The 69,336-nt window shown below is 37.4% G+C and overlaps 2 protein-coding genes across 6 annotated transcripts in view; both read left to right on the forward strand.

The window, feature by feature from the left end:
- Positions 1 to 22,483, forward strand: part of ccdc106a (coiled-coil domain containing 106a) — a 35,116-nt gene extending 12,633 nt beyond the window's left edge. For 2 of the 3 annotated variants that reach the window (XM_061957461.2, XM_061957468.2), the window contains 6 exons: positions 6,793 to 6,862; positions 6,943 to 7,041; positions 7,231 to 7,461; positions 11,043 to 11,294; positions 11,365 to 11,520; positions 18,076 to 22,483. In XM_061957461.2, coding sequence (XP_061813445.1) covers positions 6,799 to 6,862; positions 6,943 to 7,041; positions 7,231 to 7,461; positions 11,043 to 11,294; positions 11,365 to 11,520; positions 18,076 to 18,527 — 1,254 coding nt within the window. In that variant the 5' untranslated portion in view covers positions 6,793 to 6,798 and the 3' untranslated portion in view covers positions 18,528 to 22,483. Of the gene's footprint in view, positions 1 to 1,821; positions 1,930 to 6,792; positions 6,863 to 6,942; positions 7,042 to 7,230; positions 7,462 to 11,042; positions 11,295 to 11,364; positions 11,521 to 18,075 lie in introns of those variants that run through there. The other variant, XM_061957453.2, reaches the window with a different exon arrangement.
- A 4,317-nt stretch (positions 22,484 to 26,800) lies between these two features.
- On the forward strand, positions 26,801 to 59,920 carry u2af2a (U2 small nuclear RNA auxiliary factor 2a). Of its 3 annotated transcripts, none has more exons than XM_061957488.2 (13): positions 26,801 to 27,370; positions 34,290 to 34,431; positions 39,537 to 39,575; positions 49,015 to 49,050; positions 49,175 to 49,278; positions 53,187 to 53,338; positions 53,432 to 53,548; positions 53,619 to 53,757; positions 53,880 to 53,959; positions 54,037 to 54,159; positions 54,242 to 54,328; positions 58,722 to 58,970; positions 59,048 to 59,920. In XM_061957488.2, exons 1-13 carry the CDS (start codon positions 27,322 to 27,324, stop codon positions 59,180 to 59,182), a joined length of 1,452 nt encoding a protein of 483 aa, XP_061813472.1. In that variant the 5' UTR covers positions 26,801 to 27,321; the 3' UTR covers positions 59,183 to 59,920. The 3 variants fall into 3 exon arrangements, with proteins under 3 accessions (XP_061813472.1, XP_061813464.1, XP_061813480.1); XM_061957480.2 differs by having other exon boundaries at positions 26,802 to 27,370; positions 53,619 to 53,775; XM_061957496.2 differs by lacking the exon at positions 39,537 to 39,575 and having other exon boundaries at positions 26,802 to 27,370; positions 53,619 to 53,775.
- Positions 59,921 to 69,336: the final 9,416 nt, after the last annotated feature.

A 69,336-nucleotide genomic window follows, 5' to 3' on the forward strand; every position in this document is an offset into this window, starting at 1 on the left:
TCACCAAAAATGATTCCCGGGCGCGGCACCGCTGCTGCCCACTGCTCCCCACTGCTCCCCTCACCTCCCAGGGGGTGAACAAGGTGATGGGTCAAATGCAGAGGACACATTTCACCACACCTAGTGTGTGTGTGACAATCATTGCTACTTTAACTTTAACTTAACTTGATTTGCTTTTGTTTGACCTTGCAAATCTATATTTTGTGTTATGACTTGTTATGCTTTTCATCATTGGCGTTGTTAGGCCTATTTTAGGGGGGCTCAAGCCCCCCTAAAATATTCTTTAGCCCCCCTAAATAATTTGTTTTTTTTTTTTGTTTTTTTTTACAAATACATGCCGACATAGTCATTATAAAGTGGCCCGAATATGAGTTTAAATAAATAATCATATAACCTGTTATTATTCACTCAGTTTCCCCTCACTTCGTAGCGTAAGGTAGAGAGCCCCTTTAGTGCGTCGGTATCCAATCCATTCCACTTGTTCATATACAAAATGCCCACATCACTCAAATTCCAGTCCGCATTTTCTCTGCGACCTTGCTTGCGGTCCTGCAGGTGTACGAAGCACATTATCTTCCTTTACAATGAGTGAAGCTGCACAAAACCTTGTGTGTGCAATTGTAAATCATTTAGTTTTTAAGTTTTGTGTTTCTTGTAGAATCTATATAAAGTAATGTACATTAGCCTATTGTTAAAATAATGAAAAAATATCATTAAATATATTTGTTTTATTGTATTGTTACATTAATAGCTGTTGTATTATTATAGGATGGCTTGTTAAACATTTCATAGGATTTTCAGAGGGAGGAAAAACCAAGACATTTAATATAAAATGTAAACTGAATAAATACATAAAAAGAAAAAGAAAAAAAATGGTTAAAAGCCATCGTCCCGGCGAGCATTTCATTTCGTCCCGTGCATTTTTTAAAAATAATAATAATAAGAATGAATAATTTCTAAGTCTTTGTTTGCCGTTTGTGAAGTTTTGTGCTTGCGCGTAACGTTCGCTCGCATCCTGTGCATCTCCTGGGGGCAAAGCCCCCCCTGTCTTTAAAAGCTAGTGACGCCCCTGCTTTTCATTATGTGTTTGTCTTAAAGTTCTGTTGCTGAAAAAAATACATTTTAGCCTTTTTCTTGAAGTAAATATATATGGGTCGAAATTGACCCGTAACACCATAGATGTTACTTTAGTTAAAATTACTAAAATGAAAAAATAAATTAAACAAATTTATTTAAGAGATGTGTTCTAATACCCCTCAGTTATAGTCAGGTAACACAACAACCTTTTATTTATTTATACAATTCTCTTGAGATTCATTTTACAGTTTTTTTTAATTGAAATCGAGGGGTATACTGACAAAAAAAAGGCCCAATGGCCCACACCAAAAATATTAAAACCAATATTTTCATGGATAAGGAAGCCTAACAAGGTAACCAAGAGATGAGAAACAAATTGGATGATAGATAATTGTTTTTAGTGTATTTTACAGCTGATTTAAGACCTGTATCTGTCCCTATTTCAAATAAACCTCTATAATATATTATAAAAAAAAGCGTTTTAAAGTAAAGTTCTAATTCTTTTTTAAAGGCACCATCATGCATCAATGATAACGTTATCATAACCGGAAGTTGTTCGCGAACACAACTGAAAAACAATCACGTTTGCCACAAAAATTACACACATCAAAAGATAACTTAAATGTATTACATCGCAGGTATTTTTATTAAATAAATAAATAAAATCACAATTTAAAAAATACAGCCGGAAGTTTGAACACCCTAACCGGAAGTGATGTCCTTCTTCGCTTACAATAACTACATGCTTATTGTTGGCCTGTTAGCAAGCGGATGAGCTCGCAAGATGGCGGCATGACTGAGTAATAACGTCGTATTACATGCTTATTATCTGGTTATTATTGGCGGAAAAAGGTACGTACCGTCCCGAAATGTGCACTTTTGTGACCCCAAAGATAATGATACACTAAAATGACATCAAAAGATGTGGTTTTATTTTGACACCTTAGTCTAATGCCAGACGTTATCTTCTAATTCCCTCACATGTTATGTCATAACTATTTATTATTGTTGTGTCTCCACCCGATAGGGACAAGCGGTAGGAAATGGATAGTGTTTACTCTTCATTTTAAAACAGACGCGTTAATCAATGTGTGCTAGTTAAAGCGTTGAGCTGTCGGACTTTCCATTAGGTACACCTCTCCAATGAAGTCCAAATAGAACATGAATCTTTTTAAAGATGACGTAGGAAGGTTTTTATTGCTACGATAAATGTATCCTCGTAAATTTCACTATTTTATTGGGGTTTTAATATACTGTACTGCAAGGGTTGCCAACTCCCTGAAAAAAGGACACATTTTTTGACCTAATTTATTGTAATATAATTGTTCAATAATATTTGTTTGTGCAACATCATTCAATTAACAGAATCAAATAATAATTGTTTCCCTAAATTAAAATATTTCCTGGTTGACTATAAAAATAAACATAACATAAGTCTGTCCTGCTTAATTGAAAACAATAAATGGAATGTGTAGCTTTATGATAGACATGTCTCCTGTCGTCTCATCATTGTATTTTGACATAAATAGACGTGAGATAATTCTGTTTTATTAATATGACTGGCAACATGTCAATCGTTGATGTCAATTGTTCTTTATTCTGCGCTTATTGTTTGTATGTTATATTGTGATGTTTGTCATTAAATACATTCATCATATCAGAATGTAAAATACTAAGATTGGAAGAACATATTATTTGACCCTTTTTAATGAGTTACTCTATTAGCAGCTAACTGTTAGACTCTGTAGTGTCACTACCATAAAGTGTAGTGTCACTATCATTAAGTGTAGTGTCACTATCATTAAGTGTAGTGCAACTAGGATAACGTGTAGTGTCACTATCATAAGGTGTAGTGTCACTAACAAGGTGTAGTGTCACTACCATAAAGTGTAGTGTCACTATCATTAAGTGTAGTGTCACTATCATTAAGTGTAGTGCAACTAGGATAACGTGTAGTGTCACTATCATAAGGTGTAGTGTCACTAACAAGGTGTAGTGTCACTACCATAAAGTGTAGTGTCACTATCATTAAGTGTAGTGCAAATATGATAAAAGTGTAGTGTCACTATCATAAGGTGTAGTGTCACTATCATAAAGTGTAGTGTCACTATCATGAAGTGTAGTGTCACTGTCATAAGGTGTAGTGTCACTATCATAAGGTGTAGTGTCACTATCACAAAGTGTAGTGTCACTGTCATAAGGTGTAGTGTCACGGTCATAAAGTATGGTGTAGTGTCACTGTGATAAAGTGTGGTGTCACTATGATAAAGTGTAGTGTCACTATCAAAACGTGTGGTGTCACTATGATAAAGTGTAGTGTCAATATCAAAAAGTGTGGTGTCACTATCATAAAGTGTAGTGTCACTATCATAAACTGTGGTGTCACTATGATAAAGTGTAGTGTCACTATCATTAAGTCACTATCATAAAGTGTAGTGTCACTATCATAAGGTGTAGTGTCACTGTCATTAAGTATGGTGTCACTATCTTAAAGTGTAGTGTCACTATCATAAGTGTGGTGTCACTATCATAACGTGTGGTGTCACTATGATTAAGTGTAGTGTCACTGTGGTAAAGTATGGTGCCACTATCAAAAAGTGTGGTGTCAGTGTCATAAAGTGTGGTGTCAGTGTCATAAGGGTAAACAGACAATGTGTGTGTTGAAGAAGTGAGATAGAGAAGTGGTGTTTAGAGAAGAAGACATGACTGCAATAACAACACAGTACAATGACTCTATGATAGTTAGCTTGTGTTGTGTTTAGGGCTGCAGCTAACGATTATTTTTCTATCGATTAATCTATAGATTATTTTTTCGATTAATCGGTTAATCTATAGATTATTTTTTTCGATTAATCTATAGATTATTTTTCCTTTTACCGATTATTTTTTTTATTTAAAATGAAGAGGAAAAAATAAATGTAGGCCAGTTTTTTCAAAAGGCATGGCTTTTATTTACAAAAAAAAAAGTATGGCCACTCAGTCAACATTGACAACAACATGACAAAATATTCTGTAACAATGTAAACATTTAAAACTTTTAATATTTAACAAAATTAAAAGTAGCTTATTTGCTTTTTAATGTGCAAATATAAAAGTAAACATCCAGTGCAAATCTTAATATTCTGGAATAGTATAAGCATTTAAAAAGTAAAAGTTTTGCTTATTTTGCTTTAAAATGTGCAAAAATAAAGATAAACATCCAATACAAAAAAGTGCAAAACGGAAATATTCTGTAACAAGTGTAAACATGTCAACAAAAGTAAAAGTATTGCTTATTTGCTAAAATGTGCAAAAATAAAGCTAAACATCCAATACAAAAAAGTGTACAGAGTAAACATTTCAACAAAAGTAAAAGTATTGCTTATTTTGCTTAATAACACAACAATGATAGTATGATTAAAGTGAAAGTTAATTGTTGGTTTGTACATAGTATATGTACCGGTAACTGTTAATGTTGTAAAAGGTATTTGCACAACTAATTAACGTTAGCGTTTGTGACACGTCTTGTGCCGTGGGGTTCTTTCAGGACCGACAGACTGAACGCCAGACGGCTTTGCCAGGTTTACAATCTTTTAATTTTACACAAAGTATTTTCTCTTCCAACTCTTTTCTCTTTCTTTCCTCGCTTTTCAGCTCCTCTTGCTCGCTCGCTCGTCGTCCCCTGTCTCTTGCGGCGTCGCTCCCGGCGCGCCCCGCCTCGCCGCTCGCTCGCCGCCGCCGCCTCTCCACAGCGTTAAAGAGGAGCGCGTCTTTTTAAACACTGAACAGGCACGCCAAACGCGCCTCTCAGAGCAAACGGTGCTTTAGTTTATGAATTTACAACGCAGATGCAAATGACACATTCATGTTTTTGTGTAATAATGACAACGTATACGCACGCGGACGATTGACTAGTTGATGGTGATGGCAAGAACGCTGTCGGGGGTTTTCTTTTCAAATGTTCGTTCATAGCCGTTGTGCTGCTATGATAGGCCATTTCCGCTCGACACAGTGTGCATACAACAACATTATTAGGCCGTTTATTGAAATACTCCGACACTTTTGACGACTTTTGGCGTGCTTTTTTCCCCTCGCTCGCATCGTCTGCTTTGCGCTCCGCTATGACAGTAGTGTGACGTAAATATGCGACGCGCCGACGCACAAAAACGGCGTCGACGTATTTACGTAACCGATGACGTCGACTACGTCGACGCGTCGTTTCAGCCTTAGTTGTGTTATTGACATGTTATTGACATGTTAGCCACATGTTATTGACATGTTAGCCACATGTTAGCCACATGTTATTGACATGTTAGCCACATGTTATTGACATGTTATTGACATGTTAGCCACATGTTATTGACATGTTAGCCACATGTTAGCCACATGTTAGCCACATGTTATTGACATGTTAGCCACATGTTATTGACATGTTATTGACATGTTATTGACATGTTAGCCACATGTTAGCCACATGTTATTGGCATGTTAGCCACATGTTATTGACATGTTAGCCACATGTTATTGACATGTTAGACACATGTTAGTCACATGTTAGCCACGTGTTATTGACATGTTAGTCATATGTTAGCCACATGTTATTGACATGTTAGCCACATGTTAGCCACATGTTATCCACATGTTAGCCACATGTTATTGACATGTTAGCCACATGTTATTGACATGTTGGCCACATGTTAGCCACATGTTAGCCACATGTTATTGACATGTTAGCCACATGTTATTGACATGTTAGCCACATGTTATTGACATGTTATTGACATGTTAGCCACATGTTATTGACATGTTAGCCACATGTTAGCCACATGTTATTGACATGTTAGCCACATGTTATTGACATGTTAGCCACATGTTATTGACATGTTATCCACATGTTATTGACATGTTAGCCACATGTTATTGACATGTTTACCACAAGTTATTGACATGTTATCCACATGTTATTGACATGTTAGCCACATGTTATTGACATGTTAGCCACATGTTAGTCACATGTTAGCCACGTGTTAGCCACATGTTATTGATGTGTTAGCCACATGTTATTGACATGTTAGCCACATGTTATTGACATGTTATCCACATGTTATTGACATGTTAGCCACATGTTATTGACATGTTAGCCACAAGTTATTGACATGTTATCCACATGTTATTGACATGTTATTGACATGTTAGCCACATGTTATTGACATGTTAGCCACATGTTATTGGCATGTTATTGACATGTTAGCCACATGTTATTGACATGTTATCCACATGTTATTGACATGTTAGCCACATGTTAGCCACATGTTATTGACATGTTAGCCACAAGTTATTGACATGTTATCCACATGTTATTGACATGTTATTGACATGTTAGCCACATGCTAGCCACATGTTATTGACATGTTAGCCACATGCTATTGGCATGTTATTGACATGTTAGCCACATGTTATTGGCATGTTATTGACATGTTAGCCACATGTTATTGACACGTTAGCCACATGTTAGACACATGTTATTGACATGTTAGCCACATGTTATTGACATGTTCGCCACATGTTAAACACATTTTATTGACATGTTAGACACATGTTATTGACATGTTAGACACATGTTATTGACATGTTAGACACATGTTACACACATGTTATTGACATGTTAGACAAAATGAAGGTGTTGATGTGCTGTACAATCATGTTGGTAGTTATGAAGAAGGTGAATATTTGCAGAGAGTGATGGAGAATGGAGACAGGTCTGATGCTGCCTCCAACAACCACTCAGGCACGCTACACTTGCAGAGTAAATATCATTATTATTATTCATAATAATAATCTTCCCATCAAAAACACTTATTGTTGTGCTTTTTCCCACCTGTGAAGCTCCCAAGAATGAAGAGATTTATGAGATCACAATACCACTGGAAGAAAACAACTTTGAGCAGCAAGGATTCTTCAACCAAACTGACACAAACTTTGAGGGTGAACAATATTGATCCTGTTTTCCTATCACTTCCATATTTGAATAAGCTCCTTCTTAGAGGGTGAACAAATTGATCCTGTTTTCCTATCACTTCCATATTTGAATAACAACACATGCTCCTTCTTAGAGGGTGAACAATATTGATCTTGTTTTCCTATCACTTCCATATTTGAATAACAACAACTCAGAGTGTGCGCCCCCTGCTGGCCGCTCGTACATGCTGGTCAGCAGCCTGCGCACGCAGCTGCAGATCTCTGCGGAGAAGAACTCCTGGCTGCAGAAGAGGATCCAGGACCTGGAAGAGGAGCGGGACTTCCTTCGCTGTCAGCTGGAACGTTTCATCGCCTCCACCAAGAACCAGGACTGCGAGCCCAGAAGGTTCTCCTGGAGACCAAGGAGACAGGAGGAACGTCCTGCGGGTAGGATGGATTATGAGTTCTCCTAAAAGTACACTTGAAATATGTATTCTCCTAAAAGTACACTTGAAATAGATATTCTCCTAAAAGTACACTTGAAAATGTGTATTCTCCTAAAAGTACACTTGAAAATATGTATTCTCCTAAAAGTACGGTACACTTGAAATAGATATTCTCCTAAAAGTACACTTGAAAATGTGTATTCTCCTAAAAGTACACTTGAAAATGTGTATTCTCCTTAAAGTACACTTGAAAATGTGTATTCTCGTAAAAGTACACTTGAAAATGTGTATTCTCCTAAAAGTACACTTGAAAATATGTATTCTCCTAAAAGTACACTTGAAAATGTGTATTCTCCTAAAAGTACACTTGAAAATATGTATTCTCATAAAAGTACACTTGAAATATGTATTCTCATGAAAGTACACTTGAAATAGATATTCTCGTAAAAGTACATTTGAAATATGTATTCTCATAAAAGTATACAGGTAGGATGGATTATGTATTCTCACAAAAGTACACTTGAAAATGTGTATTCTCCTAAAAGTACACTTGAAAATATGTATTCTCATAAAAGTACACTTGAAATATGTATTCTCATAAAAGTACACTTGAAATATGTATTCTCACAAAAGTACACTGGTAGATGAAAATATGTATTGTCATAAAAGTACACTTGAAATATGTATTCTCATAAAAGTACACTTGAAATAGATATTCTCGTAAAAGTACACTTGAAATATGTATTCTCGTAGAAGTTCACTTGAATTATATATTCTCATAAAAGTACACTTGAAATATGTATTCTCATAAAAGTACACTGGTAGATGAAATATGTATTCTCATAAAAGTACACTTGAAATATGTATTCTCATAAAAGTACACTTGAAATATGTATTATCCTAAAATAAATAATAATAATAATAACTGGGATTTATATAGCGCTTTTCTAAGTACGGTACCCAAAGTCGCTTTACATGTCGAACCCATCAATCATTCACACCTGGTGGTGGTAAGCTACTTTCATAGCCACAGCTGCCCTGGGGTAAACTGACAGAAGCGTGGCTGCAATTTGCGCCAACGGCCCCTCCTACCACCACCTATCATTCAATTCACCGGTGTGAGTGGCACCGGGGGCAAAGGGTGAAGTGTCCCGCCCAAGGACACAACGGCAGCAATTTTTGGATGGTAAGAGGCGGGGAGCGAACCTGCAACCCTCAGGTTTCTGGCACGGTTGCTCTACCCACTACGCCATGCCGCCCCCAAAAGTACACTTGTAATATGTATTCTCACAAAAGTACACTTGAAATATGCATTCTCACAAAAGTATACTGGTAGATGAAAATATGTATTGTCATAAAAGTACACTTGAAATATGTATTCTCATAAAAGTACACTTGAAATAGATATTCTCGTAAAAGTACACTTGAAATATGTATTCTCGTAGAAGTTCACTTGAATTATATATTCTCATAAAAGTACACTTGAAATACTGTATGTATTTTCATAAAAGTTCACTTGAATTATATATTCTCACAAAAGTACACTTGAAATATGTATTCTCATAAAAGTACACTGGTAGATGAAATATGTATTCTCATAAAAGTACAATTGAAAAATGTATTCTCATAAAAGTACACTGGTAAATGAAAGATATATTTTCATAAAAGTACACTTGAAATATGTATTCTCATAAAAGTACAATGGTAAATGAAATCTGTATTTTCATAAAAGTACACTTATATGGATATCATAGGGTGTCATGAAAGTGTGAATACTTATTGTAATTATTGATATTACAGTAAATTAATACTCCTAAATATGACATTAATCAAAATGTAAACATTTTTGTTTCGTTACCTTCATACCTTCCTCCCTTACTGCCTGATTTTCTTTAAAAATACATATTACAAATGTGTATGTATTTATATATTATACATTACAAATATGTATGTACATTATTTATATATTACATATATTATATTACAAACATGCATGTATTTATATATTACATATATTACAAATATGTATGTATTTATATATTACAAATATATATGTTTTTATATATTACATTAATTGCAAATATGTATGAATTTATATATTATATATATTACAAATGTGTATGTATTTATATATCATATTACAAATATATATGTATTTGTATATTACAAATATATATGTATTTGTATATTACAAATATGTATGTATTTATATACTACAAATATATATGTTTTTATATATTACATACATTACAAATATGTATGTACAGTATTTATGTATTCCATATATTATATTACAAACATGCATGTATTTATGTTTTACATATATTACAAATATTTATGTATTTATATATCATAATACAAATATTTATGTATTTATATATCATAATACAAATATGTATGTATATATATATATTACAAATACGTATGTATTTATATATTACAAATATATATGTTTTTATATATTACATATATTGCAAATATGTATGTATTTATATAATACAAATATGTATTTATTTATATATTACATATATTACAAATATGTATGTATTTATATAATACAAATATGTATTTATTTATATATTACATTTATTACAAATATGTATGTATTTATATATCATATTACAAATATGTATGTATTTATATATTACAAATGTGTATGTATTATATATTACAAATATGTATTTATTTATATATTACATATATTACAAATATGTATGTATTTATATATCATATTACAAATATTTATGTATTTATATATTACAAATATGTATCTATATATTACAAATATGTGTGTATTTATGTATTACAAATATTTATGTATTTATATATTACAATTATGTGTGTATTTATATATTATATATATTATAAATATGTATGTATTTATATAATACAAATATGTATTTATTTATATATTACATATATTACAAATATGTATGTATTTATATATCATATTACAAATATCTATGTATTTATATATTACAAATATGTATGTATTTATTTATTCCAAATATGTATGTATTTATACATCACATTACAAATATGTATTTATTTATATATTACATGTATTACAAATATGTATGTATTTATATATTACAAATATATATGTTTTTATATATTACATATATTACAAATATGTATGTATTTATATATTACAAATAGATATGTTTTTATATATTACATATATTAGAAATATGTATGTATTTATATATTACATTACAAATATGTATGTATTTATATATTACAAATATGTATGTATTTATATTTTACAAATATGTATGTATTTATATATTACAAATATGTATGTATTTATATATTACATTACAAATATGTATGTATTTATATTTTACAAATATGTATGTATTTGTATAATACAAATATGTATGTATTTATATATTACAAATATGTATGTATTTATATATTACAAATATGTATGTATTTATATATTACCAATATGTATGTATTTATATATGACATTACAAATATGTATGTATTTATATATTACAAATATGCATGTATTTATATATTACAAATATGTATGTATTTATATATGACATTACAAATATGTATGTATTGTTCTTGTAGAACAACAGACACACTTTCCCCCCGAGCAGTTTTTCCAGCGAAGGCCGGCTGCTCCCGCTGCGACCCCCCCCAAGAACCACGTGTCCAACGCCGTGACCAACCGCCTGGCCTCCATGAACACGCTCTTCACCTCCGCACAGTCCCAGGCGCTCTTCCAAGGCCTCGCCACTGCTGGGAATTCAACCAGCAGCAGCGGTGGCGGAAGCAGCAGCGGCGCCGCCAGGCTAAACGGACATCGCAACTTAACTCCGGGTAACACAGATCTAACCATGCACAACGTTGCCATGGAAACAAGAATGGAGCGCTTGTTGGTTTTCCTCAGATTCTTTTGTCCTGCTGGGAGAAGGCGAAGAGTACGTGGAACATGAGGGCTTCCTGCAGGAGGAGGAAATGCTGCCTGCCGACGACGCCATCAGCAGCAACAGGCAGCAGTTGAAGAGAAGGCGTATATTCCGAGGCCTTAAAGAGCGCCAACGAGGTACCGCCTTTCTTTCTTTTAACATTTATGTATTGATTCCCAGACATGAGTTGTCAAACATACATCAAATGTGCTGTTTTTCCCCCAACAAGTACAATAAAAAAATACGTCATTTAAAATAAATGAATAAATAAAAAAATAATCGTTAAAAAAATTAATAATAATAACTAATAACTGTAAATGTGCAAACCGCCAATACGCCTGAGTGGAACTGAAATGCTTGACTGTCCAGGGTGTGTTGGAACGGTTCAAATCAGATGAGAAATGTGTGATATGGAGAGTTTTTTAATATATTTTCAACGCGGGGAAATTCCTGGTAATGCCGGGTAATCAGGGAATTTTGGGAACCGGGAAACATGCTGGCTTGCTTGGATGTCCAGGGTGAGCGGAGGGTGTGGATGTTGGAATGGTTTGAATCGGATGAGAATGTGTGATATAGAGAGTTTTTTATATACATATTTTCAACGGGGGGAAATTCCTGGTAATGCCGGGTAATCAGGGAATTTTCAGAACCGGGAAACATGCTGGCTTGCTTGGATGTCCAGGGTGAGCGGAGGGCGTGGATGTTGGAACAGTTCGAATCGGATGAGAAATGTGTGATATGGAGAGTTTTTTATATATATATTTTCAACGGGGGGAAATTCCTGGTAATTCCGAGTAATCAGGGAATTTCCGGAACTGGGAAACAGGCTGGCTTGCTTGGATGTCCAGGGTGAGGGGAGGGTGTGGATGTTGGAATGGTTTGAATCGGATGAGAATGTGTGATATAGAGAGTTTTTTATATACATATTTTCAACGGGGGGAAATTTCTGGTAATGCCAGGTAATCAGGGAATTTTCAGAACCGGGAAACATGCTGGCTTGCTTGGATGTCCAGGGTGAGCGGAGGGCGTGGATGTTGGAACAGTTCGAATCGGATGAGAAATGTGTGATATGGAGAGTTTTTTATATATATATTTTCAACGGGGGGAAATTCCTGGTAATTCCGAGTAATCAGGGAATTTCCGGAACTGGGAAACAGGCTGGCTTGCTTGGATGTCCAGGGTGAGCGGAGGGTGTGGATGTTGGAATGGTTTGAATCGGATGAGAATGTGTGATATGGAGAGTTTTTTTATATATATATTTTCAACGGGGGGGAAATTCCTGGTAATTCCGAGTAATCAGGGAATTTCCGAAACCGGGAAACAGGCTGGCTTGCTTGGATGTCCAGGGTGAGCGGAGGGTGTGGATGTTGGAACGGTTTGAATCAGATGAGAAATTAGTTTTTTATATTGCCCTTACATTTTCAATGGGGGGAAATTCCTGGTAATCTGGGAATTTTACAGAACCAGGAAACATGCTGGCTTGCTTGAATCGGATGAGAAATGTGTGATATGGAGAGTTTTTTTATACATATATTTTCAACGGGGGGGAAATTCCTGGTAATTCCGAGTAATCAGGGAATTTCCGGAACCGGGAAACAGGCTGGCTTGCTCGGATGTCCAGGGTGAGCGGAGGGTGTGGATGTTGGAACAGTTCGAATCGGATGAGAAATGTGTGATATGGAGAGTTTTTTTATATACATATTTTCAACGGGGGGAAATTCCTGGTAATGCCGGGTAATCAGGGAATTTTCAGAACTGGGAAACATGCTGGCTTGCTTGGATATCCAGGGTGAGCGGAGGGTGTGGATGTTGGAATGGTTTGAATCGGATGAGAATGTGTGATATGGAGAGTTTTTTTACATACATATTTTCAACGGGGGGAAATTCCTGGTAATGCCGGGTAATCAGGGAGTTTTCAGAACTGGGAAACATGCTGGCTTGCTTGGATGTCCAGGGTGAGCGGAGGGTGTGGATGTTGGAACGGTTTGAATCAGATGAGAAATGAGTTTTTTATATTGCCCTTACATTTTCAATGGGGGGAAATTCCTGGTAATGCCGGGTAATCAGGGAATTTTCAGAACTGGGAAACATGCTGGCTTGCTTGGATATCCAGGGTGAGCGGAGGGTGTGGATGTTGGAATGGTTTGAATCGGATGAGAATGTGTGATATGGAGAGTTTTTTACATACATATTTTCAACGGGGGGAAATTCCTGGTAATGCCGGGTAATCAGGGAGTTTTCAGAACTGGGAAACATGCTGGCTTGCTTGGATGTCCAGGGTGAGCGGAGGGTGTGGATGTTGGAACGGTTTGAATCAGATGAGAAATTTGTTTTTTATATTGCCCTTACATTTTCAATGGGGGGAAATTCCTGGTAATCTGGGAATTTTACAGAACCAGGAAACATGCTGGCTTGCTTGAATCGGATGAGAAATGTGTGATATGGAGAGTTTTTTTATATAAATATTTTCAACGGGGGGAAATTCCTGGTAATGCCGGGTAATCAGGGAATTTTCAGAACTGGGAAACATGCTGGCTTGCTTGGATGTCCAGGGTGAGCGGAGGGTGTGGATGTTGGAATGGTTTGAATCGGATGAGAATGTGTGATATGGAGAGTTTTTTATATACATATTTTCAACGGGGGGAATTCCTGGTAATGCCGGGTAATCAGGGAGTTTTCAGAACTGGGAAACATGCTGGCTTGCTTGGATGTCCAGGGTGAGCGGAGGGTGTGGATGTTGGAACGGATTGAATCAGATGAGAAATGAGTTTTTTATATTGCCCTTACATTTTCAATGGGGGGAAATTCCTGGTAATGCCGGGTAATCAGGGAATTTTCAGAACTGGGAAACATGCTGGCTTGCTTGGATATCCAGGGTGAGTGGAGGGTGTGGATGTTGGAATGGTTTGAATCGGATGAGAATGTGTGATATGGAGAGTTTTTTACATACATATTTTCAACGGGGGGAAATTCCTGGTAATGCCGGGTAATCAGGGAGTTTTCAGAACTGGGAAACATGCTGGCTTGCTTGGATGTCCAGGGTGAGCGGAGGGTGTGGATGTTGGAACGGTTTGAATCAGATGAGAAATTTGTTTTTTATATTGCCCTTACATTTTCAATGGGGGGAAATTCCTGGTAATCTGGGAATTTTACAGAACCAGGAAACATGCTGGCTTGCTTGAATCGGATGAGAAATGTGTGATATGGAGAGTTTTTTAATATAAATATTTTCAACGGGGGGAAATTCCTGGTAATGCCGGGTAATCAGGGAATTTTCAGAACTGGGAAACATGCTGGCTTGCTTGGATGTCCAGGGTGAGCGGAGGGTGTGGATGTTGGAATGGTTTGAATCGGATGAGAATGTGTGATATGGAGAGTTTTTTATATACATATTTTCAACGGGGGGAATTCCTGGTAATGCCGGGTAATCAGGGAGTTTTCAGAACTGGGAAACATGCTGGCTTGCTTGGATGTCCAGGGTGAGCGGAGGGTGTGGATGTTGGAACGGTTTGAATCAGATGAGAAATGAGTTTTTCATATTGCCCTTACATTTTCAATGGGGGGAAATTCCTGGTAATGCCGGGTAATCAGGGAATTTTCAGAACTGGGAAACATGCTGGCTTGCTTGGATGTCCAGGGTGAGCGGAGGGTGTGGATGTTGGAACGGTTTGAATCAGATGAGAAATGAGTTTTTTATATTGCCCTTACATTTTCAATGGGGGGAAATTCCTGGTAATCCGGGAATTTTTCAGAACCGGGAAACATGCTGGCTTGCTTGAATCGGATGAGAAATGTGGGATATGCAGTCGACTGTGTAATGCCTATTTATTGTCAATGGGGGGAAAATTCCGGAAAACTCCAGGAAAACCGGGAATTTTGGGAAAGGGAAAAGATGTTTAGGGTTCGATACACTGGAAGACTAGTGTGTGGATGGTTGGAATCGATGTTAAAAATGATGCAACATTTTGAGAATATAGGACATTGTCGAACTATGAATACGTCCGTTTATTTGAATGGGAATTTCCTGGAAATTTGGGGAATAGGCGGTATAGCTCGGTTGGTAGAGTGGCCCTGCCAGCAACTTGAGGGTTGCAGGTTCGATCCCTGCTGCCGTTGTATCCTTAGGCAAGACACTTTACCCACCTGCTCCCAGTGCCACCCACACTGCTTCAAATGTAACTTACATATTGGCTTACACTATGTAAAAGCGCTTTGAGTCACTAGAGAAAAGTGCTATATAAATATAATTCTCTTCACTATTGTGTGAAGGCGTTTCTCACCACATGTACTAGTGACACACGATCGTGTTTCATGTGGGGGTTTTTTGTTTTTGTTTTTTGCCTTTTGGTTGGGGACCCTTTGGGACTGTGTGGCACTTTTGTGACTTCTGGATCTGCCTCCCGGGAGCCCTTTTTGGCCATGGAGACCAGCTGCTGGGTCTCTGCCACACCAGAGTCCGTTTGGAGAGACTGGAGGACATGTGGATGTAGAGACGGACGGGCTGAACGAGCAGGTATCGGACACCTCGGTCTCCTTAGACGCGTCCTTGCTCATCCATGCAGACTGGACTCTGGCCGAGAGAGAGTTGGTGGAGTCTACTCTCTTGGTTGCTTTGTTGGGTCTGCTCCCCTCCACGCCACCCACGATGGCGTGGAACACCACAGTGTACATGTTTTTTTAGTTTTTATAGTTGTTTTACTTTTGTGGCTGTGTGTAGAAGTGGCTGGTTGCATCAGCTCTGCTCTTTTAATGTCTTTAATGTTTGATGTTTCCCTCTTACACACATGCTTATGTGTGCTATGGCTAAGAGTTTTTTTTTTTAATTTAATTTAATTTTTTATTTTATTTATTTTTTCTACCTTGGCCTCAGTCTGGAGCCCCTCTCCAGGGGCCCAGGCATATACTGATTTTTTTTCTCTCACACCCCCTTCCTCCCTGTTTCTCACTATTTTTGTAAGGGGCGCCAGAAGTTGACAGACCCGTCAGCGATCCTGTTCTGTCTCCCTGTAATGTTTCATCCTGTTCTGTCTCCCTGTAATGTTTCATCCTATTCTGTCTCCCTGTAATGTTTCATCCTGTTCTGTCTCCCTGTAATGTTTCATCCTGTTCTGTCTCCCTGTAATGTTTGTCCGCTCTTGAGTGGGATTGTGCTGAAAATGTTAATTTCCCCTCGGGGATTAATTAAGTATTTCTGATTCTGATTTTGATTTGCTAATCCTTTTCAACTTATATTCAATTGAATAGACTGCAAAGACAAGATATTTCATGTCCACACTGAGAAACTTCATTTTTTTTCTGCAAATAATCATGAACTTAGAATGAAATGGCAGAAACACATTGCAAAAAGGGGCATTTTTACCACTGTGTTACATGGCCTTTCCTTTTAACAACACTCATTGAAGGTTTGGGAACTGAGGAGACACATTTTTGAAGCTTCTCGGGTGGAATTATTTCCCATTCTTGCTTGATGTACAGTTTAAGTTGTTCAACAGTCTCCCTTCTCATATTTTAGCCTTCATACATTTTCAATGGGAGACAGGTCTGGACTACAGGCAGGCCAGTCTAGTACCCACACTCTTTTACTACAAAGCCGCGCTGTTGTAACACGTGGCTTGGCATTGTCTTGCTGAAATAAGCAGGGGCGTCCATGGTAACGTTGCTTGGATGGCAACATATGTTGCCCCAAAACCTTTCAGCATTAATGTTGCCTTCACAGACGTGTAAGTTACCCATGTCTTGGGCACTAATACACCCCCATACCATCACACATGCTGCCTTTTACACTTTGCGCCTAGAACAATCCGGATGGTTCTTTTCCTCTTTGGTCCGGAGGACACGACGTCCACAGTTTCCAAAAACAATTTGAAATGTGGACTCATCACACCAAAGGACACTTTTCCACTTTGCATCAGTCCATCTTAGATGAGCTCGGGCCCAGCGAAGCTGGCGGCATTTCTGGGTGTTGTTGATAAATGGTTTTGGCTTTGCATAGTAGAGTTTTAACTTGCACTTACAAGTGTAGCGACCAACTGTAGTTACTGACAGTGGTTTTCTGAAGTGTTACTGAGCCCATATGGTGATATCCTTTACACACTGATGTCACTTTTTGATGCCTGAGAGAATGAAGGTCTGTAATATCATGGCTTACGTGCAGGGATTTCTCCAGATTCTCTGAACCTTTTGATGACATTACGGAGCGTAGATGGTGAAATCCCTAAATTCCTTGCAATAGCTGCTTGAGAAATGTTGTTCTTAAACAATTTGCTCAGGCATTTGTTGACAAATTGGCGACCCTCGCCCCGTCCTTGTTTGTGAACGACTGAGCATTTCATGGAAGCTCCAATCATGGCACCCACCTGTTCCCAATTAGCCTGTTCACCTGCGGGATGTTCCAAATAAGTGTTTGATGAGCATTCCTCAACTTCCTCAGTCTTTTTTGCCACTTGTGCCAGCTTTTTTGAAACATGTTGCAGGCATCCAATTCCAAATGAGCTAATATTTGCAGAAAATAAGAAAGTTGAACATGAAATATCTTGTCTTTGCAGTCTATTCAATAGAATATAAGTTGAAAAGGATTTGTTGTATTCTCTTTTTATTTCCCATTTACACAACGTGACAACTTCACTGCTTTTGGGGTTTGTATTTTCTCACCTGGTTGCGGTCGCTCATCCTTTCATGTGCCGCCCCTGCAGTCAAAGACGCCGCCGGGGTGCTCTTCCGCTACAAGAAGATCCTCCTCACCTTCCAGCGCCTGAAGAACATGTCCAAGGCCTTCCAGATCCACGGCGTGGACCGCAACACGGTGGCGTCCACCACGCCCATCGCCGAGCTGCTGCTGGTGGCGCCGGAGAAGGTGGCGCTGGTGGGCGAGTTCGACCCGTCCAAAGAGAAGCTGCTGGACTACGCTCGCCGCTGCTACTCGGCGCTGGACGAGGAGACGCTGAGCCGCGTGCAAGCCCTGAAGAAGAACAACCTGCTCCTGCCCATTTCCTACAGGTTTCGAACGGGCGGCCTCACAGAAAGCCCCAAAATGGGGAACTCAACATTACAGCCTGGTCCTGGACTCTCTGGTCCTGGACTCTCTGGTCCTGGACTCATCGCCACGGCACAGATCACTAAAGACCATTCACTCTTTCACACATAAGCCATCAATTGTTCATGCAACCAACCTTGCTTTGCAGCAAAGAAGAATAACAATTATTGAACCTTTTATCCAACACACTTTATTGCTATCGATTACGTCTCTATTGATATCATTTTTATGGCCCAACCCTACTAATTAGCATATAATACATGTTTTCTTTCCTGCCCAAACTCCGATCTTTATCATGTAAGAATAACAATTACTGAACATTTTATCGAACACACTTTATTGATATCGATTACGTCTCTAATTATATTGTTTTATGGCCCAGCCCTGCTAATTAGCTTATGATACATGTTTTCTTTTCTGCCCAAACTCCGATTTTCATCATGTAAGAATAACAATTACTGAACATTTTATCCAACACACTTTATTGATATCGATTACATCTCTAATGATATCGTTTTATGGCCCAACCCTACTAATTAGCATATAATGCATGTTTTCTTTCCTCCCCAAACTCCAATCTTCATCATGTAAGAATAGAAATGATTGGACGTTTTATCGAACACACTTTATTGATATCGATTACGTCTCTATTGATATTGTTTTATGGCCCAACCCTACTAATTAGCATATAATACATGTTTTCTTGCCTGCCCAAACTCCGATCTTCATCATGTAAGAACAACATTTATTGAACGTTTTATAGAACACACTTTGTTGATATCGATTACGTCTCTATTGATATCGTTTTATGCTTCAACCCTACTAATTAGCATATAATACATGTTTCCTGCCCAAACTCCGATCTTCATCATGTAAGAATAGAAATGATTGAACGTTTTTTTCGAACACACTTTTTTGATATCGATTACGTCTCTATTGATATCGTTTTATGGCCCAACCCTACTAATTAGCATATAATACATGTTTTCTTTCCTCCCCAAACTCCAATCTTCATCATGTAAGAATAGAAATGATTGAACGTTTTATCGAACACACTTTATTGATATCGATTACGTCTCTATTGATATCGTTTTTATGGTCAAGCCCTACTAATTTTTATACAATACATGTTTTCTTTCCTGCCCAAACTTCGATCTTCATCATGTAAGAATAATAATTATTGAACCTTTTATCGAACACACTTTGTTGATATCGATTACGTCTCTATTGATATCGTTTTTATGGTCAAGCCCTACTAATTTTTATACAATACATGTTTTCTTTCCTGCCCAAACTCCGATTTTCATCATGAAAGAATAACAATTATTGGACGTTCTATCGAACACACTTTATTGATATCGATTATGTCTCTATTGATATCATTTTTATGGCCCAACCCTACTAATTAGTATATAATACATGTTTTTTTTCCTGCCCAAACTCCGATGTTCATCATGTAAGAATAACAATTACTGAACATTATATCCAACACACTTTATTGATATCGATTACATCTCTAATGATATCGTTCTATGGCCCAGCCCTACTAATTAGCTTATAACACATGTTTTCTTTCCTGCCCAAACTCCGATGTTCATCATGTAAGAATAACAATTACTGAACATTTTATCCAACACACTTTATTGATATCGATTACATCTCTAATGATATCGTTCTATGGCCCAGCCCTACTAATTAGCATATGATACATGTTTTCTTTCCTGCCCAAACACAGATCGCCATCATGGAAGAATAGAAATGATTGAACGTTTTATCGAACACACTTTATTGATATTGATTACGTCTCTATTGATATCGTTTTTATGGTCAAGGCCTACTAATTTTTATACAATACATGTTTTCTTTCCTGCCCAAACTCCGATCTTCATCATGTAAGAATAATAATTATTGAACCTTTTATCGAACACACTTTGTTGATATCGATTACGTCTCTATTGATATCGTTTTTATGGCCCAACCCTACTAATTAGCATATAATACATGTTTTCTTTCCTGCCCAAACTCCGATGTGCATCATGTAAGAATAACAATTATTTAACCTTTTATCCAACACACTTTATTGCTATCGATTACGTCTCTATTGATATCGTTTCATGGCCCAGCCCTGCTAATTAGCTTATAACACGTTTTCTTTCCTAACCAAACACAGATCGCCATCATGTAAGAATAGAAATGATTGAACGTTTTATCGAACCCACTTTATTGCTATCGATTACGTCTCTATTGATATCGTTTTTATGGTCAAGCCCTACTAATTTTTATACAATACATGTTTTCTTTCCTGCCCAAACTCCGATTTTCATCATGAAAGAATAACAATTATTGGACGTTTTATCAAACACACTTTATTGATATCGATTACGTCTCTATTGATATCGTTTTTATGGCCCAACCCTACTAATTAGCATATAATACATGTTTTCTTTCCTGCCCAAACTCCGATCTTCATCATGTAAGAATAACAATTACTGGACATTTTATCCAACACACTTTATTGATATCGATTACGTCTCTATTGATGACGTTTTACGGCCCAGCCCTGCTAATTAGCTTATAACACATGTTTTCTTTCCTGCCCAAACACAGATCGCCATCATGTAAGAATAGAAATGATTGAACGTTTTATCGAACACACTTTATTGATATCGATTACATCTCTATTGATATCGTTTTTATGGTCAAGCCCTACTAATTTTTATACAATACATGTTTTCTTTCCTGCCCAAACTCCGATTTTCATCATGTAAGAATAACAATTATTGGACGTTTTATCGAACACACTTTATTGATATCGATTACGTCTCTATTGATATCATTTTCATGGCCCAACCCTACTAATTAGCATATAATACATGTTTTCTTTCCTGCCCAAACTCTGATGTTCATCATGTAAGAATAACAATTACTGAACATTTTATCCAACACACTTTATTGATATCGATTACGTCTCTAATTATATAGTTTTATGGCCCAGCCCTGCTAATTAGCTTATAACACATTTTTTCTTTCCTGCCCAAACACATATCTTCATCATGTAAGAATAGAAATGATTGAACGTTTTATCGAACACACTTTATTGATATCGATTACGTCTCTATTGATATCGTTTTTATGGTCAAGCCCTACTAATTTTTATACAATACATGTTTTCTTTCCTGCCCAAACTCCGATGTTCATCATGTAAGAATAACAATTACTGAACATTTTATCCAACACACTTTATTGATATCGATTACGTCTCTAATTATATCGTTTTATGGCCCAGCCCTGCTAATTAGCTTATAACACATTTTTTCTTTCCTGCCCAAACACAGATCTTCATCATGTAAGAATAGAAATGATTGAACGTTTTATCGAACACACTTTATTGATATCGATTACGTCTCTATTGATATCGTTTTTATGGTCAAGCCCTACTAATTTTTATACAATACATGTTTTCTTTCCTGCCCAAACTCCGATTTTCATCATGTAAGAATAACAATTACTGAACATTTTATCGAACACACTTTATTGATATTGATTACATCTCTAATGATATCGTTTTATGGCCCAGCCCTACTAATTAGCATTTGATACATGTTTTCTTTCCTGCCCAAACACAGATCGCCATCATGTAAGAATAGAAATGATTGAACGATTTATCGAACACACTTTATTGATATCGATTACGTCTCTATTGATATCGTTTTTATGGTCAAGGCCTACTAATTTTTATACAATACATGTTTTCTTTCCTGCCCAAACTCCGATCTTCATCATGTAGGAATAATAATTATTGAACCTTTTATCGAACACACTTTATTGATATCGATTACGTCTCTATTGATATCATTTTATGGCCTAACCCTACTAATTAGCATATAATACATGTTTTCTTGCCTTCCCAAACTCCGATCTTCATCATGTAAGAATAGAAATGATTGAACGTTTTTTTCGAACACACATTTTTGATATCGATTACGTCTCTATTGATATCGTTTTATGGCCCAACCCTACTAGTTAGCATATAATATATGTTTTCTTTCCTGCTCAAACTCCGATCTTCATCATGTAAGAATAACAATTACTGAACATTTTATCGAACACACTTTATTGATATCGATTACGTCTCTATTGATATTGTTTTATGGCCCAGCCCTACTAATTAGCATATAATACATGTTTTCTTTCCTCCCCAAAAAACGATCTTCATCATGTAAGAATAGAAATGATTGAACGTTTTATCGAACACACTTTTTTGATATCGATTACGTCTCTATTGATATCGTTTTATGGCCCAACCCTACTAGTTAGCATATAATATATGTTTTCTTTCCTGCTCAAACTCCGATCTTCATCATGTAAGAATAACAATTACTGAACATTTTATCGAACACACTTTATTGATATCGATTACGTCTCTATTGATATTGTTTTATGGCCCAGCCCTACAAATTAGCATATAATACATGTTTTCTTTCCTCCCCAAAAAACGATCTTCATCATGTAAGAATAGAAATGATTGAACGTTTTATCGAACACACTTTATTGATATCGATTACGTCTCTATTGATATTGTTTTATGGCCCAGCCCTACTAATTAGCATATAATACATGTTTTCTTTCCTCCCCAAAAAACGATCTTCATCATGTAAGAATAGAAATGATTGAACGTTTTATCGAACACACTTTTTTGATATCGATTACGTCTCTATTGATATCGTTTTATGGCCCAACCCTACTAGTTAGCATATAATATATGTTTTCTTTCCTGCTCAAACTCCGATCTTCATCATGTAAGAATAACAATTACTGAACATTTTATCGAACACACTTTATTGATATCGATTACGTCTCTATTGATATTGTTTTATGGCCCAGCCCTACTAATTAGCATATAATACATGTTTTCTTTCCTCCCCAAAAAACGATCTTCATCATGTAAGAATAGAAATGATTGAACGTTTTATCGAACACACTTTATTGATATCGATTACGTCTCTATTGATATTGTTTTATGGCCCAGCCCTACTAATTAGCATATAATACATGTTTTCTTGCCTGCCCAAACTCCGATCTTCATCATGTAAGAATAACAATTATTGAACGTTTTATAGAACACACTTTGTTGATATCGATTACGTCTCTATTGATATCGTTTTATGGCCCAACCCTACTAATTAGCATATAATACATGTTTCCTGCCCAAACTCCGATCTTCATCAGTTAAGAATGAAAATAATTGAACCTTTTATGGAACACACTTTATTGATATCGATTACGTCTCTATCAATATAGTTTTATATCATGTTCTACTCTGTGATGTCAAGTTTTATGCTAACATTTGGACGCAGTAATAATGCAAATATTTGTCTGTAAATGTTTTGCAATGATTTTGTCTTTATTTTAGTCTCATTTGGGAAACCATACGGGAAAACTGACAGGAAGTCGGCCATCTTGGTTTGGCGGCGAAAAAAAGGGGTGGTACTTTGTCGGACTTCTCCTCGGGACTTTGGCCAAATGAGTGGCGGTTAAAAGGACAGACACTTCACATATCGCTGGTGATAAATTGCCAAAATTAATGTCCTACGCCATAAGATGTGGGCGTGGCACGGCGCCAAACTTTGCTCCGATTAGTCGCCACAAAACGTCAATAACTGGGCTCCACAAATTCAGATCTTGATCTTATTTGGTAGAAATTATGATGGCAGTCTGGAGTGATTTTTATTTTATTTTGTTTTATTTAATTTGGTTTCACTTCATTTTTTATTTATGTGTATTTATGGATTTAAGGACAGCCCTGCTTTAAAGGTTTGTTTCTACAACTAAATGGTCTGCTTGCAGCACTTAAACAGACGCCTAGAGGGCGCCAAATCTCCAATGCGTTTTAAGCTTTATGTCACGCCCTCTTCTGTTTTTTAAAACGTAATAACTTCCGGTTGTTCGCGCTTCCACTTCCGGTGCCGTGTTGTTAACTGTTAGCATGCTAACATTACTGTGCTAACTTTTTTAGCCAATTTTGCAGCCAGACGCCTCACTCACAAAACTTATAAAAATATAAACAGTTTTAACACACATATGTTCACATATGTTAAACCACTAATGCTAACATAAGCTAGCCGATGTTGTTATATTGCTAATATTTTTTGCTTTGAAAAATGTAACCGTAGTTGCAGACAGCACCTTTAAGTCATCACATTGAAAATAAATTAAAAAATGACGTTTTAAAACATGCCAACTTCAAAGAAAGGAAGTTTGATTTTCGATTTATTTGAATTGAAACAAAAAGGTTTTTTTTTGTTTTGTTTTGTTTTTTGACGACTATGTCGAGTTCTGTCACACACTTCCGGTTGTTCCCGCGTCCACTTCCGGTGCCGAGGTGTTAACTGTTTAGGAAGTTTAATTTTTGATCTAATTGAATTGAAACAAAAGACTGTTTTTTTTTGTTTTTAAACCTTTATTTATAGTACAAGAAACATAACATACAAGAAAATAAATAGTAATAATCAAAACAAGTACAAAAACAGTACAAAACAACGCCTTTACACACACACACACACACACACACACACATATATATATATATATATATATATATATATATACATGTGTGTGTGTGTGTGTGTGTGTGTGTGTGTGTGTGTGTGTGTAAAGGCATAGGCTCACACAAGTTCTGTAAATAATCCAAATTTGGAGCACAGCATCATAGTTTTCACAGCTTTTTTTGTTGTTAGATGTAGAAAGCGTTTTAAAGTAAAGTAATAATTTTTTTTATTTTATTTTTATTTTTAAATAATTGTCAACTTCCGGTTGATTTTCGCGTCCACTTCCGGTTTCCTGGTTGTTAACTGTTAAGGAAGTTTAATTTTTTATCTATTTTGAATTGAAACCAAGACGATTTTTTCTTGTTTGTTTTTTTAAACCCTTATTTGTAGTATTTCACATTTACAACATTAACATACAAGCAAATAAATAGTAATAATCAAAACAAGTACAAAAACAGTACAAAACAGCGCCTTTACACACACACACACACACACACACACACACACACACACACACACACATATATATATATATATATATATATATATATATATATATATATATATATATATATATATATATATATATATATATATATAACTTTATATATGTGAAAAGCCATAGGCTCACACAAATTCCAAAAATAATCCAAATTTGGAGCACAGCATCATAGTTTTCACAGATGTGTTTGTTGTTAGAGGTAGAAAGCTTTTCAAGTAAAGTTATAATTATTGTATTTATTTATTTATTTTATTTTTAAATTTTTAAAGAATTGTTGACGCCATCGAATTCTGTCACACACTTCCGGTTGTTGGCGCGTCCTTTTCCGGTGCCGAGGTGTTAACAATTTAACTGTTAAGGAAGTTTAATTGAAACAAATACGTTTTTTTTTAAACCTTTATTTATAGTTTTCCACATCAACATACAATCAAATAAATAGTAATAATCAAAACAAGTACAAAAAAAAAGTACAAAACAGCGCCTTTACACACATATATATATGTATATATATATATATATATATATATATATATATATATATATATATATATATATATATATATATATATATATGTGTGTGTGTAAAGTAGGGATGTCCGATAATGGCCGATATCTGATATTCCGATATTGTCCAACTCTTAATTACCGATACCGATATCAACCGATTCCGATATATACAGTCGTGGAATTAACACATTATTATGCCTGCCAGTAATTTGGACAACCAGGAATGGTGAAGATAAGGTCCTTTTTAAAATAAATAAATAAATAAGATAAATAAAATAAAAACATTTTCTTGAATAAAAAATAAAATAAAACAATATAAAAACAGTACTATTAGTGGACCAGCAGCACGCACAATCATGTGTGCTTATGGACTGTATCCCTGCAGACTGTATTGATATATATTGATATATAATGTAGGAACCAGAATATTAATAACAGAAAGAAACAACACTTTTGTGTGAATGGGGGAGGGAGGTTTTTTGGGTTGGTGCACTAATTGTAAGTGTATCTTGTGTTTTTTATGTTTTTTGATTAAAAAAACCAAAAAAAAAACAAAAACAAAACAAAACCGATACCTATAATAAAAAAACGATACCGATAATTTTCGATATTACATTTTAAAGCATTTATCGGCCGATAATATTGGCCTGCCGACATCTCTAGTGTAAAGGCATAGGCTCACACAAGTTCCGTAAATAATCCAATAATCATAGTTTTCACAGCTTTTTTTGTTGTTAGAGGTAGAAAGCGTTTTAAAGTAAAGTTATAATTATTATTATTTTTTTTTTTTAAAGAATTGTCGACGCCGTCGAATTCTGGCACACACTTCCGGTTGTTGGCGCGTCCACTTCCGGTGCCGAGGAGTCCCTGGGAGTCGGAGCGAGGGGGAAAAAAAAAAAAGCGGGCATACTGTTTTCTTCTTTCTGCCTTTCGCCACCGTCGAATGTTTTGATAGCGTTCGAATTTTTGAAGTTAAGCGACTGTGATTTTTTTTGGGGGGGGGCCGGCGGTGCCATTGGAGGGTTTGTGTGTTGGAAAGAGGCCTCATTCATTCTGTTGTCGTAGCCAGTTAACATCCGGGGCCTTTTCTTTCTGGACTTGCTAATTCCATGCTAATGCTAACCCACGTTTTCTCTCCAATGACTTTGCTCAGCACTTGTAAATAATAACTCCCCGCACGTCTCCTCTTTGCGTGGGCGTCGAGCGACATTTCAAGATATATTCATATTCGCAGCCCACGTCGATGCTAGTATAAGAAGCGTGCACACTTAGCAAAGCGCTTCTTTTTTTTTTTTTTTTTTGCTCACTTTGTTGCTAACTCCGAGCTATTCGCGCGAAGCCCACAAAGATGTCGGACTTCGACGAGTTTGAACGGCAGCTGTCCGAAAACAAACAAGGTAAACGCATTTGTTTTATTCCAACCTAATAAGGACGTGTTTGCGAATACGGTCGAATTGTTTAGTTTTTTTTATCCGCCGCCATGACGCCATTTCCCCAACAAGGGCTCCGTCTATTTGCTGGAACACCAGGCGAGTTAGCCACAAGCTAATACGTCTAATTGTTGCAACATTTCGATGCTATATCTAAATTAAATTATTTACATGGGCGGAATGACGATTTAAATATCGACGTGAAACAATCGGGGTCGTCTATTGCAGTGTTTTTCAACCACTGTGCCGCGGCACACTAGATTGTCATTTCATCTAATTGGGTTAATAAATATTTTTTGCAAACCAGTAATTATAATCCACTAATAATTTGCCGTTGTTAAGTGTCTGTACGGTCTAAAGAAGTGAAGTGAATTACATTTACTCAAAGCGCTTTACATAGTGAAAGCCAATATGTAAGTTACATTTAAACCAGTGTGGGTGGCACTGGGAGCAGGTGGGTAAAGTGTCTTGCCCAAGGACACAACGGCAGTGACTAGGATGGCGGAAGCGGGCATCGAACCTGCAACCCTCAAGTTGCTGGCACGGCTGCTCTACCAACCGAGCTATACCGTCCCAAAGAAGTGGTTCTTAACCTTGTTGGAGGTACCGAACCCCACCGGTTTCATATGAGCATTCACCGAACCCTTCTTTAGTGAACAATAAAATGTTTGTTTTTTTTCAAATTCAAGACAGTTATATGTTTTTGGTTACACTTAAGTATGGAGAACATATTCTAAGTAAGAAAGACTTAATTTAGAGTTTTTCGGACACTAGGGCAGGGGTCGGCAACCTTTACCACTCAAAGAGCCATTTTGACCCGTTTCCACAAATTAAAGAAAACAATGGGAGCCACAAAACTCTTTTGAAATTTAAAATGAAATAACACTACATACAAAGTTTTTTTTGTGTGCTATGTATAAACCAGGGGTCTCAGACACGCGGCCCGCACCTTAATATGGAAATGTAATGTTAGTGCGGCCCGCGAGTTTTATATGAAGGGCACTTGACAGCGTCACACTTGCCAACCCTCCCGATTTTTCCGGTAGACTCCCGAATTTCAGGGAAACTATTCTCTCGAATGTATGCTGATTTTCACCCAAACAACAATAATAAGGGCGTGCCGTGATGTCACTACCTTTAACGCCCTCTACGGTTTGAACAAACAGCTTGCCAGCCTAGTTACATGTTATATGAGGCTTCTGCAGACACACATAAGTGAATGCAATGCATACTTGGTTGGCGATATAAACAACTTTAACAGTCTTACTAATATGCGCCACACTGTGAACCCACACCAAACAAGAATGACAAACGCATTTCGGGAGAACATCCGCACCGTAACACAACAGAACAAATACCCAGAATCCCATGCATCCCTAACTCTTCCAGGCTACTTTATACACCCCCGCTACCACCAAAGCCCGCCACCCCAACCCTGACCCCCCTACCCCCCGTGCGTAGGTTGAGGTGGGCGGGGTTTGGTGGTTGCAGGGTGTGTAATGTAGCCCGGAAGAGTTAGGGATGCATGGGATTCTGGGTATTTGTTCTGCTGTGTTTATGTTGTGTTACGGTGTGGATGTTCTCCCGAAATGTGTTTGTCATTCTTGTTTGGTGTGGGTTCACAGTGTGGCGCATATTCGTAAGAGTGTTATAGTTGTTTATACGGCCACCGTCAGTGTGATCTGTATGGCTGTTGAACAAGTATGCCTTGCTGTCACTTAGTGTGTGAGCAGACAAAATGTGACTGGGCCGGCACGCTGTTTCTTAGGTGAAAAAGCGGACGCGACGACAGGTTGTAGAGGACGCAAAATGCAGTGCCATCACGGCACGCCCTCAATTTTGTTGTCCGGGTGAAAATCGGAGAATGTTTGCCCTGGGAGAGGCAGTGAAATTCGGAAGTCTCCCGGTAAAATCGGGAGGGTTGGCAAGAATGCAGCTGAGCCGCATCAGAGTGGTCAAAGAGCCGCATGCGGCTCCGGAGCCGCGGGTTGCCGACCCCTGCACTAGGGGAACATAGTCTAAGTAACAAAGACTTAAATTAGAGTTATTTGGTTGGGGCAGCACGGTGGAAGAGGGGTTAGTGCGTCTGCCTCACAATACGAAGGTCCTGAGTAGTCGTGAGTTCAATCCCGGCCTCGGGATCTTTCTGTGTGGAGTTTGCATGTTCTCCCCGTGACCGCGTGAGTTCACTCCGGGTACTCCGGCTTCCTCCCACCTCCAAAGACATGCACCTGGGGATAGGCCCCTCCCACCTCCAAAGACATGCACCTGGGGATAGGTTGATTGGCAACACTAAATTGGTCCTAGTGTGTGAATGTGAGTGTGAATGTTGTCTGTATATCTGTGTTGGCCCTGCGATGTGGTGACTTGTCCAGGGTGTACACAGCCTTCCGCCCGATTGTAGCTGAGATAGGCTCCAGCGCCACTCGCGACCCCGAAAGGAATAAGCGATAGAAAATGGATGGATGGTTAGGGCTAGGGCAGGGGTCGGCAACCCGCAGCTCCGGAGCCGCTTGCGGCTCTTTGATCACTCTGATGCGGCTCAGCTGCATACTTGCCGACCCTCCCCATTTTTCCGGGAGACTTCTGAATTTTAGTGCCTCACCCGGGGCTACCATTCTCCGATTTTCACCCGAACAACAATATTGAGGGCGTGCCGTGATGGCACTGCCTTTAGCATCCTCTACAACAGGGGTCGGGAACCTTTTTGGCCGAGAGAGCCATGAAAGCCAAATATTTTAACATGTATTTCCGTGAGAGCCATATGATGTTTTTTAACACTGAATACAACTAAATGCGTGCATTTTTAAGTAAGACCAACATTTTTACAGTATAATAAGTCTCAGAATAACTTTATTCTGAAGCTAACCATCCATCCATTTTGTACCGCTTGTCAATAACAAGTAAAATACTTCTTACCATTAATGCGACTTCTCGAACAGGTGGGGTAGAAAACGGATGGATGGATTAAAATGCATCAGAATGTTTTATATTTTGAACGTTATTTTTAACTCTGATTACCACCGGAATTATTCATTACTTATCGTGTTAAGCAATGTCAGCTAAGATTTATCTGAGAGCCAGATGCAGTCATCAAAAGAGCCACATCTGGCTCGAGAGCCATAGGTTCCCTACCTCTGCTCTACAACCTGTCGTCGCGTCCGCTTTTACACCATACTAACTGCGTGCCGGCCCTTGTCACATGTTGCATGCAGCCTTTGCTTACACAAGTAAGTGACTGCAAGGCATACTTGGTCAAAAGTCATACAGGTTACACTGAGGGTGGCGATATAAACAACTTTAACAATGTTACTAATATGCGCCACAATGTGAACCAACACCAAACACGAATGACTAACACATTTCGGGAGAACATCCGCACCGTAACACAACATAAACATAACAGAACAAATGCCCAGAACCCTTTGCATCCCTAACTCTTCCGGGCTACATTATACACCCCCACTACCACCAAACCCCACCCACCTCAACCGAAGCACGGAGGGGGGGGTTGATGTGTGGGGGGTAGCAGGGGTGTATAATGTAGCCCGGAAGAGTTAGTGCTGCAAAGGGTTCTGGGTATTTGTTCTGTTGTGTTACGGTGCGTATGTTAGTCATTCGTGTTTGGTGTGGGTTCACATTGTGGCGCATATTAGTAACATTGTTACAGTTGTTTATATCGCCACCCTCAGTGTAACCTGTATGACTTTTGACCAAGTATGCGTTGCAGTCACTTGTGTGTGTCCGCAGAAGCCTCATACAACATGTGACTGGGCTGGCACGCTGTTTGTACAGGCTGTAGAGGGCGCTAAAGGCAGTGCCATCACGGCACGCCCTTATTAGTGTTGATTGGGTGAAAATCAGCATACATTCGAGAGAATAGTTGCCCTGAAATATGGGAATTTTTTCAATGGTAAAAAAATGTGCCTCGGCTCAGAAAAAGGTTGAAAAACACTGCTCTATTGTATTATAGGGGCGTAATATGCAGTCGTGGTCAAGTGTACATACACTTGTAAAGAACATCATGTCATGGCTGTCTTGAGTTTCTAGTAATTTCTACAACTCTTATTTTTATTTTTTTGTGATAGAGTGATTGGTCACAAAAAAACATTCATGAAGTTTGCTTCTTTTATGAATTTATTATGGGTCTACTGAAAATGTGGGTCAAGAGTACAGACTACAGCAATGTTAATATTTGCTTACATGTCCCTTGGCAAGTTTACCTGCAATAAGGTGCTTTTGGTAGCCATCCACAAGCTTCTGCTTGACCACTTGACCACTCCTCTTGACAAAATTGGTGCAGTTCAGCTAAATGTGTTGGTTTTCTGACAGGACTTTGGGAAGGCCATTCTAAAACCTTCATTCTAGCCTGATTTAACCATTCCTTTACTACTTTTGACGTGTGTTTCGGGTCATTGTTCTGTTGGAACACCTAACTGCGCCCAAGACCCAACCTCCGGGCTGATGAATTTAGTTTGTCCTGAAGAATTTGGAGGTAATTCGACTTTTTCATTGTCCCATTTACTTTTAGTGGAGCACCAGTTCCATTGGCAGCAAAACAGGCCCAGAGCATAATACTACCACCACCATGTTTGGCGGTAGGAATGGTGTTCCTGGGGTTAAAGGCCTCACCTTATCTCCTCTAAACATATTGCTGGGTATTGTGGCCAAACAGCTCCATTTTTGTTTCATCTGACATCACATGGACAAAGATAAGACCTTCTGGAGGAAAGTTCTATGGTCAGGTGAAACAAAAATGGAGCTGTTTGGCCACAACACCCAGTAATATGTTTAGAGGAGAAAAGGAACACTATGCCCACCGTCAAGCATGGTGGTGGTAGTATTATGCTCCGGGCCTGTTTTGCCGCCACTGGAACTGCTGCTTTACAGAGAGTAAATGGGACAATGAAACAGGAGGATTACCTCCAATTTCTTCAGGACAAGCTAAAAGCATCAGCCTGGAGGTTGGGTCTTGGGTGCAGTTGGGTGTTCCAACAGAACAATGACACCATGTGTCAAAAGTGGTAAAGGAATGGCTAAATCAGGCTAGAATGAAGGTTTTAGAATGGCCTTCCCAAAGTCTTGACTTAAAGGTGTGGACAATGCTGAAGAAACAAGTCCATATCAGAAAACCAACAAATTTAGCTGAACTGCACCAATTTTGTCAAGAGGAGTGGTCAAGCAGAAGCTTGTGGATGGCTACCAAAAGCACCTTATTGCAGGTAAACTTGCCAAGGGACATGTAAGCAAATATTAACATTGCTGTATGTATACTTTTGACCAACATTTTCAAGAGACCCATAATAAATTCATAAAAGAAGCAAACTTCATGAATGTCTTTTGTGACCAACAAGTATGTGCTCCAATCACTCTATCACAAAAAAATAAGAGTTGTAGAAATTACTGGAAACTCAAGACAGCCATAACATGATGTTCTTTACAAGTGTATGTACACTTTTGACCACCACTGTATTTGTACTTTGTAGCCCTGTGTGTTTGTATTTAGTCACCAAATACACTCTGCGTCAGTTTAATGTCAGACTCCACCATCATTGCTATGGGCAAGATTATTAACAGTCACACCATATTCTTTATGGACTTCATTTTAATAGAATAGTGCGTTTGTTCACTAAAAAGTAATCAACTATAGTAATAATAAATCGTAAAAAATAAATAAGATGATAAAATGAATTGGAAATGTCATGTAAAAAATATACAACATAAAGTAGCAAGAAACACGTCAATAATGAATAAATCAAAACATGTTCTAGACCAAAAATGACTTCATATTCTCTACTGCTCACTAGTGTTACATATCTGAGTTATTGTGCAGAAATATGGGGAAATAACTACAAATGTGTGCTTCATTCACTAACTGTGTTACAAAAAAGATCAATTATGATAATACATAATGTTGGATATAGAGATCATACAAACCCTTTATTTATTCAATCAGAATTATTGAAATTCATCAATTTGGTGCATTTGCAAACATCTAAAATGATGTACAAAGCAAACTATAACCTGCTAGCCAAGGATGTACAACAATTCTTCTCAACAAAAGAGGAGACATTTAACCTTAAAGGGAATCTAATTGAAAACATTTGTCTGCTCGTACAACACTTAAAACCTTCAGTACATCAGTATGTGGAATTAAATGATGGAACGGATTAAGCAAAGAAATTAAACAAAGCAGCAATATGATTCAGTTTAAGAGATGGTTCAAACTACAAGTGTTCACAAAGTACCGTATTTTCCGCACTATAAGGCGCACCTTCAATGAATGGCCTATTTTAAAACTGTGTTCATATATAAGGCGCACCGCAATATAAGGCGCATAGAATAGATGCTACAGTAGAGGCTGGGGTTACGTTATGCATCCCATAGTTGCGAGACCTGTTGTGGCTCAATATTGGTCCATATATAAGGCGCACCGGATTATAAGGCGCACGGTCAGCTTTTGAGAAAATTGGAGGGTTTTAGGTGCGCCTTATAGTGCGGAAAATACGGTACACAACAAGAATTATGATAAACATCTTGAACCCTTTTTTTTATTGAGACAAAGATTATGTATTAAATATTTGTTTGCTTACTATGTTATATTATTTATTTGTTCACTGTTCTGTTACAGAGAACAAGGAAATACGATAAAATTATTATGGTATGAAAAGGGGTGGGATTAAATAAGATCTGCTTCTTCCTACTCCTTTTCCTGTAATGAAACAACTGGAATTGTGTGATGCGTTACATTGTATCGTATGCATGTTCCAAATAAACTAAACTGAATTCAATAGTTATTGGTCTGCTGTGTACATTTATTGCGTTGCCTCGTGTTTTCTTTTTTTTTTCTGCAATTGAAATCATGATTGTTTTTGTTTTCGTCCAGCCGAACGTGATAAGGAGAACCGGCACCACCGTCGCTCCGGCTCCCGCAGCCGCAGCAGAGACCGCAAAAGGAGAAGCAGGGACCGGGACAGGCGCAGCCGGGATCGCCGCCCAGACAGCAAGGATCGCAGACACAGACGAAGGTGAGTCCCACCTGGGCAGACACCACAAGGTGTCAGACTTCACAAGGTGTCAGACTTCACCGCGTGATAACTTCCTTTTGCATTCTGAGACATCTCCGGCCTCTGGTGTTTTGGGCGTATCGATTTTAATCCAAAATCATAAGCATGTATACAGTGTTGGTGCTAGGAATTTTTAAAATGGGGTCCCATGCACCCCATCAAGTCATAAAAATGGAGTCACAGTAAACTTGGGGTCAAACTTTTTTGTAAGTGTTAATGTATGCATTATCCTGTTATATCTCACATTCTATATTATGTTTTGGAAAAGGGTTGTCATAAACGTTACTTAATTCGTTAAAAAATAATACAAAAGAAAACAATTTTTTATGGATATGTAAATGTATGCAGTTATAAACATTCATTCACGTTCTTCTTTCTTTCATGGATCTAAACTTTACCACTGCTGGTAGTTTTTTCCGTATTTGTATTTAATAAGTTGTAGGTGTATTTATTTCAGTATAAAAGTGTAACACGTTTTTTTGCTTGGGTTATGAAATGATGATAATGGTGTGCCAGGGCATACATACCGTATTTTTCGTATTATAAGTCGCACCGGCCGAAAATGCATAATAAAGAAGGGAAAAAACATATATAAGTCGCACCAGAGTATAAGTCGCATTTTTTGGGGAAATGTATTTGATAAAACACCAAGCATAGACATTTGAAAGGCAATTTAAAATAAATAAAGAATAGTGAACAACAGGCTGAATAAGTGTATGTTATATGAGGCATAAATAAGCAACTGGTATGTTAACGTAACATATTATGGTAAGAGTCATGCAAATAACTATAACATATAGAACATGCTATACGTTTACCAAACAATCTGTCACCCCTGATCGCTAAATCCCATGAAATCTTCCTCCTCGGTGTCGCCTCTGGTATGCGCGCCGCTTCCTTTCTTTCTGCTGCTCGATCGCCGTTCTCTGCTGCATATTTCACTACGTCCAGCTTGTAATCTGCAGTATATGATTTCCTTTTCGGTGCCATTTTTGTTCAGTTTTTATAAGTTACCGCCAATGTAGAAATTATCCATTTTAATAGCTACGGCAGTAGCATATAGCAGTTAGCATCCCATAACCCACAATGCACTTCTGCCATGACCCTCCCCGCCGAATTCTTATTGGTTGACGTGTGAGTGACGATTGCGGACGTGTGTGTGGCGATGGCTGCCATTTGCTTTGTCTCTTACGCGAATGAGATAAATAATATTATTTGATATTTTACGGTAATGTGTTAATGATTTCACACAAGTCGCGCCCCCGGCCAAACTATGAAAACAAACTGCGACTTATAGTCCGAAAAATACGGTAATCACAGCAGAATTATGATTCTATGTGTCTACATTAAAACATTCTTCTTCATACTGCATTAATATATGCTACTTTTAAACTTTCATGCAGAGAGGGAAATCACAACTAAGTCAATTTAGCAAAAGTGTATTTATTAAAGTTATTAAGCAGTGGTACAAACATTCATGTCATTTCAAAACAAAGTGCAAGATTGTCAGACATTTTAAAACAAGCTATTAGTGCACTTTTGTGCATGATGTCACTAAGATGACATATCAAAACAACACTAAATTAAAGTGCACTTTTTGTACAGAACGCCACTACAATAGTTTAAAACTAATAAAGTGCACTTTTGTGCATGATGTCACACAAGATATTTCAATAACTGTCAAATAAAAATGAGCTGCATAATAGGAAAAAAAAATAGTGTATGTCCTTCGCTATGTGGTAGGTTCCGGCGGACGTTATCTCCTTCTGTTGACTATTCTTTTCATACGGTGTTGATCTGGAAATGGTTGCTTGGACATTTTGTCGGTGTGGCACCGGCCGGAGATGTTGACATGCAGAGTTTCAAGCACTCCTCATTCTCTAGCGGGTGACTTTTCAAATTATGCTACAAATTAGCAGTGCTGCTACTTTTTGTAGCAACACTTTTGCCGCATACTTGACATATTACTGTTGTCTGTTCAACATCTTCCCGCTTGAAGCCAAACCACCACCAGACGATGGACCCCGTGCTGTTTTTCTTTGGAATTAATTATTCCTTCATTTGTTACCAGATTGGCACCTTCTTTCTCTCGTATTACCACTCGCACCACTCCGCTAGCATCACAGCTAACGTTACCCATGTCGCTACCTCTCTGCTGGGCGAGGGCGTATGACGTTGCACGCGTGACAGTATGTGACGTATGTAAGAAGGTGCGCTTGTTTTATGTCTGTCTGTGAGAAGGAGAGACAAGAAAGAGTGGGAAGAGCCTGTAGTGTAATGCCCGCAGCTAAAAGCAACTGCGTGAGAAGGTATACTCCAATATCACGATATAGTCATTTTCTATATCGCACAGAGACAAACCCGCGATATATCGAGTATATTCCATATATCTCTCAGACCTAGCGGAAAGCAATAATCGATTAAAAAAAACAAGCAAACCGGAGTTTTGACCCTGAGAAGGCAAGGTCGGTAAAAAAACGCATCCCGGTGATGCGCGAACTTGCGGAAATGCACATTCTTTCTGATTTCAATGCGTAAAAAGACACAAAGTGCGCTAACGCCAACAGTGAGTATTGATGTACAATAACTCATTTAATGCGATTTCAATTCTTTGTGTGATGGTTCGAATTCAGAAGGCAAACGGATTCCCACAATATATTATTTGGGTCGGGCAATAAAATGATACCAGTACCGTATTTTTCGGATTGTAAGTCGCAGTTTTTTTCATAGTTTGGCCGGGGGTGCGACTTATCCTCTGGAGCAACTTATGTGTGAAATTATTAACACATTACCGTAAAATATCATATAATATTATTTATCTCATTCACGTAAGAGACTAGGCGTATATCAGCAACCGTCACACAAACACGTCAACCAATAAAAATTTGGCGGGGGCGTGTCATGGCAGAAGTGCATTGGGGAAAAAAAGATGCTACCTGCTACTACTTCCGTACCTATGAAAATTTATCATTTCAACATTGGTGGTAACTTATAAAAACTGAGAAGGACTGAACAAAAATGACACCGAAAAGGAAATCATATACTGCAGGTTACAAGCTGGAAGTAGTGAAATATGCAGCAGAAAACGGTCTATTCTTGGTGTTGGATTTTATCAAATACATTTCCCAAAAAATGCGACTTATACTCTAGTGCGACTTATGTTTGTTTTTTTCCTTCTTTATAATCCGAAAAATACGGTATATATCATACCATCTTTATTTATAAACCCTTTAAAAACAACCACAGTTGGAAAACAAAGGGTTGTATGCCACAAACAAGTAAACACACATAAAGCAGCGAAATGCAGGCAAAGGACACACTAAAATATATCATTTAAAACAGAGGTAAAATTAATATATATGCGCTAGGGGTGTAACGGTACGTGTATTTGTATTGAATCGGTTCGGTTCGGAGGTGTACCGAACGAGTACACATGCTAGCACCGACCGGGCTAGGACAACATGTAAAAGCCAGAGCTGGAAGACCCTCCTGCCTCGTTAAGATCTCCCGTTTGGGAACACTTTGGTTGCGCGATACAAAAATGGAGGACGGAGGTTTGCCGACATTGTTCAGCAGCTGCTTCTGACAACATGTCAAACATGTGTTGCACCTTTCCTGCTTCCGGCTCCCAGACCGTAGTCGAGGAGCAGGGTAAATGAAGAGTCCGGCGATTAGTTGCAAATCGTGGCTTTATTGAGGTCTTGCACACAGCCAATCCCACAAAACACTAGCCACTCACGCTACCGCTCCCTCACCTCGCCCGCCCACACACTCACCTCACATGCTGTCACATATTAAAGGGCCACACACACACATATGCTACTCTTATAACACATGCTAACCCATTTGAAGCGTCACCACCGCATTCAAGCAGCCTCTCCTCGGCGAGTCAGGCAGGGCTAAAGCAATAACAAATGTTTTATAGCAGCATATATAAGTCCATATTGCATTAAAAACTAGATTTTGACCCACTTTTATTGTGGAAGAACAATTAGCCCATATATCTTTTTACTGCCAAGTTAGCCAGGCTGGAGGGGAAAGAAAAGTTAATCTGAGGCTGAGTTGACTTGAAACTGTTTAATGTTGCACTTTTTATATGTAGAAGAAAAGTTTTGTCATTTTATTTAATCTGAGCAACAATTTGAGGCAGTTTAATGTTGATTAACGTGGACCCCGTCTTAAACAAGTTGAAAAACTTATTAGGGTGTTACCATTTAGTGGTCAATTGTACGGAATATGTACTGTATTGTGCAATCTACTAATAAAAGTCTTAATCAATCAATCAAAAAAAGCACTTTATATGTGTGTACAGCTCTGGTACTGGGTACATTCGCACCCACCTGCACAAATGATCTTCAAAATGTAACAATCAAAATAAATATGACTTTTTTTTGGTTTACTAGAGCATGCATATATAATATGCATTAGTTTGACCATTTAAAATCCACGATAATAAAAAGGAGATGCTTGGAAATAGCATAAAAATGCCCCAAAAACTTGGAAAAACGCGATTCATAGCGTTACTTTTTGGTGTAACCATCATGAGCGTTCTGTTAAGTATATTTCTTTTATATTTTGATAAATCATCATATTTATGTATTACTAAATTTAGATAGGTATTGATCAATCTTTAAGCTGTGTGTATTTGATTTCAGTTTGCTTTTGACATCTTATTTAGAATTGTAGTTGAAACTTTTACAACCTTGTGTTACGCTTCATCACTTTGACTTGTAATATCTCTAATTCTGGTGGTGTTTTATGCTTTTTTTTCTTTTTGGAACATGTACTATACATATACAATAAGGTCCCATATAAAAGTATGTTTCTAGCAATACTTTAATTTTGCCTTTGAAAGTAACACTCCATTGTCCATTAGTGGAGCTGTACACATATAGAAAGGTTTTGTTAAGAAACCATTCTGAGCCTTATCTTATTTAGTTTTTATTTTGTATATGTTGACCACATTAACCCTGGCAATGGACCCTGTGTGTATATGTATGTTATGCCATTGTTTACAAATTTGGTAAATAAATAACCAAAAAATGTATATTTTGTTGTTTTCTTAGTGGCCCGGAAATGAACCGAACCGTGACCTCTAAACCGAGGTACGTACCAAACCGAAACTGTTGTGTATCATTACACCTCTAATATGCACATGAAAAGAGCAGATAATTATCTTAAGATAAAAACAGTTCAAAGTCCCATGATGGGTTAAAAGCCATTGAGTAAAAATGGGTTTTAGGAAGGGTCTTAAAAGTAGTCAAAGAAGGGGCCTGTCTCACATGGAGAGGGAGATGGTTCCAGAGTTTGGGACCCGCAACAGAGAAGGCTCTGTCCCCTCTGAGCTTGGGCTTTGATTTGGGTACCTCCAGGAGCAGCTGACCTGAGGGACCGGGTGGGGGCATAGAGGTAAGGAGGGGCAAGATCATGTAAGGACTTAAAAACTAATAAAAAATATATCATAATAGACATGTAATCAAGATCCAAAATGCGTTTGATAAAATGTTTGCTCATTTTTTTTCTCCGTCGGAAGTTGCGAGGCAAGGTTGTTTGCATGAACAAAGGCACTCACTCTCTGGTAACTAAGCAACGCAGGAAGTGATCCGTGGGAGTGACACGTTAACAGCCAATCGGGTAACGGTATCAACCATCTTTTAGGTTACGCCACCTTGTTGTCAGGCGGTCGATTCGTCGCATGGAGTGAGTAAATGATGCGAGGCGCTCGTCCCCACCAAGAATGCTCACCCTTTAGAGCACAGCTGTATTTTCCTGGCACTTAGGTAACCTGCAGAAAATACTTCTCAGGTTCCTCGTTTACATTTTCAAACTTTGGACTATTTTCTTACACTTTAAGCATTTCTTACATACCATATTTTTCGGAGTATAAGTCGCACCGGCCGAAAATGCATAATAAAGAAGGAAAAAAAACATAAGTCGCACTGGAGTATAAGTCGCATTTTTTGGGGAAATGTATTTGATAAAAGCCAACACCAAGAATAGACATTTGAAAGGCAATTTAAAATAAATAAATAATAGTGAACAACAGGCTGAATAAGTGTACGTTATATGAGGCATAAATAAGCAACTGGTATGTTAACGTAACATATTATGGTAAGAGTCATTCAAATAACTATAACATATAGAACATGCTATACGTTTACCAAACAATCTGTCACTCCTAATCGCTAAATCCCATGAAATCTTATACGTCTAGTCTCTTACGTGAATGAGCTAAATAATATTATTTGATATTTTACGGTAATGTGTTAATAATTTCACACAAGTCGCTCCTGAGTATAAGTCGCACCCCCGGCCAAACTATGAAAAAAACTGCGACTTATAGTCCGAAAAATACAGTATTCCTTATTTTTGCACTTTCATTTTAAGAGCTTATTGTTAAGTGTTCAATGTGATTTTAATACTTTGTTTACATTGAGTGTTTTCCATGCTTGTTGACATTTCCTTTTCTTTCTGCCTTGATATCTGAAGGGATTATAATCAGAGGAAGGTTTTTTTAAATAAAAACGTTAACATTTTAAGTATTTTTATTTAGTTTTTTTTTATTGTCCATAGTTCATTAAAATGACCAATAATTATTGAATAAAAAAATACCGATATAAAACATGCATCGTGATACAGTCTTCAGCCCTGTATAAGTTTTAATCTAACCTTTTCAGAGCAGAATTTTCTCAGTTGAGTTATATGCATACATGCATGTGGAGATGGCCTAAAAACAGTTTTTAAAAATATATTCTAGAAGATTATGAATCCAACCAGAATTTTAGTAAATACAAATCGTGATATGGTTGTGAATTGATTTTTTTATGACATCTCCTTTACACGTAGTACAGACACGATATGCAAATGACAGAAGCTCCGTGTGAATGGATCTACTGTTTTTATTTACCGTATTTTCCGCACCATAAGGCGCCCTGGGTTAAAAGCCGCGCCTTCAATGAACGGCATATTTCAAAACTTTGTCCACCTATAAGCCGCCCGGTGTTGTAAGCCGCATCTAACTGCGCTAAAGGAATGTCAAAAAAACAGTCAGATAGGTCAGTCAAACTTTAATAATATATTAAAAACCAGCGTTCTAACAACTCTGTTCACTCCCAAAATGTACGCAAATGTGCAATCACAAACATACGTATATCAACATGGACAGAGCTGCGTGAAAAAAGCCACCCGGCCTCTTCGCGTAAACTTAAACTTACCTTAACCACTCGCTCATCTTTTCTTCATCCATCCCTTCGAGTTAGCTTTTATGATGACGCCGGCTGGAAAGGTCTCTTTTGGCAAGGTCTTCCTTTTGAATATCACCATGGGTGGAAGTCTCTGGCCATTAGCATGGCAAGCTAGAACCACAGTGAAGGATGACTTCTCATTCCCTGTGGTGCGAATATTCACCGTACGTGCTCCCGTTCCACAGTGCGGTTCACAGGAATATCAGTTGCTGTGAAATAGTAATCCGTGTGCGGATGGAGAGATTGCGTCTTTTCATGAACCGGATCCCTGTCGTTTAGTAGGAGCCATTTTGTGGTCTTTACAGATGTAAACACACAAAGGAAATGAAACGTACAGTGATATCCGCGCGCTTTTTCTTCTTCTACGCGGGCGGGAGGTTGCTTACAGTAGAAGAAGAAGCGCTTCCTGTTCTATGGGGGCGGGTGCTTACCTTGGCGGTTGCTTGCGTAGAAGAAGAAGCGCTTCCTGTTCTACCGGGAAAAAAGATGGCGGCTGTTTACCGAAGTTGCGAGACCGAAACTTTATGAAAATGAATCTTAATATTTATCCATATATAAAGCGCACCGGGTTAAAAGCCGCACTGTCAGCTTTTGAGTAAATTTGTGGTTTTTAGGTGCGGCTAATAGTGCGGAAAATACGGTACCCAAATACAACGTCTCTCCTTTTCAATGTTGATAAAATAGCAGCTGAAAAATATTCATCATGTTTCTTAGCAGTTTGTTTGACTTGTGCCTCATTGGTCAACATTATATTCAAAATAGCATTGTAGGTCCTCCGTTAGCTTTGACTTGTCACCACTTAGGGCAGGGGTGCTCATTATGTCAATCGCGAGCTACCGTTCGATCTCGGAGGGTGTGTCAGTCGATCACCAGCCAGGCATTAAAAAAATAGTCCTAACAATGAGCGATCATAAATCTTCACTATGACGTCACTTTCGTCACTTGATTGTCATTCACGGCACCCGAGGGTCTTCTGAGATGACGCTGGCTGCTGCCAGCTCATTAAAATTACCGACTGGAAGGCGAGAAACACTTTATTTCAACAGACTCTGGCGCCGTACCTGTCGTCAAAACTCCAAAGACCGACTGCACAGTTGCGCTAACAAAATAAGAGTCTCAGAAAGCTGGCGTGCACAAGCTAGCAAGCTACGGAGTTTGCCGACAATGTATTTCTTGTAAAGTGTATACAAAGGAGTACGGAAGCTGGACAAATAAGATGCCAAAAACCAACCACTTTCATGTGGTATTGGACAGAAAGGAGGACTTTTTTTCTCCATTCGAAAATGCGGACGTTATCATCACCACTGTCTGATTCTAATCAATGCAAGTCATCAGAATCAGGTAATACACCAACTTATATTCTTGTCTTCATGAAAGAAAGGAATCAATATGTGTTAAACATGCTTGTAGTATCTTTAAACACCTTTAACTTATTAACAATATTAACTATATGTGTTAAACATGCTTGTATTATCTTTAATCACCTTTAAGTTATTAACTATATGTATTAAACATGCTTGTATTATCATTAAACACCTTTAATTTTTTAACAATATTAACTATATGTGTTAAACATGCTTGCATTATCATTAAACACCTTTAACTTGTTAACAATATTAACTACCGGTATATGTATTAAACATGCTTGTATTATCATTAAACACCTTTAACTTGTTAACAATATTACCGTATTTTCCGCACTATAAGGCGCACCGGATTATTAGCCGCACCTTCAATGAATTACATATTTCATAACTTTGTCCACCAATAAGCCGCCCCGGACTATAAGCCGCGCCTACGCTGCGCTAAAGGGAATGTCAAAAAAACAGTCAGATAGGTCAGTCAAACTTTAATAATATATTAAAAACCAGCGTTCTAACAACTCTGTTCACTCCCAAAATGTACGCAAATGTGCAATCACAAACATAGTAAAATTCAAAATAGTGCAGAGCAATAGCAACATAATGTTGCTCGAACGTTAATGTCACAACACACAAAATAAACATAGCGCTCACTTTCTGAAGTTATTCTTCATTCGTAAATCCTTCGTCTTCGGTGTCCGAAGTGAAAAGTTGGGCAAATTTACGATCCACTGGCAGATGTTGGCGTCGTCTGGCGCTGCCTCCTCGTCTTAGTGAAGGTGTGTTCGCCTTCTGTCTTCCATTGTTCCCACGCAGTTAGCAGTCTAGCTTCGAATGCCCTGTTGACACCAATATCTAGCGGCTGGAGGTCTTTTGTCAATCCACCCGGAATGACGGCGAGTATTGAATTAAGCGCGTAAGCGTGTCTCTCAATGTGCTGTTATGAGCTAGCAAATATAACAACTACACTACCCAGCATGCAACGATAGTTACGAGCATGCGCGGTAGCCCTGAGAAGTTCCCAAGCAGTTAGCAGTCTAGCTTCGAATGCCCTGTTGACACCAATATCTAGCGGCTGGAGGTCTTTTGTCAATCCACCCGGAATGACGGCGAGTATTGAATTAAGCGCGTAAGCGTGTCTCTCAATGTGCTGTTATGAGCTAGCAAATATAACAACTACACTACCCAGCATGCAACGATAGTTACGAGCATGCGCGGTAGCCCTGAGAAGCGTTGTTGTATGCTGGGAGTTCGAATGTGGTTATGAGCACGCTGTGAGAAAACGTTGAGAACTCAGTTAACACGCCTCGTCTGCATTATTTATAATTAGACAGACAACACACTTAATAGGAGCCATTTTGGGGTCTTTACATAAACACACAAATGGAAATGAAACGTCACATATCCCAGCATGCACCGCGCGCTTCTTCTACGGGGGAAAAAAGATGGCGGCTGTTTACCGTAGTTGCGAGACCTAAACTTTATGAAAATGAATCTTAATATTTATCCATATATAAAGCGCACCGGGTTATAAGGCGCACTGTCAGCTTTTGAGAAAGTTTGTGGTTTTTAGGTGCGCCTTATAGTGCGGAAAATACGGTAACTATATGTATTAAACATGCTTGTATTATCATTAAACACCTTTAATTTTTTAACAATATTAACTATATGTGTTAAACATGCTTGCATTATCATTAAACACCTTTAATTTGTTAACAAAAACATATATTTCATAAATAAGTAAATGTAAATTATATATATGAATGAGGTAGATCCCCACGACTTGATCAATTGAAAAGTAGCTCACCTGCAGAAAAAGTGTGAGCACCCCTGACTTAGGGTATATACCAGTCTAGATAGGAATGTAAGACCGCCTTTCTTTTTGAGATGATATTTGTGTACAGCGTTTCCCCCACATGCTGCCTGTAAGATCAAGTGCTTTTCATTTCTATTTACTTTGTTTCATCTTGTGCTGAAACACAATGTACATCATTTTAAGATAACGCTCTGGGTGTGTCCTACATGTTTTTGATGGTAATTGCGGTGTTTGTGAACGCACCTTTGCCTGAGTAAATAAAAACAGAATACAATGATTTGCAAATCCTTTTCAACCTACCGTATTTTCCGCACCATAAGGCGCCCTGGGTTAAAAGCCGCGCCTTCAATGAACGGCATATTCAAAAACTTTGTCCACCTATAAGCCGCCCGGTGTTGTAAGCCGCATCTAACTGCGCTAAAGGAATGTCAAAAAAACAGTCAGATAGGTCAGTCAAACTTTAATAATATATTAAAAACCAGCGTTCTAACAACTCTGTTCACTCCCAAAATGTACGCAAATGTGCAATCACAAACATACGTACCGGTATATCAACATGGACAGAGCTGCGTGAAAAAAGCCACCCGGCCTCTTCGCGTAAACTTAAACTTACCTTAACCACTCGCTCATCTTTTCTTCATCCATCCCTTCGAGTTAGCTTTTTATGATGACGCCGGCTGGAAAGGTCTCTTTTGGCAAGGTCTTCCTTTTGAATATCACCATGGGTGGAAGTTTCTGGCCATTAGCATGGCAAGCTAGAACCACAGTGAAGGATGACTTCTCATTCCCTGTGGTGCGAATATTCACCGTACGTGCTCCCGTTGTATCCACAGTGCGGTTCACAGGAATATCAGTTGCTGTGAAATAGTAATCCGTGTGCGGATGGAGAGATTGCGTCTTTTCATGAACCGGATCCCTGACGCTTAGTAGGAGCCATTTTGTGGTCTTTACAGATGTAAACACACAAAGGAAATGAAACGTACGGTATATCCGCGCGCTTTTTCTTCTTCTACACGGGCGGGTGGTTGCTTACAGTAGAAGAAGAAGCGCTTCCTGTTCTATGGGGGCGGGTGCTTACCTTGGCGGTTACTTGCGTAGAAGAAGAAGCGCTTCCTGTTCTACCGGGAAAAAAGATGGCGGCTGTTTACCGAAGTTGCAAGATCGAAACTTTATGAAAATGAATCGTAATATTAATCCATATATAAAGCGCACCGGGTTAAAAGCCGCACTGTCAGCTTTTGAGTAAATTTGTGGTTTTTAGGTGCGGCTAATAGTGCGGAAAATACGGTATATTCAATTGAATAGACTGCAAAGACAAGATATTTAACGTTCCAACTGGTAAACTTGATTTCTTGCAAATATTAGCTCAGTTGGAATTTGATGCCTGCAACACGTTTCAAAAAAGCTGGCACAAGTGGCAAAAAAGACTGAGAAAGTTGAGGAATGCTCATCAAACACTTATTTGGAACATCCCACAGGTGAACAGGCTAATTGGGAACAGGTGGGTGCCATGATTGGGTATAAAAGCAGCTTCCATGAAATGCTCAGTCATTCACAAACAAGGATGGGGTGAGGGTCACCACTTTTTGCACTTTGTCCAGTTATTGCAAGGAATTTAGGGATTTCACCATCTACGGTCTGTAATATCATCAAAAGGTTCAGAGAATCTGGAGAAATCACTGCACGTAAGCGACGATATTACGGACCTTGAATCCCTCAAGCAGTACTGCATCAAAAAGCGGCATCAGTGTGGCTCAGGACCACTTCAGAAAACCACTGTCAGTAACTACAGTCGGTCGCTACATCTGTAAGTGCAAGTTAAAACTCTACTATGCAAAGCCAAAGCCATTTATCAACAACACCCAGAAACGCCGTCGGCTTCGCTGGGCCCGAGCTCATCTAAGATGGACTGATGCAAAGTGGAAAAGTGTTCTGTGGTCTGACGAGTCCACATTTCAAATTGTTTTTGGAAACTGTGGATGTCGTGTCTTCCGGAACAAAGAAGAAAAGAACCATCCGGATTGTTCTAGGCACAAAGTGTAAAAGCCAGCATGTGTGATGGTATGGTGGTGTATTAGTGCCCATGCCTTGGGCACTAATAACTTAATCATCTGTGAAGGCACCATTAATGCTGAAAGGTACATACAAGTTTTGGAGCAACATATGTTGCCATCCAAGCAACGTTATCATGGACGCCCCTGCTTATTTCAGCAAGACAATGCCAAGCCATGTTACAACAGCGTGGCTTCGTAGTAAAAGAGTGCGGGTACTAGACTGGCCTGCCTGTAGTCCAGACCTGTCTCCCATTCACCTCCCAGGGGGTGAACAAGGGGATGGGTCAAATGCGGAGGACACATTTCACCACACCTAGTGTGTGTGTGTGTGTGTGTGTGTGTGTGTGACAATCATTGGTACTTTAACTTTAACTTAACCATTGAAAGTGTGTGGTGCATTATGAAGCCTAAAATACCACAACGGATATCCCGGACATGTAGAACAACTTAAGCTGTACATCAAGCAAGAATGGGAAATAATTCCACTTCAAAAATGTGTCTCCTCAGTTCCCAAACGTTTACTGAGTGTTGTTAAAATGAAAGGCCAAATGTCCCTGTGACAACTTTTTTGCAATGTGTTGCTGCCATTAAATTCTAAGTTAATGATTATTTGCAAAAAAAAAGTTAAGTTTCTCAGTGTGAACATGAAATATCTTGTCTTTGCAGTCTATTCAATTGGATATAAGTTGAAAAGGATTTGCAAATCATTGTATTCTTTTTATTTACCATTTACACAACGTGACAACTTCACTGCTTTTGGGTTTTGTACAATGTGCGATACAAGCAGTCCTGCAGCGTGTTTACTTGTGTGATATCATGTGCGATACGAGCAGTCCTGCAGAGTGTTTACTTGTGCAAAACTGGATGGCCAGTTAACATCTAAATGACCTCTAAGCACACAATTTCTTCTATTTTACTAAAGTCAGTTCCAAAAGGCAAACATGCTAGGCTATAGGCTATTAGGAGCTCGCAGCTACGTGACAGCTAAGCACACAATAGCACACAAGCTAGACATACTTCATATTGTCAATGTTATATTTGTCAATATAAACAAGTATCACAAGTTATAGTTGCATATTATTCATACATGTCTCTGAGTATAGATGGGATTTTTATGACTCTTTTAAGAGAGCTGGATTTTAAGAAGCAATTATTTTTAAAGAGCCGTTCAAAAATGGCTCATTATTAGTTTTTTGTAATCATTTAAAAATAAAAAATCAAGGACACCATCAACAGTATCAGTTTTAAGATATGCTGTAAATCGGAATAATTAAAATGTACACGAATATTAGTCTATATGTGGGAATTATTCAGAAATATTGGCTTTAGTTAAATTTTTGTTTTAATTGTAAACATTTTATAAGGCGGCGCCATATTTCCATGTTTTGACAAGTGACATCGACAGTTTGAATTTTCCCATTAATAAATATAAAAAGTAGAAACAAAGCTAGAATTAAAAAATGAGGACGTAATGAAAATGTGAATTACAACACATCAGAACAATTAACCAGAAAAGTTACTCCGAAAAATCCTAATTAAAAATGTGATTTGTATATTGATATATTTAATTTTATTTATGTATGTTTATATTAAAATAAACAGCGACATAAATTATATATATCTCCAAGGCAGAACCTATGAGAAAGTATCCAGTGTCCGTATCAGTCAACGTAATAAATTATTGTGACCATTAAATGTTACCCCAAAAAATGACGCCTCCACTTTAACTTAAAGACAACATACATCCATTCCAAAGGATTGGTAATAAATAAGCTAGTATTGTGTTCCCGCCCAGCAAACATGTTGGTATATCTTCAAAACAACAGAAATAATTGCTGAGTTTTCTTCATCTTTCTTTTCTTTAATCAAACTTTTGCTTAAAGCATTCACTGAGTGGTCAGCAGGATATCCCATGATGAGACGATAAAAAGGAATAATATCGGGCCATTGTCTTTTCACATGCAACAACATGAAGTCCCGCTCTTGTTATTGTTGACTTGTCGGGAATCCTCAAGTGAAATTGTTGATTGGTTTGAGAGAAATATGAAAACCTCCCAATGTCATTTCAGCCCGCCACCGAGCTTTCCACCGGAAAATCCTGCGAGGTAATACAACCACATGAACTGCAATATACCTTCTTTCCTTTGGCCCAACCTTAGATCTAGTTGGAGCATGTGTTTGTCTACTATGGTCTTGTTGCATAATTGCATATTCCTGTCTGTCCAACAGCCGTTCTCCACATCGTGAGAAAAAGAAGAAGATTAAGAAGTACTGGGATGTTCCACCACCTGGCTTTGAAAGCATCAGCCCCATGCAGTACAAAGCCATGCAAGGTGGGCGTATCAATGTGATATACGTTTAGTCGCCCATAGACACTTTAATACGGTCGTGATAACGCACATTCTAGCTGTGTCCTGCTAATTTGACAGCAACAAGTGAATCAAGGCGTCCGACGCAATGTAGCGTCCTCAATATGGATAGGTGACAAATTCGGAAAACGCCCAAACGTTAAGTAAGACTTCAGTCTTCCAAAATACACTAGCTTGATGCTAAATTACATTGGATTTTCTATTGATATGCTGGTATTTGTATTAGCTATGTTATGTGACGATTTTAGAATATAAAGTACTTTATTGATCCCTGGGGGAAATTCAGCGCCGCAGTTCGCTCACAATAGACAATAAACATTTAGGTATTTTTACATGTGAATAATATAAATACAGTCTATTATTCACATGTGAACAACATAAATACAGTCTATTATACAACATTATTCACATGTGAATAACATAAATACAGTCTATTATACAGCATTATTCACATGTGAATAACATAAATACAGTCTATTATACAGCATTATTCACATGTGAATAACAAATACAGTATACAGCATTATTCACGTGTGAATAATATAAATGCAGTTTATTATACAGTATTATTCACATGTGAATAACAAATACAGTATTATACAGCATTATTCACGTGTGAATAATATAAATGCAGTTTATTATACAGTATTATTCACATGTGAATAACAAATACAGTATTATACAGCATTATTCACGTGTGAATAATATAAATGCAGTTTATTATACAGCATTATTCACATGTGAATAACATAAATACAGTCTATTATACAGCATTATTCACATGTGAATAATATAAATACAGTCTATTATACATTTAAGTACAGTCAAAAAGGAACATGCATTATACAGTCTGATGGCTGTCGGTATATTAATACCTCCACATTTGGTAATGAAAATTACAACTAATGAATGTTTCAATCAAACAGCTGGTGTTTGAGAAGCACAATACTTACAGTATAAATACTGCTAGAGGGCGCAACACAACACATTCAGCTTCCCGGACAAATCTACAGTACTTCTAAAACAACACACCATGGCTAGACTGCCATCTAATGTTTTGAAAGTGCAACTGCATTGCAAATGAGGACTCAAAATGAAAACAAGATGAGCTTATTTTCAAATGTTACATTAAGATTAACATATCTATTAACCCACACAAAATTACTGAAAATTGGTACAGTTGAGTACCGGTATCGATTCCCAGGTACTAGGAATTGGTCCTATATCGGGTCACATGTTGACAGTACCCATCCTTTGTCCTCAACGCAATGTAACTGGCGGCCAGTGTTTCTCCACATTGCAGCTCCTAAATCACTAATCCTCGCCTCCATGGCAGCACATAAACTGTTTTTTGCAAGTACCGTATTTTCCGCACTATAAGGCGCACCGGATTATTAGCCGCACCTTCTATGAATTACATATTTCATAATTTTGTCCACCAATAAGCCGCCCCGGACTATAAGCCGCGCCTACGCTGCGCTAAAGTGAATGTCAAAAAAACGCTGCGCTAAAGTGAATGTCAAAAAAACAGTCAGATAGTTCAGTCAAACTTTAATAATATATTGAAAACCAGCGTTCTAACAACTCTGTCCCAAAATGTACGCAAATGTGCAATCACAAACATAGTAAAATTCAAAATGGTGTAGAGCAATAGTAACATAATGTTGCTCGAACGTTAATGTCACAACACACAAAATAAACATAGCGCTCACCTTCTGAAGTTATTCTTCATTCGTAAATCCTTCGAATTCTTCGTCTTCGGTGTCCGAATTGAAAAGTTGCGCAAGCGTGGTATCCAAAATGGCCGGTTCCGTCTCGTCGAAGTCATCGGGAGTCAGTGTCGCTGTTGTTCTGTGAATCCTGCCTTCCGGAAAGCTCGGACCACAGTTGTGACCGAAATATCTGCCCAGGCATTTACGATCCACTGGCAAATGTTGGCGTATGTCGTCCGGCGCTGTCTGCCCGTCTTAGTGAAGGTGTGTTCGCCTTCGGAGCTGTGTGAAAAAAGCCACCCGGCCTCTTCGCGTAAACTTCCCTTAACCACTCGCTCATCTTTTCTTCATCCATCCATCCCTTCGAGTTAGCTTTTATGATGACGCCGGCTGGAAAGGTCTCTTTTGGCAAGGTCTTCCTTTTGAATATCACCATGGGTGGAAGTTAGCATGGCAAGCTAGAACCACAGTGAAGGATGACTTCTCATTCCCTGTGGTGCGAATATTCACCGTACGTGCTCCCGTTCCACAGTGCGGTTCACAGGAATATCAGTTGCTGTGAAATACGGTAGTAATCCGTGTGCGGATGGAGAGATTGCGTCTCTTTATGAACCGGATCCTTTTTGCTTAGTAGGAGCCATTTTGTGGTCTTTACAGATGTAAACAGGAAATGAAACGTACGGTGATATCCGCGCGTTTTTTCTTCTTCTTCCGGGGGCGGGCGGTAGCTTACAGTAGAAGAAGAAGCGCTTCCTGTTCTATGGGGGCGGGTGCTTACCTTGGCGGTTGCTTGCGTAGAAGAAGAAGCGCTTCCTGTTCTACCGGGAAAAAAGATGGCGGCTGTTTACCGAAGTTGCGAGATCGAAACTTTATGAAAATGAATCGTAATAAAGCGCACCGGGTTATAAGGCGCACTGTTAGCTTTTGAGAAAATTTGTGGTTTTTAGGTGCGCCTTATAGTGCGGAAAATACGGTAGCGTTATCACTGGAGGACTAAACAACCAGGAATAGCTAAACATGTTACACCACACAGCGGAGGAGGATACAAACAAGCATAGCAAACTGCTAAGCTCCAGGTCTTGAATGTAAAAGGTTGGGTTGAGCGATTACAGATATCGATAGTAATGATTACATGTATAGTATCAGTAAATTGACAATCATACAGATCAATATTTTTTTTTTTTACCAATTTTGCGCTTGTTTTGTTATTTTGCACAATAGGCCTAATTATACATTTTGTATGTAATGAGAATAAGGACATATAAATATTAATGTATATTGTGTATTACAGTTGTGAATGTGAAGGAAAATGTCATCATTCTATGATACCAAACATTGGTATGACCGATACTGCCCCTGTAACTACTTATTGGATGCATACACCAATTTATAGTATCCTCCGAAACTAATGTAAAGAATCCAAACAGAAGAATGTGTTTATTGCTTTTTAACAGAAGTGCAGATAGAAACATGTCACATATATTAACAGCAAAATAACATAGAATTTCAATAGTTTTAAGAAAATGATACAACTGAAAATATAACATGCAATTTCAAGGAAATTGCGTGTGAATGCCGTATGAGCGCAAGACGAACTAAAATGCTAACGTTAGCATGTGTCTAGTAGCAAGGCAAATGATTGCGATTTATGGCTGCAGAACTAGCCAACAAAATGTGCTAATGTTAAGTTAAAGTACCAATGATTGTCACACACACACTAGGTGTGGTGAAATTTGTCCTTTGCATTTGACCCATCCCCTTGTTCACCCCCTGGGAGGTGAGGGGAGCAGTGAGCAGCAGCGCTGGCCGTGCCCGGGTATCATTTTTGGTGATTTAACCCCCAATTCCAACCCTTGATGCTGAGTGCCAAGCAGGGAGGCAATGGGTCCCATTTTTATAGTCTTTGGTATGACTCGGTCGGGGTTTGAACTCACGATCTACCAATCTGAGTAGGTTAGCCTTTTAACAGCTAGCATATGTCATGTATATGACTCTGAGGTGTACAGCAGCAAAAGGGGCTAAAAAAGTTAGCACTAATGATAGCATACGAGCGATACATATCGTGAGATAGATTTTAGGCTTCAATGCCTGTCCTTATTGTCCTTATGAGCAAGTTGTTGTATTCTGTTCTTCATCGTGTCCTTGTCTGCATGTTCTCAGCTGCAGGCCAGATCCCGGCAACAGCCCTCCTGCCGACCATGACTCCGGATGGCCTGGCCGTCACCCCCACCCCGGTACCTGTCGTGGGAAGCCAGATGACCCGACAGGCTCGCAGGCTCTATGTGGGCAACATCCCCTTTGGCATCACAGAGGTGAGGCCAAGAGCGCCATTCAGCGCCGAGTTTGCGGTTGGAAGCCGTCAGCGTTAGCTAACGGACATTTTTCCTGTTCCCGCTTGCTTCCAGGAGTCCATGATGGACTTTTTCAACGCTCAGATGCGTTTGGGTGGTCTTACTCAGGCCCCAGGCAACCCCGTGCTGGCAGTGCAGATCAACCAGGACAAGAACTTTGCCTTCCTTGAGGTGAGACGAGCGTCCCGAGAGCTCCGACGGCCGTAGGAACAAATAGCGTAACCTGAGCTTTCCTGCACAGTTCCGCTCAGTGGATGAGACAACACAGGCGATGGCTTTTGATGGAATCATCTTTCAAGGCCAGAGCCTGAAAATCCGCCGTCCGCATGATTACCAGCCACTGCCGGGCATGAGCGAGAACCCCAGTGTCTATGTGCCTGGTACACAGACAATTAATGGTTTTTACTACTATTACTACCGTTTGCATCATTCATACACCATTTGAGTAAATATCCACAGCAGCTGGCACTGTTTGCTGTCCTCAAAGGTCTTCTTTCTGCAGGCGTGGTATCCACAGTGGTGCCTGATTCCGCCCACAAGCTCTTCATTGGCGGTTTGCCCAACTATCTCAATGACGACCAGGTGAGCGCTCAACAGCCTCAAGACTTGACGCTCACCTTCGGCGATTTTGGATGCTTCAACTGGCTTTCCTGTTGCAGGTGAAGGAGCTGTTGACGTCATTCGGCCCCCTGAAGGCCTTCAACCTGGTGAAGGACAGCGCTACCGGCCTATCTAAAGGATACGCCTTCTGTGAATATGTGGACGTCAACCTCAATGACCAGGTAACCACGACGACAAACGTTTGGATGACGGTGGCCTTGTCTTGCACACGTGGTTGTGACCATGACACTTGAATCTTTGCAGGCCATTGCTGGGCTTAACGGCATGCAGCTTGGCGACAAGAAGCTGCTGGTGCAGCGAGCTAGCGTGGGATCCAAGAACGCCACTCTGGTAAATATCCAGCACATTTTACACTCCTCTACCCAGCGAAATAACAGGAAGATTACAATGAAATCATATATTTCTTTGCTCCTTATTAACTCCTCAAATTAGCATTATAACTAGGCCTGCCTCAATAAATTATTTACAGTAAACAATATTGTAAGCGTAATTTTGTGACCAAGCTGAGGACTATTGTAGTTATATGTAACCATTTAAAAGGATAGAAACTTTTGTCCTTACTGTATACCGTATTTTTCAAATTATAAATCGCAGTTTTTTTTCATAGTTTGGCCGGGGGTGCGACTTATACTCAGGAGCGACTTATGTGTGAAATTATTAACACATTAGTGTAAAATATCAAACAATATTATTTATCACATTCACGTAAGAGACTAGACGTATAAGATTTCATGGGATTTAGCGATTAGATTGTTTGGTAAACGTATAGCATGTTCTATATGTTATAGTTATTTGAATGACTCTTACCATAATATGTTACGTTAACATACCAGTTGGTTATTTATGCCTCATATAACGTACACTTATTCAGCCTGTTGTTCACTATTCTTTATTTATTTTAAATTGCCTTTCAAATGTCTATTCTTGATGTTGGCTTTTATCAAATAAATTTCCCCCAAAAATGAGACTTATACTCTAGTGCGACTTATATATGTTTTTTTCTTTATAATGCATTTTTGGCCGGTGCGATTTATACTCCGGCGCGACTTATAATCCGAAAAATACGGTAATTGTTTACGATTGTACCGTATTTTTCGGAGTATAACACCACAAACGGGTAAGGAGACAACAAGAAGACACATTTCAATAAGACATAATTAGTGGAGAAAAAAAATGCATATATATATATATATATATACATATATATATATATATACATATTAGGGCTGCAACAACTAATCGATTATAAAAATAGTTGGCGATTAATTTAGTCATCGATTCGTTGGATCTATGCTATGGGCATGCGCAAAGGCTACTTTTTATTTTATTTTTTTTATAAACTTTTATTTATAAACTGCAACATTTACAAACAGCTGAGAAACAATAATCAAAATAAGTATGGGGCCAGTATGCTGTTTTTTTCCCAATAAAACACTGGAAAGGATAGAAATGTAGTTGGTCTCTTTTATCCGATTATTAATCGATTAATCGAAGTAATAATCGACAGATTAATCGATTATCAAATTAGTTTTTAGTTGCAGCCCTAATATATATATATATATATATATATATATATATATATATATATATATATATATATATATATATATATATACACACACACACACACACAAATACAATAAAGTGTTATGAAAAAAAATAAAACCAAGGGTACGCATATATGTATACAAACATACACATACATGAAACCCCCCCATATATTTTTTCATAAGTATAGAATGATGATGGCTAAAATACTGAATGGCGCTCTAAAGAATTAGTCAATAATAGAGGTGTCCGATAATTGCTTTTTTGCCGATATTCCAATATTGTCCAACTCTTAATTACCGATTCCGATATCAACCGATACATACAGTCGTGGAATTAACACATCATTAGGCCTAATTTTATTTTGATGCCCCGCTAGATGCATTAAACAATGTAACAAGGTTTTCCAAAATAAATCAACTCAAGTTATGGACAAAAAATGCCAACATGGCACTGCCATATTTATTATTGAAGTCATAAAGTGCATTATTTTTTTTAACATGCCTCAAAACAGCAGCTTAGAATTTGGGACATGCTCTTCCTGAGAGAGCATGAGGAGGTTGAGGGGGGCGGGGTGTGTATACTGTAGCGTCCCGGAAGAGTTAGTGCTGCAAGGGGTTCTGGGTATTTGTTCTGTTGTTTGTTGTGTCACGGTGCGGATGTTCTCCCGAAATGTGTTTGTCATTCTTGTTTGTTGTGGGTTCACAGTGTGGCGCATATTTGTAACAGTGTTAAAGTTGTTTGTACGGCCACCCTCAGCGTGACCTGTATGACTGTTGACCAAGTATGCATGGCATTTGTGTGTGTGAACAGCCGTAGGTATTATGTGACTGGGCCGGCACGCAAAGGAAGTGCCTTTATGGTTTATTGGCGCTCTGTACTTCTCCCTATGTCCGTGTACACAGCGGCGTTTTAAAAAGTCATACATTTTACTTTTTGAAACAGATACCGATAATTTCCGGTATCACATTTTAAAGCATTTATCGGCCGATATTATCGGACATCTCTAAACAGTATACATTGAAATGTTGGCAATGCAAATGCTCACAAAACACCACAAACAGGGGGAAGGAGACAACAAGAAGACACATTTCAATAAGACAATTAGTGGAGAGAAAAAAAAATTCATGTGTGTATATATATATATATATATATATATATATATATATATATATATATATATATATATATATATATATATATATATATATATATATATATATATATACACACACACACACACAAATACAGTAAAGTGTTACGAAAAAAATATAAAACCAAGGGTACGCATATACAAACATACACTTACCGTATTTTTCGGAGTATAAGTCGCACCGGCCGAAAATGCATAATAAAGAAGGAAAAGAACATATATAAGTCGCACTGGAGTATAAGTCGCATTTTTTGTGGAAATGTATTTGATAAAAGCCAACAGCAAGAATAGACATTTGAAAGGCAATTTAAAATAAATCAAGAATAGTGAACAACAGGCTGAATAAGTGTACGTTATATGAGGCATAAATAACCAACTGGTATGTTAACGTAACATATTATGGTAAGAGTCATTCAAATAACTATAACATATAGAACATGCTATACGTTTACCAAACAATCTGTCACTCCTAATCGCTAAATCCCATGACATCCTATACGTCTAGTCCAGGGGTCGGCAACCCAAAATGTTGAAAGAGCCATATTGGACCAAAAATACAAAAACAAATCTGTCTGGAGCCGCAAAAAATTAAAAGCCATATTACATACAGATAGTGTGTCATGAGATATAAATTGAATTAAGAGGATTTAAAAGAAACTAAATGAGCTCAAATATAGCTACAAATGAGGCATAATGATGCAATATGTACATATAGCTAGCCTAAATAGCATGTTAGCATCGATTAGCTTGCAGTCATGCAGTGACCAAATATGCCCGATTAGCACTCCACACAAGTCAATAACATCAGCAAAACTCACCTTTGCGCATTCATGCACAACGTTAAACGTTTGGTGGACAAAATGAGACAGAAAAAGAAGTGGCATAAAACACGTCCTAGAAAGTCGGAGAAAGTTATACATGTAAACAAACTACGGTGAGTTCAAGGACCGCCAAAATTAGTAGGACAAAACGGCGCTCACCAAATACTCGAATCAGTGAAGCATGTTTAATATAAACAGTGTGCTTTATAACAATTAGGGAGGTTTGTGTTATGTTTGTCCTCCTATAGAAACCATATTAAAACAAAAAAAATATTCTTCCCCCCTCATCTTTTTCCATTTTTCATACATTTTTTAAAAAGCTCCAGAGAGCCACTAGGGCGGCGCTAAAGAGCCGCTGCGGCTCTAGAGCCGCGGGTTGCCGACCCTGGTCTAGTCTCTTACGTGAATGAGATAAATAAAATTATTTGATATTTTACGCTAATGTGTTAATTTCTCACACAGGTCGCTCCTGAGTATAAGTCGCACCCCCGGCCAAACTATAAATGATAAATGGGTTATACTTGTATAGCGCTTTTCTACCTTCAAGGTACTCAAAGCGCTTTGACAGTATTTCCACATTCACCCATTCACACACTGATGGTGGGAGCTGCCATGCAAGGTGCTAACCAGCAGCCATCAGGAGCAAGGGGTGAAGTGTCTTGCCCAAGGACACAACGGACGTGACTAGGATGGTGGGGATTGAACCCCAGTAACCAGCAACCTTCTGATTGCTGACACGGCCACTCTACCAATTTCGCCACGCCGTCTATGAAAAAAACTGCGACTTATAGTCCGAAAAATACATGAAACCCCCCATATATTTTTTCATAAGTATAGAATGATGATGGATGAAATACTGAATGGCGCTCTAAAGACTGAGTCAATAATGGATTGTTCCACTGCAGCCAAACTAGACAGTCATTGGATAAATGCTCCGCTTGGTCCCGCCCATCAGACAATAAGTATCTCCAGGCGTCTGAGGCTGAATCAACTTATTGACAGCGGAATGAGAGATATTACCAGTGTCAACCTGGCCTCCCAACGTCTGCTCTCTTCCAACGAAGAAAAAAAAAAAAGGAACATATTTCTTCTTAATATGGATTACGTGTCCATCGCGATGTATTGAAGTGGTTTCATGGCCCGGCCCTACATGGGAATACAAATGGTCACATTGTTAACCTTGTCCCTCCTGGCTTTGCAGACGACCATAAACCAGACCCCGGTCACGCTGCAAGTGCCCGGCCTGAACAGCACCGTGACCCAGATGGGCGGCCTGCCCACGGAGGTGCTGTGTCTGATGAACATGGTGGCGCCCGAGGAGCTGCTGGACGATGAGGAGTACGAGGAGATCGTGGAGGACGTCAGGGACGAGTGCAGCAAGTACGGCCAGGTCAAGAGCATCGAGATCCCCCGGCCTGTCGACGGCCTGGATGTGCCCGGCACCGGAAAGGTGGGCGCCGTCCAACCACGCCCCTCCGCTTGGGGCGTAGTGCAGACGTAACCGTGTTTTCTCTTTCCCCGCCGCAGATTTTCGTGGAGTTCATGTCGGTGTTTGACTCCCAGAAAGCCATGCAGGGCCTGACAGGAAGGAAGTTTGCCAACAGAGTGGTGGTGACCAAGTACTGCGACCCGGACGCTTATCACCGCCGAGACTTCTGGTAGAGGAGGCGAGTTGGGGGCCTGGGGGGGGGGGAGGATTGAGTTTTGTTTTCCAAGCAGCAGATCAACTTCATCATCATCGCTTTCATGAGAGATGAAACGTAACTGGGTTGTTCTGCTCGTTGGAAAGGGGAGGGCCTTAGCCCTTTTTTGAGAATTGTGTGTTCCGATTGGTTCAGGCTGGGGTCGACAATTTTTATACTTTACGAGTCGGGGGAGGGGAGGGAGGGTGCAGCAACACATCAATGTTTGTATTTAAATGGCAGGAAATGGTTAGAGGTGAAAAGGGGGAGGAGTCAGAGAGATGAGGGCATTTTTGTTTGGTCACTCATTAGTTGTAACGTCCAACTCCGTCATTAGATCGACCTTTTTTTTTTTTGTTCCCGTTTGTTTTTTGTCAGACTACTGCTCCCCTTTTGCCCCCCTCTGGACGATTGCTAGAATCTTCCGTGTGAATGTCAACTGTTAATAATGTGTGTATCTTTACATCCTGACTTCTGCTTTCAATATTTCTCCTCACGCTACCAACATTTATTGGCCATTAGCTTACCAAAAGCCTTAATTCAAATGATTCCATAACAATTTGCTCAGCAGAGAGATCCACCCCTTAATTAGTGAACCATGTCCGTACTTTCACTTTCTTGTACTTTCATTTTCCTTGTTAGCATAACGATTTGAGATGTAACGTGCTTGGACCCGCCCATCAGTTTCATTGACAAGACCAAATAAACATGAATAGTACACACGGCTCCTGTTGTCCTAATATCATAAGCATGCTTCGCTATTCTTTTATTATTATTATTATTATTATTATAGAGGTTTATTTGAAATAGGGACAGATACAAAAACAGACATCTGAAACAGTTATCCAATGTATGCATCATAGTGTTTGTAGCCAAAGCTAATTTACAACACTTGTCCCCAACAACACAGATCCAACATCATTAAAACATCATTTATCATCGGCATAAATAACTGTAATAATAGCAGTTTATGTGGAAATATTTCAAATTATTTTCTTATAAAAGGACTTTGTAACACACACACTTTTTCTTATGAAATTATGATTTTATTTTTATTAATGCACTATTTTCTGGGCTTTATTCTCTGTTTTAATGATTTTTCATTACACTACAAAAAAAGAAAACACTTAAATACTGTAAAATTATGACATTTTAATAATTTCTGGTCTTTATTTTCACTCCTATGTGTTTTTCTTACAATATTTACCACTTTAAAAAAATGTTCCAATACAATATTACAACTCGGATTTGTAAAATTATGACATTTTTCATAATTTCTAGTCATCTTTATTCTCAGTTTATTTTTTTCTAGTAATATCGCCACAATAAAATAAAACTTTGTTGTAATATTACAATTAAGTTATGCCATTTTATAAATTTTTGATCCTCTAAATTTTGTTCTTGTAATATCGCCACTTTAAAAAAAAAAGTATGACTTTTTTCTACTAATACAATTCAAATTTTGTAAAATTATGACATTTCAAAGATTTTTGTAGTATTCTCACATTTTAAGTTTTTTGTTGAATTATTGCCACATTTAAAAAAAACCAAATATTTTGATTAATTTAGTTGACATTTTAATTTTTTCCGGTCATTTTTCTCAGTTTTAAAATGTTTCCTGTAATGTCAACACTTAAATAGAAAGATTAAAAAATTATAAAATAACATTGTTCAAGTAATATTTTACAATCCTAATTATGACATTCCAATCATTTTTGTTAATTATTCTCACAATTGGACTATTTTTTTTGCCACATTAAAAAAACTAATATCACTTTTTTCTATTTTTTTTTTAATTGACTTGTGATATATTGCTGCAACAAAACTTTTCAAAGTGATGAATATTACAAGAAAACAACACGTAAACTGTGGGAATAAAAATGACCAGAAATTTATAAAATATAATTTTACTAAATTAGAATTGTAATATACTACTGGAATAAAGATACTTTATGATTTTGTCAAAGTTGTGACATTACAAGAAAAATGTTAAAATTGAGAATAAATATGAACAGAAATGATTAAACTGTCATAACTTACCGGTAATAACTTAAATATATTAAAACATTTTAATAATTTCTGGTATTTATTTTCTTGTAATATTTTCTTCTTAAAGGTTTTTTGTTCCAGTAATATATTACAACTAAATTGTGTTAAATAATGACATTTTAATAATTTATTGTAATATTTAGTTTTTGTGTTTTTTCTAGTAATATTTACCACTTACCTTTTTTTGTCCCAGCAATATAGTACAACTCTAATTTTGTAAAATTATAAATATTATACCGGTAGTAATATTTATTCTCAGTTTACTATTTTTCTTCTAATATTTACCACTTACCTTTTTTTTGTCCCAGCAAATTATTATTACATTTAAATTATTGCTATTGATATTTATTCTCACACTTGGAGTTGCAAACAAATAACTTTGTTGGGATATATTATGATTACTAAAGTTATGACATTTTCTTGTCATGTCGCCTCTTTAAAAAATCTTAAAAAACTTTGTTCCAGTAATATATTACAACTCTAATTTTGTAAAATTATGACGTTTTAATCATTTCTGGTAATATTTATTTTCAATCCCAGTGTTTTTCTTACAATATTTACCACTTAAAAAAATAAAATTCCAATACAATATTACAACTCTAATTTTGTACATGTATGACATTTTAATAATTTCTGGCAATATTTATTTTTACAGTTTTTGTCCTATTGCCACATTTAGATTTTTTATTTTTTATTTTGATTAATGAAGTTATGACATTTTAATAATTTCCGGTCGTCTTTATTCTCAGTTTTTAAAAGTTTCTTGTAATGTCATCACTTTAAAAAAAATCATATATCCCAACAAATAACTTTGTTGGGATATATTATGATTAATAAAGTTATTATATTTTCTTGTCATGTCACCTCTTCAAAAATCATTAAAAAAAAAATTTGTTCCAGCAATATATTACAACTAAAATGTTGTAAAATTATATGAAAATGATATTTCAATAATTTGTGGTAATATTTATTGTCACACTTAGTGTTTTATCTTGTAATATTTACCATAATAATTACCATAATTGTCTCAATTTGTTACAAGTCAATTTCGGAAAATTATATTTTAATTACTGTTCTCACAGTTTAGATTTTTTTTTCTTGTAAAATTTACCATTTAATTTCCCCCCCCCCAGCAATATGTTAATTGTGTAAAATTATGACATTTTAATAATTTCGGGTAATATTCTTACACTCCAAGGATTTTCCAACATTTAAAAAAACATATAAAATGCCATTGTTCTAGTAATATATAACTGTCATTTTGTACAATTATACAACACTAATGAAAATGCATGTGCTTTAATATTGAGAGTCTTTTCCAGTAATTATGGGCCTGCTGCAACGCAAGCAGGCCCATATTAGTGCTCATACTTTTACTTAAATTGCTATAGTTCTATCTTATTCTGCCTGTGAATAATACAAGATGAACCCCCACATATGTTATACCCTGGGAAAGGTCTCGTTTGCGCCGATGAGGGTACTCTAAATTGGGAACATTTTGTGTTACCGTGGCAACGCTATTCACGAACAAAAAGGGTCACTTGATTGCGAACGCACGTTTTTATAATGCCGAATATTTCCAGCAGAACGCTCCAACCTGCGAGATTACCTCCTCTTGTAGCTCAGCCATTCTTTCACCGAGTTTGGTGCTTAACGTCTCATTTTGTTCACACACTTGTCTACTTTAACCCTGCCTAAAAAAGTTTTACTATTTTATTGTAAATAAACGTTACCACCGTAATCCAAATCATATATTTTTAAAAGTACAAATATTTGTGAGTGTGAATGTTGTCTTGTCTGTCTGTGTTGGCCCTGCGATGAGGTGGCGACTTGTCCAGGGCGTACCCCGCCTTCCCGCCCGATTGTAGCTGAGATAGGCTCCAGCAAGGGATAAGCGGTAGAAAATGGATGGATAAATATTTGTATCCTGTCGTTTTTAGATGAACCAAATGTCAAATACGTCATGACTGATATTCTGTGCACACGAGTCCAAGTTTGACAGGTGTGCACTTATAGCTATATCCACAGGGGGGCGCCGTGTCGCACATAATGACACTGGACAGTCAATTTCGGAGCACCTCCTGGAATAATCTATTTCTATCATTTCTGTTTGAGCCCCAAAAAGGAAATGAGCGGAGGGAAAAGATGTGCATGTATGTCATCATGTATGGTGTGTCCTCATGCATGATGGAGTGGTGCTGAAGTGTGTCAGCATCAGTTATTGTCTGCATTATTGATCACAGCCTGCATGGACTTGTTAGCCTCAGATGATAGAGAAGCAGAATAATGACGACTTCTTTTAAAATGAGGACGGTAAAAGGGACCTGCGGAAAAAAAGTGTCATGGAAGCTGTTTGGGGTCTGACCGCCAACGTTGGTGTAGAAGACGGGTCGGCGACCCAAAACGTCGAAAGATATCCATGTTGGACCAAAAATGCAAAAAACTAATCTGTCTGTAGCCGTAAAAAATTAAGTCTTATAAAAGTGTTATAATGAAGACAACACATGATGTGTCTATTAGCCTACTATCAAAATGACTTTAAAAGTCTTATATAAGTGTTATAATGAAGGCAACACATGATGTAAGTGTCTATATTAGCCTACTATCAAAATGACTTTAAAAGCCTTATATAAGTGCTATAATGAAGACAACACATGATGTGTCTATATTAGCCTACTATCAATATGACTTTAAAAGTCTTATATAAGTGTTATAATGAAGACAACAGATGACGTGTCTATAATAGCCTACTATCAAAATAACTTAAAAAGTCTTATATAAGTGTTATAATGAAGGCAACACATGATGTAAGTGTCTATATTAGCCTACTATCAAAATGACTTTAAAAGTATTATATAAGTGTTATAATGAAGACAACACATGATGTAAGTGTCCAAAATAACTTCAAAAGTCTTATATAAGTGTTATAATGAAGGCAACACATGATGTAAGTGTCTATATTAGCTATATTAGCCTACTATTAAAATTACTTTAAGTCTTATATAAGTGTTATAATGAAGACAACGCATGATGTAAGTGTCTATATTAGCCTACTATCAAAATAACTTCAAAAGTCTTATATAAGTGTTATAATGAAGACAACACATGATGTAAGTGTCTATATTAGCCTACTATCAAAATGACTTTAAAAGTCTTATATAAGTGTTATAATGAAGACAACACATGATGTGTCTATATTAGCCTACTATCAAAATGACTTTAAAAGTATTATATAAGTGTTATAATGAAGGCAGCACATGACATAAGTGTCTATATTAGCCTACTATCAAAAATAACTTCAAAAGTCTTATATAAGTGTTATAATGAAGGCAACACATGATGTAAGTGTCTATATTAGCCTACTATTAAAATTACTTTAAGTCTTATATAAGTGTTATAATGAAGACAACGCATGATGTAAGTGTCTATATTAGCCTACTATCAAAATAACTTCAAAAGTCTTATATAAGTGTTATAATGAAGACAACACATGTGTCTATATTAGCCTACTATCAAAATGACTTTAAAAGTCTTATATAAGTGTTATAATGAAGACAACACATGATGTGTCTATATTAGCCTACTATCAAAATGACTTTAAAAGTATTATATAAGTGTTATAATGAAGGCAGCACATGACATAAGTGTCTATAATAGCCTACTATCAAAATAACTTCAAAAGTCTTATATAAGTGTTATAATAAAGGCAACACATGTTGTGTCTATGTTAGCATACTATCAAAATGACTTTAAAAGTATTATATAAGTGTTATAATGAAGGCAACAGATGACGTAAGTGTCTATAATAGCCTACTATCAAAATGACTTTAAAAGTCTTATATACGTGCTATAATGAAGACAATACATGATGTAAGTGTCTATATTAGCCTACTATTAAAATGACTGTTGCAGGCTGAAGCAAATCTTCATTGACAGAAATGTTGAAATGTAATATTTATTCTACACATTTTTACAACATTAGTAAAACTTGTCAGAAAAAAAATAATAAAAAAATAAAACTTGTCAGAGGGTGAGATAACTCCTGGAAATGACTGACCAAAGGTATAGATGTGTGTGTCCAAGTTAAAGGTATATAGATGTGTGTGTCCAAGTTAAAGGTATATAAATGTGTGTGTCCAAGTTAAAGGAAATGTCTTCTAATGGATTTATTACAATCTTTGTACACGGGGTAACATTTGCTGTGGTCTGGAACAACATGGCACACAAACAACCATGACAAATGCAGCCAATATTACACACAGATAATGTGTCATGAGACATGCAAATATAAATTAAATACACAGAGGACATAAGGAAAGGAAATTAAATGAGCTCAAACACAATCAACAGATCTGAAATTGATCGAGAGGTTTAAGTGTTGAAAATAAAAATGAAGTATATTTTATGAGTGGAACCCTTTTGGATACCCAATCATTTTTGTGGGATTTTTTTTATTTTTAAACTGTTATTGCTCAAATGATAATGGATTAAAATTACTGCTATTCATTTTTGACCTATTTAAGGCTGTAATTATCAAATATTCCACTTAGTTTTTTTTTGTTTTGCATACTTTGTGGTTCTGCCATTTAAAAAACAAAACAGTTTTGAGTCAAACAAAACAAAACCAAAAAGATAGAAAGACCTGAAGTTGATGTAGATGAGATTTAAACTCTAAATAATAATAATAATAAAAAATATATATATAATTTGTTTTGAACATTTTAATGAGTGAGACCCTTCCAAGTCCCCAGGACCAAACCTGAGAGGAGATATTAAGGTAAAAATAATAATAATAATAAAGTATTAAATCATAAATACACTCATCAAAATGTATTTTGGGTTTGAGAAAGCAAATAAGCACTTTATTAGTAATAATCTTTGTTTGTGAAGCATCTTAGTTTTTTGTTTTTTTTACACGCCCAAATGTTCACATGTGTAGGTCTGGACTCCAGGATGCAGAGAAGGCAGATGATGTGCTGGTAAAAATGTTTATGTACCGTATTTTCCGCACTATAAGGCGCACCTAAAAACCACAAACTTTCTCAAAAGCTGACAGTGCGCCTTATAACCCGGTGCGCTTTATATATGGATAAATATTAAGATTCATTTTCATAAAGTTTAGGTCTCGCAACTACGGTAAACAGCCGCCATCTTTTTTCCCCGTAGAAGAAGCGCGCGGTGCATGCTGGGATATGTGACGTTTCATTTCCATTTGTGTGTTTATGTAAAGACCCCAAAATGGCTCCTATTAAGTGTGTTGTCTGTCTAATTATAAATAATGCAGACGAGGCGTGTTAACTGAGTTCTCAACGTTTTCTCACAGCGTGCTCATAACCACATTCGAACTCCCAGCATACGACAACGCTTCTCAGGGCTACCGCGCATGCTCGTAACTATCGTTGCATGCTGGGTAGTGTAGTTGTTATATTTGCTAGCTCATAACAGCACATTGAGAGACACGCTTACGCGCTTAATTCAATATTCGCCGTCATTCCGGGTGGATTGACAAAAGACCTCCAGCCGCTAGATATTGGTGTCAACAGGGCATTCGAAGCTAGACTGCTAACTGCGTGGGAACAATGGAAGACAGAAGGCGAACACACCTTCACTAAGACGAGGAGGCAGCGCCAGACGACGCCAACATCTGCCAGTGGATCGTAAATTTGCCCAACTTTTCACTTCGGACACCGAAGACGAAGGATTTACGAATGAAGAATAACTTCAGAAAGTGAGCGCTATGTTTATTTTGTGTGTTGTGACATTAACGTTCGAGCAACATTATGTTGCTATTGCTCTGCACTATTTTGAATTTTACTATGTTTGTGATTGCACATTTGCGTACATTTTGGGAGTGAACAGAGTTGTTAGAACGCTGGTTTTTAATATATTATTAAAGTTTGACTGACCTATCTGACTGTTTTTTTGACATTCCCTTTAGCGCAGCGTAGGCGCGGCTTATAGTCCGGGGCGGCTTATTGGTGGACAAAGTTATGAAATATGTAATTCATTGAAGGTGCGGCTAATAATCCGGTGCGCCTTATAGTGCGGAAAATACGGTATTTACTTATTGGAAAACATGATATCACACAGAGGTACACATGCTGCAGGACTGCTTGTATCGCACACATGATATCACACTCAAGTAAACACGCTGCAGAACTGCTTGTATCGCACATGATATGACACAAGTAAACACTACAGGACTGCTTGTATCGTACATGATATCACACACAGGTAAACACCGCAGGACTGCTTGTATCACACAGAATTAAACACATGGCAGGACAGATTGTATCACACACAAGTAAACACTGCAGGACTGCTTGTATCGCACATGATATAACAAGTAAACACTACAGGACTGCTTGTATCGCACATGATATAACACAAGTAAACACTACAGGACTGCTTGTATCGCACATGATATCACACAGGTAAACACTGCAGGACTGCTTGTATCGCACATGATATCACACACGTAAACACTATGAATGGGTCTGAAGCAGTTGAAAAATGTAAGGTGTTAATAGTTTGAAAAACATGTGACTTACTTCCTGTTAAAGACTGTAATCACCTCCCCTGAAGTATTGCACTTGATATGCTAAATGTTGTGATGTCATCCCTCCAATGAAAGTAGTGTCAAGGATGCTGCAGTAAGAAGTCTCCTGATTGGCTGTCAGCAGCAGGTGAGGAAGCAGCTGCAGCCTGACAGGAAGTGAAGGTGGAAAATAAGAGCGCTGGAAAGTAAACAAAAAACAAGTCACCAAACAAATGCAGTATTATATATATGTATATATATATATATATATATATATATATATATGTAAATATAAATGTAAATATATATATATGTAAATATAAATATATATATGTGTGTAAATATAAATATATATATGTAAATATAAATATATATATATGTAAATATATATATATATATGTATATATGTAAATATAAATATATATATATATGTAAATATAAATATATATATATATATGTAAATATTATACACATATACATGTATGTATGTATATACATGCATGTATGTATATATGTGTATAATACTTACATATATATATATATATATTTACATATATATATTTATATTTACATATATATATATATGTGTGTAAATATATATATGTATATATATATATATATGTGTGTAAATATATATATGTATATATATATATATATATATATATTTACACATATATATATATATACACATGTATGTATATACATACATGTATGTATATATGTGTATAATACTTATATATTTACATATATATATATATTTACATATTTATATATATATATATATTTACACATATATATATATATATGTAAATATAAATATATATATGTAAATACATATATATATATGTAAATATAAATATATGTAAGTATTATACACATATATACATGTATGCATGTATATACATACATGTATATACATACATACATGTATATACATACATACATGTATGCATGTATGTATATACATGCATGTATGTATATACATACATGCATATATTTATATATATATATATATACACATATATATATATAAATATATATATATATATACATGTAAGTATTATACACATATATACATACATGTATGTATATACATGTATGTACAGTATGTATATACATACATGTATGTATGTATATACATGCATACATGTATGTATGTATGTATATACATACATACATGTATATACATACATGCATACATGTATGTATATACATACATACATGTATGTATATACATACATGCATGTATGTATATACATACATGCATGTATGCATGTATGTATATACATACATGCATGTATGCATGTATGTATATACATACATGCATACATGCATGTATGTATATACATACATGCATGTATGTATATACATACATGTATGTATGTATATACATACATGTATGCATGTATGTATATACATGTATGTATATACATACATGTATATGCATGTATGTATGTATGTATATACATGTGTATACAGGTAAAAGCCAGTAAATTAGAATATTTTGAAAAGCTTGATTTATTTCAGTAATTGCATTCAAAAGGTGT

This window comes from Nerophis lumbriciformis, linkage group LG04 (assembly GCF_033978685.3).
Source record: "Nerophis lumbriciformis linkage group LG04, RoL_Nlum_v2.1, whole genome shotgun sequence".
Lineage (NCBI taxonomy): Eukaryota > Metazoa > Chordata > Actinopteri > Syngnathiformes > Syngnathidae > Nerophis > Nerophis lumbriciformis.

Excerpts from the sequence above, each read along its gene's own strand:
- u2af2a (XM_061957480.2), top strand. The coding sequence starts at position 27,322 with ATGTCGGACTTCGACGAGTTTGAACGGCAGCTGTCCGAAAACAAACAA. Across the intron at positions 53,339-53,431 it reads TCCCCTTTGGCATCACAGAG|GAGTCCATGATGGACTTTTT; the intron begins GTGAGGCCAAGA and ends GCTTGCTTCCAG. Across the intron at positions 53,549-53,618 it reads AGAACTTTGCCTTCCTTGAG|TTCCGCTCAGTGGATGAGAC; the intron begins GTGAGACGAGCG and ends TTTCCTGCACAG.